Genomic DNA, 55,849 nt, shown 5'->3' with positions numbered 1-55,849 from the left:
ATAAACATTTATTTCATACATGTGATTTTTCTAGGAAAGTTTGGGAAAAGTGTTGTCATTATTTTGGTTATGTTTATTTGCAACAGTTGAGTTAGAAAGAGATTCTTTTAATTGGTACCGTATTGATTTAACAGACAAAGAAAAAGCTCAGTTAGTTAATCACATTATAATTTTGGTGAAGAAATTACTTTTTTGGAGAAGGAAAAATAACATACCGGTACCAACATTGTAGAACAAGACAAGTTAGAAGGAGAGAATTTAGCAATTACATGCAATATGCTTCCATTACATTTGGAAAAGTAGGAAAACTGGAAAAGGTTTTGACATTTTTTGTTTTGATTTAGTTTTACATTTTTATAGTAGGTCCTATTACACATCTACCAGGAAATACCTTTCGACGCACTTGAACTGAAATATGACTACATGTATATCAGTACACACATATGTTAAGTTGTCCCCGAGTATTTTGCTGCTGTTGTTGTTGTTGTTGTTTTTTTTTGTTGTTGTTTTTAAGAGGGGGTGGGGTAAGGTGGGAGGAATGATTTGAGGGGGTTTAGGGGTGGACTGTGTTTTGTTTTTGATAGGAATAGGCCTAAACTTCAATCAATTGATATCTATATAATCAAGTCCAGATAGAATAAACATGAGAATAGAGGTTCTGTTATCGATATAGACAAAACATATTGTATGAAAATGAATGTATATAATCAAAAAGGGATTGTGTGTCAGTAAAAAAAAAAGTAGCAAGAAAAAGGATATTGCTGTATATGGTTTGTGTACGTGATGTTTGGTGAAGAAAAAGCATCAGAGTGTATAGGAGTATGCAAATGATGTAAAGATATGGTTTATTTGTCCTGCACAATTTGATTCCATTGATGAAGAAAGGAATACTCTGTATTCTTTGAATCCAAATAATTACAGGGTTTGCAGAAAGTTAATTAATGCACTGGCACTGCGAAACGTGTACATATGAGTAACATTATGGATTGAACAGGGGCGTCACCAGCTTTTTTTCAAGGGGGGTGCGTTTTGACCCTAATGTAACGAGATTTGTTTTTGGACAGACATTTGGAATAAAGGAAGCTCTCAATCCCTAGACTTTTACTGTTGTTGAGGGAAACCAAGCGGGGAAAGGGCACCGGCGTAGCTAGGATTTCATCTTTTACAGTAAAAAAAAAAAATACCATTTGGAGCTATATTTTTTCGCTTTGGAAATAAAGGGGGAGGGCGCACCGGCCGCAGCTGCCGGCAATTACTGGCAGCAACATCAGGAGAAAGGAATAACGATTAAATGCGAGCGAGCGGAGCGAGCGAGCTTGAATATTTTGACATTTTACAGTAAAAAAAACCCCTGCCGTTTGTTGCTATATTTCTTCGCTTTGGAAATAAAGGGAGGGGGTGCACCGGGCGGAACTGCTGGCAATTACTGGCAGCAACATCAGGTGAATTGCATAACGATTAAATGCGAACGAGCTTGAAAATTTTACATTTTAATACAGTCCAAAAGCTGCCGTTCTTAGCCATATTTTTTCGCTTTGGAAATCAAGGGAGGGGGGCGCACCGGGCGGAACTGCTGGCAATTACTGGCAGCAACATCAGGTGAATTGCATAACGATTAAATGCGAGCGAGCGAAGAGAGCGAGCTTGAAAATTTTACATCTTACAGTCCAAAAACTGCCGTTCTTAGCCATATTTTTTCACTTTGGAAATTAAGGGGGGGGGGGAGCGCATGCCACCGGGCGCAACTGCTGGCAATTACTGGCACTGGCAGCAACATCAGGTGAATTGCATAACGATTAAATGCGAGCGAGCGAAGAGAGCGAGCTTGAAAATTTTACATCTTACAGTCCAAAAACTGCCGTTCTTAGCCATAATTTTTCACTTTGGAAATTAAGGGGGGGGGGAGCGCATGCCACCTGGCGCAACTGCTGGCAATTACTGGCACTGGCAGCAACATCAGGTGAATCGCATAACGATTCAATGCGAGCGAGCGAAGAGAGCGAGCTTGAGCTTGAAAATTTTGACATTTTACAGTAGAAAAACTACCGTTTGTAGCTATATTTTTTCGCTTTGGAAATTAAGGGGGGGGGGGGCGCACCGGGCGCACCGGGCGCAACTGCAGACAATTACTGGCAGTAACATCAGGGGAATTGCATAAAGATTAAATGCGAGCGAGCGAAGAGAGCGAGCTTGAAAATTTTACATTTTACAGTCCAAAAACTGCCGTTCTTAGCCATATTTTTTTCGCTTTGGAAATTAAGGGAGGGGGCGCACCGGGCGCAACTGCTGGCAATTACTGGCAACAACATCAGGTGAATTGCATAACGATTAAATGCGAGCGAGCTTGAAAATTTTACATTTTACAGTCCAAAAACTGCCGTTCTTAGCCATATTTTTTCGCTTTGGAAATTAAGGGGGGAGCGCATGCCACCGAGCGCAACTGCTGGCAATTACTGGCAGCAACATCAGGTGAATTGCATAACGATTCAATGCGAACGAGCTTAAAAATTTTGACATTTTACAGTAGAAAAACTGCCGTTTGTAGCTATATTTTTTCGCTTTGGAAATTAAGGGGGGGGGGACCGCACCGGGCGCAACTGCAGACAATTACTGGCAGTAACATCAGGGGAGTTGCATAAAGATCAAATGCGAGCGAGCGAAGAGAGCGAGCTTGAACATTTTACATTTTACAGTCCAAAAACTGCCGTTCTTAGCCATATTTTTTCACTTTGCAAATTAAGGGGGGGGGGGGAGCGCATGCCACCGGGCGCAACTGCTGGCAATTACTGGCACTGGCAGCAACATCAGGTGAATTGCATAACGATTAAATGCGAGCGAGCGAAGAGAGCGAGCTTGAAAATTTTACATCTTACAGTCCAAAAACTGCCGTTCTTAGCCATATTTTTTCACTTTGGAAATTAAGGGGGGGGGGGGAGCGCATGCCACCTGGCGCAACTGCTGGCAATTACTGGCACTGGCAGCAACATCAGGTGAATCGCATAACGATTCAATGCGAGCGAGCGAAGAGAGCGAGCTTGAGCTTGAAAATTTTGACATTTTACAGTAGAAAAACTACCGTTTGTAGCTATATTTTTTCGCTTTGGAAATTAAGGGGGGGGGGGAGCGCACCGGGCGCACCGGGCGCAACTGCAGACAATTACTGGCAGTAACATCAGGGGAATTGCATAAAGATTAAATGCGAGCGAGCGAAGAGAGCGAGCTTGAAAATTTTACATTTTACAGTCCAAAAACTGCCGTTTGTAGCCATATTTTTTCGCTTTGGAAATTAAGGGGGGGTGGGAGCGCATGCCACCGGGCGCAACTGCTGGCAATTACTGGCAGCAACATCAGGTGAATTGCATAACGATTCAATGCGAGCGAGCGAAGAGAGCGAGCTTGAAAATTTTGACATTTTACAGTAGAAAAACTGCCATTTGTAGCTATATTTTTTCGCTTTGGAAATTAAAGGGGGGGGGGGGGAGGCGCACCGGGCGCAACTGGACGATTACTGGCAGTAACATCAGGGGATTTGCATAAAGATTAAATGCGAGCGAGCTTGAAAATTTTGACATTTTTACAGTCCCAAAACTGCCGTTTGATGCTATATCTTTTTTTTTTTTTTTTGCTTTAGAAATTGAGGGGGCGCACCGGGCGCAACTGCTGGCAATTACTGGCAGCAATATTAGGAGAATTTAAATGCGAGCGAGCGGAGCGAGTGAGCTTGAAAATTTTGACATTTTACAGTCCAAAAACTGCCGTTTGTAGCTATATTTTTTGCAGTAAGGGGGGGGGGGGGAGGCGCACCGGGTGGAACTGCCGGCAATTACTGGCAGCAACTTCAGGAGAATGGCAGTACGACTAAATGCCAGCGAGCGAGCTTGAAAATTTTGACATTTTACAGTCCAAAAACTGCCGTTTGTAGCTATACTTTTTCGCTTTGGAAATTAAGAGGGGGCGGGGCACGCCCGGTGCGCCCCTCCCCCTGGATCCGCCACTGGTGGTCAAGGGTGTCGGTTTATGTTCATGACTGGAGGAGGTATGACCAGCGAGGTGGCGTCGAAGTGACCAATTAGTATGGGAAGGATGTCCAAAATCTATGTATATAGTCAACACTGTATAGAATACACTTGCACTAGTAGATAATTATGTATAAAATCAGTGCTGCCAGAACCAGGGGTGCGAATTGCTTTTGCCCACGATTTTTCCCCCTTTTTTTTTTTTTTTTTTTTTTGTCCCCGATGCAAAATTTCAAAAAAAAAAAAAATAAATAGGTAAAAAAATAATAATCATTTAGTGTCCGGCGTTGAGGTCGCTCGCAGACTGAAGTTTTTTTTTTTTTTTTTTTTTTTTAAGGGTCTGAAGGGGGGTGCGTTCGCACCCAACGCACCCCCCCTGGTGACGCCCATGTTGAATGAAAGCAGCGAATGCCAGCAATGCGCTGGATTTTCGTAGCAGAACACATCCATTGGTGTTTGAGGAAAATCAGAAAATAGATTCAAAAAGTACAGTGCAGCGTAAGATTGTAGGCCTGCTTTTTGACAGAAAAATGTTTTACAGGCTGTGGCTTTCACTAGTTGACTGCATGAATGTATGTTTCTCCTAATGATGTCCAGCATTTGTTTTGATCTTGTATATACATATGGTGATCAGACAAAGTGAGACTTGCTAATTTCAAAACCAAGTTATAGAGTGATGAGACACTGACTTTTTCTATAAAGACATACCCACAAACACACAAAATAGCTAGTCAATGTTTTCCTGAAGATCTTGGGCATCTTGTTCATTTCCTATCTCCTGAGATAAGCAGTCATCTGCAAAGGGCCAGTCCTTCGACTTAACCATTATCAGCAGATCATTTATTTAAAACAAGAAACAACAAAGGCTCCTGAGACTGTCCCCCTGGGCTGTGTTACCGTACTTTCCTAGGAGTACGATCGACTCTCCACAGGGGTACCCATGATCGATGTCTGTTTGTGAGTAACATGTTTAGCCAGTCACAAAAGGCTGTTATTTGTGTTGTTAATACATGTACCAACATGTTCCAGCTTGCCTGTGACAATCTTCTGCGAGGGACCTTAAACTGACCGGTACAAATTTTCATCAGTCTGCCAGCGAGTGGAACTGGCATTGTTCCGCTATACCAGAACAGACAAATGAAAGAGGGATCTTCTCTGTGCATGGTTGCATGTGCATGACTCTCTCCATGCCTCCCTGCTCTCTCACACCTCTTGTTTTATGCCCTTGATCTGAAGACTAAGCGTGTAATTACCTCACAATAGAGGGGGAGAGCATGACGTAACACACCAATGCTCTGTTAGCCTCGGATCATCACTAGAGGACAGTTTGGTACTCTTTTATTAAAGGACAAGTTCACCTTCATATACATGTGGATTGAGTGAAAGCAGCAATATTAGTGGAACACATATCAGGGAAAGTTTGGGGGAAACTGGACAATCCATTCAAAAGTTACAAATTTTTAAAGCATATGCACAGTCAGTGCTAAATGAGAAGACTACAGCATATAATGTGTCACATGCGTACAGCACTATAAGAAAAATATAAAGAGAATTTCAGAAAATTTTACTTGTTGAAAAAAGTGCACATTTCCTCGACTCGATCGTCACAAACATATGTTGAGGGCAATATTATTCCCCCTGCCTTCTGAAAGAGAGGAGTCAAGTGTTCTTTCATTATGCAAAAAAACAATAAAAATTTGTTGAATTCTCTTTATATTTTCTTTATATCCTTGTACACATGTGACATCATAAGCTGTAGACTGGTATAGTCTTCTCATCCAGCAGTGACTGAGCAGAAACTTCAAAAATTCATAACTTTTAAATGGATATTCTGATTTCCCTCAAACTCATGCTGATGTGTTCTGTTAATATTACTGAATTCATTAAATCCACATGTCTATGAAGGTGAACTTGTCCTTTAAGCCAGTTTTCTTGCATGTGTCTGGATTACTGAATATCATACCTATAGTGCTGCTTATTAATGTTATACAATGTTATTTCGTTAAAGTTCGTTATTTTTTTTTAAATACATTGTACCTTTAATAAGCTGTTTTCTCAAAAACAAAAAAACAAAAAATGAAAACTACATAGTACCACTAAAAGTAGCATAAATAGCCCACATCTAGCATTAAACACACAAATGAAATGACCAAATTATTACAAATATGCATTATTATGAACATGTTTTATCAAGTTTTGGAAAGTGAATTACAGGTAGCCCAGCCTCATCAGGACTGACACCCATCAGAAATATGGTTGGATAAGTGAAGTGAAATACTTGAGCACAACACCTTTAGAGCAAGTTGTGCTGGAGATTTACATTTAAAGGCATGGTTGACTTATACTCCGATGATTTACATGATATTTGTATGTTTCATATTTCAAATAATGTTGAAATGTAATGAAATATGAGTGGAAATTATCTTTGTTCCTTCTAGCTAACAGAGAAATGCAAAGACAATCTTTGTGCCAATCCATGTCGGGATAACCCAGATCAGACTAGATAGAGATTATTTTTTGGCTGTGCATATGTAGCTGAAATATATGTAAAAAATATTACGCTTTATACCTTTTCAGGCCCGTAACTAGGATTTTTATGGGGGGGGGGTTCAAAATTGGAAATAGTGGACCTTTCTGAGGGAGTTAAGTAACCAAGCGGGATAGGGTCTCACTCTGGGAGGCAGTGGCATACCGTGGGTCAAGACATGGGGGGGCACCTCGTGGAAAAGTAATTTTGAGAGTGTGTATGCTTGTGTGTGCGTGTGTGTGTGTGATGTGTGTGTGCTGTCAGTCTGCAAACCTAATGTGGACTACAATACATAAAGGAATGTGATACATTCCACAGCGCAGTCATTGAGCAACATTGCCACGAATAGGACTCTTCCTTTTACTGTACGTAATGTCAGGGGCGGATCCAGGAATTCCGTAAAGGGGGGCACAAAGCGAGGGGGCGTAGCGACCAAGCCCGAGCAAGCGGAGCCAGCGAGGGGGGGGGGGGGGGTGTCCCCCTCCCACGGTAGGGAGATTTTTTCATATTTATGTTGGTTATCGTGAGATTTCATGCATACTTTTGGTAGATTCTTTAATGATTTTGTAACTCTGAATAGTTCTGGAAAATGGAATGGAAATATTGTTTTACTCGAGGAATGTGAAATATGACTGCAGTAGAATTATATAAACATAGTTTCTGCGCTCATTAAATAAATGATTGATTGATTGATTGATTGATTGATTGATTGATTGATTGATTGATTGATTGATTGATTGATGATGGTGATGATGAATAAAATGTAGCTACATAATCCCAAGATTGCATTAATTATAAATTATTAATTATGATCATGTTCTTCACAACGAAATTAGATTATATGCACGAGCGAGTGTAGCGAGCGCTCAGGAATACACATATTTATAACGTCAGACATGAGAAAGTTATCTTTCTAATAACCCAGGACGTGTAGCTCAAATCTTTTATTGCAGGCTATAACTGCTGGCATTGCTGATAATTTATTGCGAATACCTTATAACAATACCCTCTAAAGTCATTCCACATAATTATCCAGAATCATCATTTACTTCTCTTACTTGTGTGTGCGAGCGAGCGAAAGTGAGCCATCGCCTGAAGACACATGCTCTTTTCATGTGTCTTGAATACATAATATGTTATCAAATTTACTCAATAAATATCTTCTTGAAAAATATAAGTTTCAGGTGCAAAAACTTCTATCTTTCTTGTTGGCGAAATGTTTGCTACATGTTAACAGTTTTCCTTACGTTGATTATGGAATGACAGTGTGAAACTGGCAGCAACATCAGAAGAAATGCATAACAATTAAATGCGAGCGAGCAGAGCGAGCGAGCTTGAAATTTTTGACATTTTACAGTCCAAAAACTGCCGTTTGTAGCTATATTTTTTCGCTTTAGAAATTAAAGGGGGCGCGAATACCTTATAACAATACCCTCTACAATCATTCCATATATCCAGAATCATCATTTACTTCTCTTAATTGTGTGTGCGAGCTAGCGAGCGAAAGCGAGCCAGTGCCTGAAGACACATGCTCTTTTCATGTGTCTTGAATACATACATTATCATTTTTACCCAATAAATATCTTCCCGAAAAAAAAAGTTCCAGGTGCAAAAACTCCTATATTTCTTGTCGGCACAATGTCTGTTGTATACATGTTAACAGTTTTCCTTAAATTGATTATGGAATGACAGTGTTAAACTGGCAGCAACATCAGGAGGATGGCATAACAATTAAATGCGAGCGAGCGAGCTTGAAAATTTTGACATTTTACATTAAAAAAACTGGTGTTTGTAGCTATAATTTTTTTTTTTAAAACCAGCAGATGGGGGGGGGGGGGGGGGGAGGGGGTGCACGTGAAGAAGTATGTATGTAGAACCTAATGTGGAGAGATTGCTTTGTGATGTCACAAACTTTAACCCGTTGAGGATGAGTCCGAAGTATACTCGGGCAAGCGTCAATGGGAAATGCATGTTGTAGCAAAATCCAACCATCCTCCACTGGTTATATCCCCATCTCACTAGACGGCGATTCAGCTACGATCATCTAAAATCGACAAAGCGCGGCGGATCGTGGCTTGATCGCTTTAAATCTTCTCCATCTTATCTTGAGCGGTTCAGAAGCGCGGAGGATCGCCATCATTGCCATGGTCGGCGACCTCGCTGTGGAAGTTTTGAACATGTCCAAAACTTCCGTAGTGAGGTCGCGACCGATCACCATGGTTTTAGAGCGTATCACCATCGCCTCATGAGCGCATTAAAAGCGCCACAGTCATAGCTCTGATGGGGTAGCATCGCGCAAAGCATAACTCAAGCGCAATAAAAGTGGCTCCCATCGCCCATGAAAATTACCACTTGTACAGTACAGTATTACTCAACAGGAACCAACCGTGAACGAAAGAAAATCATGCACAGACCAGGAAGGTGGACATGGAGAAAACGTATAAGATTCATTTTTCCATGTACACTCAGTACGAATCTGCTCTGTTTATTAAATTGTTCGTTTGTCATATACCATTGCAAGACAATGAAAGTAATTAAGTTGTAATCTTTTCAAATATATCTTCATAAAATTGTCTCATTGTAGGATACGATTTGTAGTTTGCTCATAAGCAGGTTCTTTAATATTATACACGTTTTACCCTTTTAATTGAATGGATGACTTAACTAATAGAGCAATTTCACATCAGGTTCTAACTGATGTGTTCTAGAATGCTAAGATCTAAGGGTAGAACCATATTCTGCATATCCATGTTAATTTGACACTGACATCTGCCGAAAGAAATTCAATCATGAAACACATTTTATACCCCGATCGCTTGAGATCGTAGCATGAGCCCGGCGTAAGCATATCACTGTCGCTCCAATCGTATCACTGTTGTAGCGAGGTCTTGATAAGCGTACAAATATCGCAACACAGTCGGTTCGATCGCAGAAGTAGCGTGTCTCGTTGGCCTGGAAACAACGTGGCAGAGTTGTATTGTCATCATGGTGCTATCGCCTACAGCGCAAGTTGAGCATGGAGAAACCGTAGCGTAATCGCCTCGGAAGCCAAAAATGGAGACGGACGGCGATAGCGCCAAGATTTGTTAAATCATCACAGATCGCCATGGTCGCCTTCCTAGTGAGATAGGGGCCTTAAGAACATCCCTTCCCACTGACATCACTACATGACCAACCATGCTAACAGTACGTCGCACCAACCGGTGTGCATTCATGGCACTACATCAAACACAAGGTAGAAAACATTGAGCTGCCAGTCCAACAAATCAAGCCAATAAACGCATGAACATGTACGGTAAAAAACACTTACAAACCAGAAGCACACAATAGTACAGAATGTACACTGAAGAGGTTTTTTTTTTATTAAGAATATTTAGCTTTTTTTTGTAGAACATACAGGAAACATACACCACCTTTATACATTTAACGACATAAGAGAATTTGAGTGCAAAGACATAGTGATCACGTGATCACAGCACAAGTTCTGTTTTACACATGATCACTTCAAGCAAGTCACACTGAATTCATATGCATATATTCCATGGTTACAGGCACTTCATCAGTGAAACAGCTCACACTATTTACTAGTATTCCTTATTTTCCAGGATCAGTTGCTGCACAGAAGACGACTGTTGGGGAATGCCCGACAGATAAAACTACTGCAGTGCCATTCAGAACACTGTCCAAGCTTTATTTTGGGTAAGGCTGAACAGAGAGCAGAGATCTAAACTTTGGAACAGATGTGGGAGAGAGGGGACGGTATGAAATTTGTCTAGTTCACATTAAAGTGGTATGTCCATGAATGCTACACACATACCATAATGTACGGTTCATTCCCTCCATTTCAGCTTGTGCAGCAAAAAATCTGCACTCATTTTTCACTGTCAGACTACTGGCTAATGCTTCACAAGTCATTTGCAAGCACACCAGAGGTAAAACTCAACAACTGACTAAGACAGGAGGTTGTCAATTGATAATTTGTTATAAGTGTACAATACATAAAGATGTGGAGAAAAAAATGTTAGGTGGTAGGAATGATGTTTGGTGGGCAGTTGGGGTTAAAGTTCTTTTCGCAGATGTGTCACACAGGAGCAATGCATGTGTCAACCTTTCCTACAATATTCCCAAGCCTACCAGTCTATGTAAATGGGATTCATGCCAACCTTTCTTCGAACAAGAAAGTGCTATTCCACACCACATTCAAGTTTACATCATTTACCAGAATCGGATGAAGAGGATGATAGATTTCATCAAAATTAGACATAAGATACCTAAGTCATGAAATTGCAGAGTTTTCAAACGCTTTCACCCAGTGTATTATTTGCAATCACAAATTGCATTGTTCAAATTTGTTGATGTGACGATGTCATTTTGATGAAATCTCTAATATCACATTGTTTTTACTCTCTTCATCAAAGTCAACTTGAAAATAGTGAGGAATTGCACATGTAACAGTTATCCTGACACAACAAAATATCCCTCCCCTTCCATCACACACATTTTTTGCGTGACATTTTCATTGCAATGTGTAGTTTTTCCTCACACAATCATCTCTTCTTCCTGATGACGATATGACAGTCCCAAGACAGGTTTGGTGGCATACGTCTTGCTTCAAGAAAAATAAACAAAAACACAAACAAACTTGCTAAATTCTTTGAAGATGGGGTTCAAATAAAAAGTCGTACAGTGCACATTGCAGGTGTCACATACTGTGCTTACTGTATAAGCTATAATTTTCACATACAGATATTTACGCGAATGATGAGGAGATCACGGGCATTTTTGCGAGATGTTCTTGTGAACTGGCACGTGCGACGGTACTAATTATAAAAGCACTATTACCCTAGGGCATGGCAACATTTTCGCGCGTTGTTAAATTTGCGGTCCAACACTGCTTCACAAAATTTGCGAAAATTTAACCCTTGTGAAAATAACAGCTTATACAGTATTTTTGTCAGGTTCAAGATCGCACTCGCTTGACAAAGTTTTCTTGTATCTGACAAAGGCGTTTGCTCCATCTGCACCGCGACAAACTCTCGTCCTCACACCGATACCCTTTCATTTGAGTCACTGTAACACAATAAACATTTCATTCTGAGTGATCTTGACCAAAACACATGGAAGAGCTTTAGAATTGATGTTAACATACACACACAAACATACATATGCAAAACCAACCAACAAACAAATCTTAGCAATGAATTAAAAATAAGGCCTTTCTGCCATCCACACTGCAAACTTGAGTCAGTTGAAGTAAATCAACCGTAGGCCACCTAATACTTCCTTGCCAGAAGAAGAATTATCCAAGAAGATTCCTGGAGTAAGTTTACTTCTCCCCCCCCCCCCCCCCCCCATCACTATTACATTTTCAGAAGAAATTCAGCAAGGAACAAGACACTGGTCTTCTTGCTAAGGCTGCATTTCTAACTTAAACTTAAATCTTCAAGATGAGCATCACATGAAGCTTTCAAGACCTTTAGTTTCCCTACCGTGAACGCACTCCAAGCTACAAGAAAACAAAACTTTGGCTATACCAACACACTTAACTGTGTGCAGGTATGGATATGCATATGCACATATTTCTATTCACACATGTGTTGATAGCTCTCAATAATGATGAGTTCCTGAACTGCATGGGATGGCAATTACACAACAACAACAACAAAAAAAAAAAACATATCAAACCAAGATCATTGTGGAGAAAAAAGAAATAAGAGCACAGATCACGCATTACCATTAAAATCATACTGGACGTGAACCCGTCTCTTTCTGTTTTCTCAATCAACCTGTAATTAAGTCTGACAAGCCTTCTTTCATATCCCTGTCTATGTGATAAGTTCCTTCTCACTGAATGTCTCATAACAAGGGTACGCTGAAAAATAAATAGCAGCCTTTGTATTTGGCGCATAATACTTCAGTTGCCATAATTCAGTGTCAGAAGGGCTGTACCATTACTGTTTGTTTTCAAGAGTGAATGGACAATTCAAATCTTTAGAATTCTTCAACACAAATTCTGTGATATCTTGACACAAAAAAACACTAATAACCATACATGAAGTGTCCGACTGCACAAAGTGAAAGGGTAAGACTTGAACATAGTAAAAACTATAACTTTTACTTTGGTGATTGGTATGCCTCCCCTATATCTCACATTATTCTCCCAAAACCAGATAGGTCTACAGTATATCTTGACAATGCGAGACAAAAGTTTCACATGACTAGCACAAAATCATTATGTGGTAATAATACACAAATTTTTATAAGAGTGTGAGCCCACCAGCTCATAGTTACAGTTGTGTCCACCCATAAATAAATGTGCTAAGTTTCACTTAAATACCTAAAATGGTCCTTAGTCATGCCACCCACAAAATTGATTATGGACACACAAACAGACAGACAGACGGACAACCTGAAACGTGATGCTTTGGGTAATACTTCGTGGCAGAGGCAAAACCCCCAAAAAACCTACGTGCCAAGTGAAGGAGTGTGTCCCCAAAAAGAACTCTGTTGTACAAAGCAAATTCACAAGTTTATGGTAATGTGTCTGTGATTGTACGTGTGAAAAATAGAAACATAGTTTGGAGACCCTGATCAAGATCACGTCTAACACTGTCCATTCTTCTCTCTTTGCAAACAAGAGGAAACCAGCACCTTTATGCAAATAAAGCAGAATGATGTTTGGGTTTTTTGTGCTAGGGTAATAAAAGGACACTTAAAAAAAAAAGAGCATAATATATGCATTTCTCCCAATGTTACCTGACCACGTCACGTCATCTATGGTGCACCTGTGAACATTTCTTCCCTGTTGACCTTTGACCTTGCAACAACAAAATATCTACAAAGAGTTCTTTCAAAGTGTTATGTACGTATTCCAGTTCCATTATATTACGGGATATCAAAGTAAATTGAAATAATTGACATGGACGGTCACAAGAACCATCAAAAAACTCAGCAGAAGCAATGCACTAATAGACATACTGGTAAGAAATAAATACCGGGTAACAAAACTGGGATTTTCCAATATTATCAAGCACACATTACTCCAGACTCTTTGGATACAATTTTGAATATCAAATCATATAAAGATATTCAAGCAGATAATTTGTTTGCTTTTTAAAGTGTTATATTGAGTGGTTCTGGAACCAGCCTTAGTGCTCTTCAAGACTACATCATGTTCTGCTCTATAACCCCTTCCATGTCATTATCCCAGAACATGGTATTATAGGACTGGACAATCCAATGCTTTTTATAGACTAGGTTGACTACATGGACATCAGATTTTTTTTTCTTCTTTTTTTTTTTTTAATTTTAAATGACATTTCAGAGCAATGGTTATGTTACATTATTATAATCCACATAAGCATTCTAATAAGTGCAGTATAAATTTTACACAGGGCTCAGCCATCTATTTTGCAATTGACAATATAAACAACACATTATTCCCTCCATATTCAGATATGTAATCATGTGCAAAGGATTATGAGATTTAACAATGACCCCTGAACTTGTCTACATTCATTGCTACTCATTAGTGTGGGAATGAACAACAGCTTCTCAATTCCTTTATTCTCAAGGTATAAAATTCAACAGTAATCTCCAGCATAGGTGTACACCTTTCACGGAAAGCATTACTCCAGGTACAGTGGAATTGGATTTGGTTGGTATGAAACCTTGTGGACACAACGATGACTTGCCCCTTCCCCCCTTCTCCATTCCCATTCCCCTCTATCTTCAGGCACATTAATTAATTATTCATTAAACTTGATTTCCATACCCTGCACTGCTGCTCCTATAGAATATAAAACCCACCCTCGTCAGTAATACCTCAATTTCCCACATGGGTTTGTCGCCTCTGCCTCCACATTTCTCTTCCCGTCGCTCACAGTCTGATATACTGCACACAGCAGCCCTTATAAGAGGACACAGAAAAATCTGATATATTAACAATCCCTGCCATATCCTGTCCATGCCAGTTGACGCTGGAAAGAAGTCTGTTACATCAAGGGAAGATATACTGTCTCCTGGGAAGGTTGACCACTTGATGTCGACAGTGCCTCTGCAGCTGTCCACCTCTTCACTCCCACTCTGTCGTTCCAGGAGGTTTGGCGGTGAGGTCATACATAACTCTGGAAATGCCGGGGACGCTGTAGACAGCACGGGCTATCCTTGTTATGACCTGAGGGGAAATTGTACCAAAAAATGATACCATTTGAGACTTATAACCACAACGTCATCTGAAAACTTCCCATAATCACTCAGTAATTCGCCATATCAGAATAACGGAATATTGCATGGTGTGGCAATATTTGTGCGTTCCATGCTTTGTGTGTAATATCAGCACTGAATAAGAACATGCAATATTTCCTGTATTTTATCCACAAGAATCAACTATATCATGTGTGGCAAGGTGACAGTCAGTAACAAGAGACCCGCGGGTCTAGCGCTCACCTGAGTATCGCAAGTTCACCTTTCACGCAGTCACTAATCTAAATTATTCACAGCTCTACCAAAATTTGACGAGGCATTCTCAAGTGGAAGATGAAAATGTACAATAAGGGCCCAATTTTTTCAAGATTCCTTAATTTGGGGGAATTGGGGCCCCCTGGGGCCCTCTGGGTGGGGCATGGTGCCCAGTTTGATAAATTGAGATCCTGACCACCTAGGGATGCTACCTGCCAAGTTTGACAAAAATCCATCATGAGGTTTTCAGGAAGAAGATGAAAATGTACAATTCAGGCCTCCATTTGGACCCTTCCAACCACCCCCCCCCCCCCCCACCCCCAAGAGGGGCACCCCTGGATCTCCTATGAACAAACTTGAAACTACAGTCATTACTGTACTCACTCATAGTATTATCTCAGCTCTATAACTTCTGATTCTAGAGAAGATTTTTAAAGATTCCTTCATTTGGGGGGGGTTTGGGCCCCCTGGGGGCCCCCTGGGCGGGGCATGGTGCCCATTTTAACAAATTGAGATCCTAACCCCCTAGGGATGCTACCTGCCAAGTTTGGTGAAAATGGGTCATGGGGTTCTCAAGAAGAAGATAAAAATGTACAATTTAGGCCCCATTAGGACCCCTCCTCACCACCCCCCCCCCCCCCCCCCCCCCCCCCCCCCCCCCGGGTCCAAAGGGGGGCACCCCTGATTCTGCCATGAACAAACTTGAAACTACAGTCATCAATGTGCTAACTCATAGTATTAACCTAGCTCTATCACTTCTGGTTCTAGAGAAGAAGATTTTTGCGGATTCCTTAATTTTGGGGGGTTTGGGCCCCCTGGGGGCCCCCTGGGTGGGTCATGGTGCCCATTTTAACAAATGGAGTTCCTAACCCCCTAGGGATGCTACCTGCCAAGTTTGGTGAAAATGGGTCATGGAGTTCTCAAGAAGAAGATGAAAATGTACAATTTAGGCCCCATTAGAACCCTTCCCCACCCCCCTCCCCTGGGTCCCAAGGGGGGCACCCCTGATTCTGCCATGAACAAACTTGAAACTACAGTCATCAATGTACTAACTCATATTATTAACTTAGCTCTATCACTTCTGGTTCTAGAGAAGAAGATTTTTACAGATTCCTTAATTTTGGGGGGTTTGGGCCCCCCTGGGGGCCCCCTGGGTGGGGCATGGTGCCCATTTTAACAAATTGAGTTCCTAACCCCCTAGGGATGCTACCTGCCAAGTTTGATGAAAATCGGTCTTGGGGTTTTCAAGAAGAAGATGAAAATGTAAAAAGTTTACGCACGACGCACGACGGACGACGGACGACGGACGACGGACGACGGACGACGGACGACGCACGACGCACGACGGACGCCGGACGAAGGGCGATCGCAATAGCTCACTTGAGCCTTTGGCTCAGGTGAGCTAAAAATTCCCCTTGCTCACTTCAGTATGAATATAAATCTTTCAAAATTAGTCACATTTACAGCAGACTCTTCATTTTAAACGGGATCATTGGATTTTGATGCAGTGTCCTCTAATGTTACGTTATGTCAATTTCTTATCCTTCGAGATTAGAGTATGTTTCATGCCCCTCTAAATAATAAAACCTCTTCACAGTTTCATGAACATCTTCTAATTTGTAAATGAGGTATATACTTTTCAAGGGGAAACATAGGAAAACTGTACGGGAAAATATCCACAGACATGTTTAATCATACGACAGAAATAATCTTCGAAAAGTTTTGGAGGAAAAGACGAATATAATTGGATAAACATAATGAGGTAATGTCAAGGTCATGTGGGTGCGATGGCTACATCGGGGAGTCACAATACTACCCATGTTTGATCACTGGTATTCAACACTAAACATCTCAGTTCCAATGCAAAATGTCAATAACTTCTTCCTCCAGACCTCCCAACCTTTCTGACAAAAAACAAATAAACAAACAAATAAAATAAAAAACTAGGGATGACTTGGTTAAAAAAAGGTAAGAAAGAAAGAGCAGTTCCCACAGGAGTGTGTGGTAAAATTATCTAGAAAAATCAGCTACTCCTTTTGAAACAAGAGTTGGGGATGGTCAAAATTCAGATTCTTTCTTCCAAAGTAAGAATGGTTGGGAGGTCTACCTTCCTAATGCACTGTTTTCATCAGACATATTTTCATTGCAAGTCAACACTTCTTCATCCAGTGCCACCAAACACACATCCAACTTACATCTTCTGGTATGTGCTTTCCAGGTTGGGCGGGGATGCCCGTCATAAAGTCATTAGTGATGAAGGTTCTAATGACAATGCTGCGCTGACAGGATGGCTGGTGGGCAACGAGGTCGCGGTCAAAGTGGACCGGGACCAAGATGACTGGCATCTGGCTGATCTTGTTGTAATAACCTGACAATCAAATACATTGAATCTAAAAATATACACTCTATTGCAACTCACAATTGCTGAACAATGTAACATCTTGGAAAACTTGGTGTCACAAATAAAATAATACCAGATGCTATGTTAAAAATTTGAAGATACTGCTACTTTTTTGAGACCACAAGAGATCCTGAAAAAAAAAAAAAAAAAAAAACTGAGCAAGCTTCAGCAACAATAATGCTTCCTGTCAGTTGACATGCATCACTAAAGTATTGTAATATTCTCATGATTAGTACAACACAGCCAAGCGTCTACTGTAAAAGTGGATATTTTCACGCGACTACTTTTTCACGCCCGGCCGGGTCAGATGAGTTTCGCATGTTTTTAATTTTGCGGAATCAAGACATCAACTACGGGAACATATGGCAAGCAAAAATATTTGCGTGCTTTTATTTTCACGCTAGTTTCTGGTTGCACATGTGTGAAAATTTCAACACCATGAAAATTTCCACTTTTACAGTATATGAAAAATAATTTTTCCACAATACTACTGTAACTCTAAATTCAGGAAGATGAGAATGCTGTGGATATACATTAGCAGACATGAAAAGACACAGGTATGAGTTTGTCATGAGGTAGATACGACATTCATTGTATTATGGGCAGTGATTTCCACAATGCACAGACGGAGCGAAATAAAGGGAGACAGAAAGTTAAAGAGACAGAAGCACAAACAATGAGTACCAGAGGTTCTTTTGTGATTGTGCCTTATGAGCAGCCATCACTGCTTTTCATAGTCGGAGTCAAGCCATTGCTCTTACTGTATCAACAATGTATCAAGTATGCTGTATAACCACAGACATTTGCTGCATGAAACTTTTGCAAATTGGCACTGGCATTCAACGCACTGTGTAGACAGAAACAATTAGTAAATCTTAGCTCCTCATGAAATTCGCGTAAGTTTCATACACATAAAAGATTCTGGTTTTACAGTACATGGTAGCAGAAAGTATGCCAACATCACATTTAACTGTGCAACAAAGCTCACCACTATTCATCAGTTCTTCTCTGGCGTGGTAGTCAGCTTGTCGCAGCATGGCAAGCACATTGGGAGTCAGGAAGGTGGGCGTGACATCCTGCAAGGTGTCTACCACAGGTTCACCGAAAATAAAGACAATTCTGGGGTGGAGAAATGCGAGACAGAGATTGAATGACAGCTTCATGACATTAGGCAACACCTCCAATAGCAGCTCACACCTTTCTAGTAAACTCGTGTGGGATGATGATACTGACATAGTATATATGACAATGCTTTTTGCATGGCAGATGGGGAGGGTTAGACAAGGACATCTACCCGATTTCATTGGCTGATGATTTCAACAATTTCATTGGAAAGGCCTTAATGAGTTTAAGGGGTGTAAGGCAAAATAAAGTTTTTCCTACACTCATATACATACATCTTCAAAACTTTAATGTGTCCAGAAAGCTAGCGGTTAAGGCCGAGGGCTGGGAGACAAGGGGGCTCACCTGTTCACACTGTGGCAGATCTTGGGAATGAGTTTAGCCAGCTGCATAAGGCTCTCCCAGTCTGGGGTCTCATCCTCTGTTGACAAGCCTGCCACATAGCTGTAGGTTCTACCATCTCCCTGTAGGATCAATGAAAGAATCACTTCTAGCCAGGTTGTGTCATGGAATTCATAAACGGTCTGAATGCAGAATTTTAACCTGTGAGGACGAGTCCCGAGTCTACTCGGGCAGGTGTCTATGGGAAATACGTATTGTAGCAAAATCAGTCCATCCTCAATGGATTAATTAAAAGGTCTAATTTGTCAATATTACTTTTAGTACTATGAAACACCTGTACTTGGTGATATTTCAACGATTGCTTTTAACTCTGAGAATCCTAGATAGTCCTGAATGAAAAACCTAAAACAGCCCAGACTCATACTTGTAATTTAATTTTCTCTCCATTGTTTGCTTTGTCATATATACAACGTGTAGAAGCTGGAAACAGAAGCAAATTCCTATAATTGTCTCCAGTCCAGAGAGAAATCCATGACCTACACTAATCATGCTTGTCTTTGTTTCTATATTTTGCACATTTTTGAGACATCTTCTTCTTCTTCTTCATACGGCACAATGTGCCTGGTTGATAGAATTTGCTGTTCCTCAATGACTCCTCACTACAACCACACTGAAACACAGCTGAACACGGGACATTCTATGAAAAAACTGAACACAGGGCACTTTAGTAAAAGACTGAATTAAAATGTTTGGGTTGCAGAATGTAGATGTTTGTATTCCTTGTATTGTATTCTTTCAAGGTAAATCATGATCAGTCCTTGGTCTATTTCCTGTCAAAAATGTAAAATTTAAACTAAACGAGCCAGAGTTCTTGCTGAAGTTAAATACTTGATTTGCATTTGAGACATTTTTCATGACATTTTCTCATGATATGCAAAACTGAAGCAAAACCCTGTGTGTCTATTTTTACAACGTTAAGAGAACCATGAGTGATACACTATCAGAACTGCTGGCAAGATGCCTTGCACACTGAGCCGTCTGCCAATTCAGTTTAGGATCTCACACTGGAGCATGATATCAGTAACTCAGCTTAGTCCTTTATCATGAGGGGAGAGATAACGTCAAATATCTTCACCTGGACTCCAACGGACTTGACCGGAAGCAGCGTGGCGGAAAGCCTGCATCGGCTGGTGATGGATAGGAGTAGTTCTAACTCATCGGATGTCATTGCTGTACTTATCTTGCCAGCAAGCGCATGGGGCTGTTGGGGAAACAAAAATGTGATACGTTCCAGAATTCACTTTGCTCCTCAAATTTACTCAAATTGCTCAGGATGTTTTAACCAGCTGCCAACCTTGACAGCTATAGAGTCTCTGAATGAACTCAGTTATCCATGTACCATAATCTGCCTATTTCAAATATGTCATTCACAAGAAGTATACAGTTTGGGTGAGGCTTGCCTTACCTAACGACCACCAAGATTTATAGTGAACGGAGAGCAAACAAAAAGTATTAGGACAAAAAATGTTCATATACTCAAAATATCAAAGATAACTTTAAACTTTATTTTCAATATCTTAGCAATCAGCATACTTGCATTTGATTCATTACATTATTGATCCAATCAGTAGCAATCAATTAGGACAGCACATTGCTTTAGCTGTGTAAAGCAGCCAGAAACATTTCTGTACTAGCCATCACAACAGACACAAAATCCCACACATGCTGCAGTAGCACTATATTCTGTCAACAGGTGCAAGACAAATGTCAGGTCAGTCCTTCACTCACCTTGTCGATTGAATCTGCATAGTTGACCATGAGTCGCAGCAGTATATTTGTCTCTGAAAAGTCCTTGCCCATGTATGGCTCTTCAGCACACAGAACCCTAATGGCAAGCCCGGGGCCTGGTTGGAGGGAAGGATCACGGATCTTTAATAAGTTTGAATAAAAAGTTCGCTGCAAATACCAACCCTCTGCAATGCAAATGAGAGACTTCACAAAGGCTGTCCTTCAGGACGTTCAGTTTTTCTAATTTCATCACAGACTCCTTCATGTCATAAATCAGTTTATTCACAGGCTGACAAAGCAGCACAAAACTATATCTGTACTGAATGCAACCTTGCAGTACCAACGCAAATAACAGTTACATCCCAACTACCAAGCAGCAGGTACATGCAGCTTCGTGATTTGCATTTTAACTGTTGTGCCCATATCAAGCGAATTTAATGAAATAAAATTATTATTTATTCACAAGTATGTGTGTGCTTTACATTATACTAAAATAACTGCGCTTCCAAGATTAAATGCAGAGAGAGCTCTTGTATGAAAATTTGAAGCAAAGTCAGAGAAAACAAAACAGAAGGAAAATGCATGTTTAAGGAGATATTTCTATGTTTCTGTTCAGAACTAGGAGAAGTTACCTGGGAAGGGGTGCCTCTGGACTACATCAGTTGGTAGACCAAGATCTTTACCCAACGCCCTGACCTCATCCTTGTGGAAGTCCTTGAGAGGCTCGACGACACGCCCTTTGGTCCTCAGCTGCCGCACGAGCTCGGTGTCGTTGTGGTGGGTCTTGATGGCGTCTGCATTTGAGCTGGCAATCTTGGAGGCACTCTCGATAAGGTCGGGTCGTAATGTCCCTGCAACAAAAAAAAAAGACACAGCACCAGGTGAATACTCGGCTCATATTTGGAATTCCCCAATCACAGAACAAAAGCAATCAAGGTCAAAGGTTGAGTTTTCTTTCAAATAATCTGAAAAAAGTTGAACTTCAATTTGTAGCATATCAGTATTTGGATGAATAAAACTTGCAGGGTTTGATCAGTAAGTATTTCAGTATGTACAAACAAATATTGTGCATATTTATGGTGAAGCACTTGAAAATTCCAGAGGACATAATGCAATAAATATTTTACTACTATGTTTGATAGAGTAATTAACAAAACAGAAAAAAAAATAATTTTCTATTAAAATGCAGTCCAGTGATACTTCTAGTTTTAAAAAAAGTGCATTTTTTCCCACAAATTTCTTCTTACAAGATAGTTATCAGACACTTTAAATTAGTTCTGCTGTATTCAGAAGTATTCACAAGTATGTGTGTGCTTTACATTATACTAAAATAACTGCGCTTCCAAGATTAAATGCAGAGGACATAATGCAATAAATATTTTACTACTATGTTTGATAGAGTAATTAACAAAACAGAAAAAAAAAATAATTTTCTATTAAAATGCAGTCCAGTGATACTTCTAGTTTTTAAAAAAGTGCATTTTTTCCCACAAATTTCTTCTTACAAGATAGTTATCAGACACTTTAAATTAGTTCTGCTGTATTCAGAAGTATTCACAAGTATGTGTGTGCTTTACATTATACTAAAATAACTGCGCTTCCAAGATTAAATGCAGAGAGAGCTCTTGCAATAAATATTTTACTACTATGTTTGATAGAGTAATTGACAAAACAGAAAAAAATAATAATTTTCTATTAAAATGCAGTCCAGTGATACTTCTAGTTTTAAAAAAAGTGCATTTTTTCCCACAAATTTCTTCTTACAAGATAGTTATCAGACACTTTAAATTAGTTCTGCTGTACGGATACAAGACAACAATGACAATAGTTCCCATGCAGGTGAACGCATTCTACACAGTCCTGCCACTGTCATATTCTGATGGCTGAAATGCTAGCAGGATCTACATTGTCTGCTAAGCATTCATTTAGCAATATCTAAGAGACTATTATGGGATTCCATGGATCTGTGAATTCCCATGAAAAGATGTAGCCATCACAGACAACACATTCTGCTGCAATACACTCATTCTATTCAACTTGCTCAATTAGGACCGGTTGAATGGCCATCATCATTTAAGCTTTTTCTATGAGCAACGTGGCACCACTAGTCTGAGCTCATTTGTCCTACCTTGGGCAAGAATTGTATCCTCTGGCTTCAGATTCAGCTCTAAGCACACCTCGTCTGCAATGCGCATGAACGTGTCACCGATGATTTTGCGCTTTTCTTCAGGATTTATTGTGAGGTTCAGTGTCTTTGTGATTCGCTTTGGTGATTTGGGATCACTCTTGTCCACTGGGATTGCCGTTGTGCCGTTGTAAAATGCCTGGGAAGCATTGACAACTGCACCATAGAGAAAATAACAAAAAGAAGTTTGACTTCATTTAGCAACAGCATAATTCAATACACACATAGCTGGTGTTAATGATAATATACATAAATAATCCTCATACAACATACATGATTTTGCTGATGACATTGATGCTCTATTATTATATCATAAGTGTACGCTTTATCATGAGCCAGATGTTCATGTGAATGATTGTGTTATGCACTGTAGTAATGTCTTATTCAAAGACAGCTCTGCAGGACCTTTGTATGAAGTTCTAGGTAGACTCCTCGAACAAAATGTGGTCTGAGTTCTTGGTTCTATTGATTACAATTACACTTACATGTACAAGATGATCAGGGCTTTGATGGAGCATATTATATCTACATGGACTATGTTCCAATGCATCAAGTTTATCTGCTGTAAAATGTCATTTTCAACAGCTCTTGCATTGGCTTTACCAATGCATCTATAAACATGAAGATGAAACATACAAATTAAGTCAAACAAGAGCCCTGTATTGTGCTGCAATTATGTGCTCCCCTACCGAGATGACTCCTATTGATTATGATTTAATCTATATTAATACCAGTTTCTTTTTCCAGTATTCCCACTGTATTGTTCAATTTCCTGATAAGATTTAAATTTGTGTTGTTACTACAAGGTAGCTCCTCTCACCGTTCTTTCAACTATACTATTATGCCCTGCAGATTATATTTCCATAGAACTGTGGAATTAAAATTTATCATCAATCCATATTTCTACAATTGAGATGGAGAGGTATAGGGACACATTGCACATTATTTGTCGTTTCTTATCTAACCTTTGAGCTTCAAGCCTAGTCTGCTGAGAGATTCCTCCACAAGCTGACTCTCATTCCGCCGCATGAACCCATTGTCTATGTGCAGCGCCACCACTTGGTCTGCACGTAGCGCCTGTAATATTCAAGCATCAGCAGGTTGTTAAAGGTTGTACACAGTTCTGGTCGAGGTGAGCATTTAGCTTTTAACGTTTTGCGAGATAATCAGAAACCACTATATGAGATGTCAAAGAGCATGCAATTCTAAGGGGTATCAAAAGTTTATTTGACGAAAATCGGTTTTGAAATAGCTGAGATATCCAAAAACAACGTGAAACAAAGAGATCCTAATAAAAGGCGTGGCCTGTCGCCTTTTATTATTATCACTTCTTTGGATATCTCAGCAATTTGAAAAACAATTTTCATCAAATAAACGTTGAATCCTTCTTAGAATTACATGCTCTTTCATATTTCATAAGAGGTTTCTCATTATCTCACTTAGGAATGTTCAAAACATGAATCCCCACCTCAACCAGTACTGTACAGTCCCTTTAAAAGGTTAAGAGGTAATAATCCTACAATATGCCCAATTGGACATAGCCAGAGTAAACCTAAGAATACTGACTTGTCTGGTTGATTTATTACACCATCATTATCATTCTAACTTGCATTTTCTCCTTTTCAGACATTGCTGAACTGCCTGAGCTGTTGGATGAAGTTAAAATTAATGCTGAAGTGTTATTAAAAGCATAGAAAAGTTTTGAAAGTTACGCTATAACTATTATAATACCTGTATCTTTAGAAATACATCCCAAAGCTAGGATGCCATTTCTGAAGTGTTTTGTGTAACACCCCTGCTTTTGGGAAACACTGACTGTGCTAAATTCAGTCATTCACAGATTTGAACTTTTTGTGAAGATTGTATAATATTCATCTGCAACAATGTATAACAATTTCATTTCTACACAATACCACAGATACTAGTCGCATGTTGAACAACGAACTCAAATTCTTCAGGTGGAAAATATTGTTACACAATGCCTTGACTGGTCTTTCAACTGCCCTGATGTAACACATTTGGAAGGAATGCACAGCAGCATTGGACTATCCTTTACCCCTTATACTACTGCATTCCCACAATCATTATGATTTCAACATCTCCACTGGTCGTTGCTATGACTAAACACAATAAGTTATGAAGAACAGTGCTCACTGAAAGCACGAGAATATCAATCAGAGGGGTGGAGGTTGAGGTGTGAATTTTCTTCAATTTGTCTCCCTCTACATATGAAATTTGTAAGATCACAACTGCCGATCTATAATTCAACAAACATGTCAACAAAAAAAAGAAACATTTGTAGAGGGAGATAAATTGAAGAAAACTCACAAGTCAACAGTGCTCATTTTTAGTCTAACAGGGGCAATTTAGGTGTTAAGTTTATCTTTCCATTTGATGTGCAAACTCTGTAGTCATTCCACTGTAACACAAAACATGAGCATGATACTTAACTGCATATATTTTCAAACCTTGCACAATTGGTCAGTAAATATTTGAATTGAGGCTGACCATTTCATGACATATCTAAAAGAAAACCAGAATGTGAAAAACAGAATTTTCCTGATGTTGCAAGTTATAGCACATTAAACATCATATTTACATGTCAAGTCTAAGTGGGAAAGCCGAGTAATGTTAGCATACCTTGCGGAGAAGAGCAGCACACACTGTAGAATCAACACCTCCACTGACTAAAACCTGCCAAAGAAATGCAGACAATAACAAACACTCAACAAATGTTATTGCCAAGAACGATGAAAATATAGCTCAAGGAAAAAGAAATATGAAATTGTCATTTGTCATTCCTATATCATATGTTGAAATGGATGAAAAAAAAAAATATGTAAATATAAAAAATAGGCAACATTTCAGCACATTTTCCCTGAAACACAAACAAACAAACAACAAAGCATCAAAAGAGCAATTAGTGATAGAGTATCTTGCTACAAACAAGAATATGGACTTTTTTTTCCATGTGAATGTGCACTTGACAAATGACAGCAGAAAGTATTTATCACCTCAGCCACGGAGAGTATGTTTTTGTTGGCATTGGTTTATTTGTTTGTCTGTCTATTTGCAAAACAACTCAAAAACTTGTCAACACTTTTGGGTCACACTTACAGGAAAAGTTGATAATGACACAAGGAACAAATGATTACATTCTGGCAGTGATCCGGATAACTGTCTAGACCCAGGATACTTAAAAAAAAAAAAAGGATTATCATTGGCAAATAGGGCAAACAAACAAGGGAGTTGAAGCTGTGAACATCTGAGGTGTGCACTGAGCACACACTCAAGGAGCACAGCAAGCAGTAAACTACTGATCAGGTAGACTCTATTTGAGACAACAGAAAGGTTTCTTTTTCATTGGGAAATAACGACTATTTTCGGCATGCTGTATGGGTGGAAATGAACTGCTAGGGGGAGGTCTGCACTCTCCCGAGTGCTTTTAGAGATTTTCATGGGATCATCACAGCTAAACTGAGTCACGCAGACGCAGATGATACAAGAAATTACATTTTGAAGGATGGCATATGGATAGTGCCTTATTCATAGAACTAAAGTCTCATACATTCAAAAAAAAAAATTTTAATGCTACAGACTTTCTTATTAACCCAAGACTGAATGAAAAGCTGAGCCATGTTCTGGAGAAACACTCTTTTCTCTACTGCATGCAGTCTCATTTCATATTCAGCGGAATGGATATAAAATCTGTGTCTTGGCTCACCAGAACTTTGTTACTGCCGACGGTTTTCTTGATCTCCCTGATGCAGGCATCCTCACGGCTCACCATGGTGTAGTTGCCGGAGCAACCCGCAATCTCAAACAGAAAGTTCTGCAGCATCCGCTGGCCATTTTCTGAGAGATCCACCTCTGGGTGGAACTGGACACCGTAAAGTCTCTTCTTCTCGTTAGCAATGGCTGCAGTAGTGTGGGATGAGGAGGGATCATACCTTGTATCATGCCATACTTTGCATCATACTTTATATACGCCATGTAATTTTTCCCAGGCCTCGAATTTCGCCAGTTTTAGGGACAGGCAATTTTTGGTTTTAGGGGCACTCTCTCTCAAAATTTTTTAAGGGCAGCAAGGAAAAGTTGCCATAAGCATGGTAATTTTGAGAGAGGCATTGCGGCAAGTAGATAGGGCATTGCGGCAAATTGCCTTTTGCCTCCCGGGTAATTCGAGGCCTGTTTTCCCCTCATGGTTTTTGTAAGACAAACTGGCAATTGCTTATATTCCGCATCAAGAACAATGACAAGCATGAATGTGCTACCCCTGCTGACTGCTATCCATGCTCTGCATAGACAAAGCCCACATAACATTGCATTTATACTGGGTATAGCACTTTTTTAGTTTTGATTTCCATAAACCTCAATAAATGTGCAAACTTCACTGAAATAACAGCAATATATATGGTGCAACAGTGATTTCAATAGTCAAATCTTATCTACCATCAAGCTTTCAAACCCAATACAAGAAGGCATGACAATGCAGATACAACAAAATGTTCACGGCATTGTTCCATGTGAAAATACACACTGATTTAATCACTAAGATTGATATTTTGTTTTGAATATACTTTATTAGTACTCACTTACCCGCAACAATATTCCCTGAGGTAGCAGCAACCACAAACCCTCTCGCTAGCTTGTCCATACTGTCTCCATGTGTCAATAATACACTCTGCTGTTTCTCTAAACCTCTGCATGAAGAAGACCAAATAAGATAAATAAATAAGTAAATAAATGAATAGATACATAAATAACATGAAATAAAGAGTTAAAATGGCTCATGCATCAACTAACAATATCAATAACATAGGACTTCTGTGTGAATACCAAGGGCCCCTAATTCAACATTATCTGGGCCGAATGGATGGCTGGATATTCTGACAGATGGCCAGACTGAATACTTCCAGTCACTGTCTGCGGGCAGACCAGAGGCATGCAGCTGCACTACGTACTGGTGGAATAGTTGCCTGGGGTAGATACAAGTGCTTTACAGGACAGATTGTCAACAGCTTTGTGGTGGATATTATTATATTCTGATGGGATACTGCACACATGGAAAAATGATGATACCTTCGCATCCACATCAAGAGTTGGCACATATCCGTGGCTACTTTGATGATGTTTGCAAAGGACTTTTATCAGAGCTATAACAATTCCAGTTCACCACTATTCATGGGTATATACACTAATACACACTTGCTTGCACTTGCAACGTGACACACAACTCCAAGAAAGGGAAACTCATTGCAATTGTAGATACATCTCATCAGGCATCTCATGATTATAGAGAAGCAATGTCAATATTTCTCATCATAAAATTGACAATATAAGATTGTTTTAAAAACCAAACCATATCCCCAGGGAATAATAACAATGATAAAACATTGTGGCTATTATATACCACCAGTGTAATTTGTTTATAACATCATGATGAAAAACATGCTCCGCTAAAATTTCCAAAAACGAAACTATTATCATGCATAACATCTACTGAGGGTCAGGAAGTTCCAAGATTTCTGCTGCAAAATTACTACTTCTGTAAATCTTCTGTTAAAACCTTCAACATTTAAATTTTCTTTTGGCTGACAGGAGTTAACTTTCATATACTCATTAGCTGTATATTTGGTCACTTTATCACTCATACACTCAGTCAGCCAAAAGAATGATAATAATAACAATCATCATCATCATCATCATCATCATCATCATCATCATCATCATCATAATAATAATAATAATAATAATAATAATAATAATAATAATGATAATGATAATAAGTAAGAGTATGAGTCATGAGGTGATATATATTTCTTCCAGTTTACAATGGTTGTGACATACAATGGTTGTGACTTACACCATTATTTGTGAACTTTACAATTCCACAACGTTCTTATTCTTTGACCAAGTTTGATGAAACTTCCATCATTTCATTTGCCTGATATTTTATTTACTCTGATTTAGAGTAAAATTTTAACAAGGAACGGAACTGAACTGAAATGGCAAGATCAAACCTGAAGAGTGTTATCGTTGGGTCAACCGTGATTGTGAACTGGCCATCTTCTCTCGTGTCCTTCTTGTGAACGGTTCCTCCAAACTCCTTGTTCATCATCTGATATGGATGAAGGCAGGGGGAGAGAGACTTTGCTTAAAATCATGACTAGATTGACGGATGGAGTCATGGATACATAAAGTGGTCACTTGACTCCTAGTCCATGGATTAATCTGATTAAAACTGTGGTAACCTGACAGGCTGGCTGAGTCAGACATAAAAATCACAAAAACTGGAATCTAAACTGACTTGGCTGGGGGGGGGGGAGGGGGGGGAGAAAATTTGATATTTGCACATGTCTTCAAAGTTTAACAATCCCATCCAAATTTCAAATTCTAAGTACTGAGAAAATTAAATCATGGCATTCTGAATTCAACCTATTTTTTCTAAAACCAACCATGAGCTTGACTACATCTAAATTTTCAAGCTACATGTAATTCCCTAAAAACTGTGATTCCCCCCCCCCCTTTTTTTTGGGGGGGGGGGGGGGGAGGGGGAGCCAGCTTCCTTACCATTTGTATAGTAGATTGTACTAACAAAGTGTGGTAAATCGTACTTGTTTGAAAGCTTTGTAAGGTTTAGAAAAGTGAACAGTCTTCAGATCAGAAAATTCATGCAGTTTTGTGTCATTTTAGCTACATATAAATTGTTGAGTGATTCTTAACTGTGGATTACACAGACTTGATATATATTATTCTTTTATATCTGGTATTAGCTGCTGATATGGTGGGAAAAAATCATGTACTTCATTCTGTACGAGACATACTGGTTGCTACGCTAAAGCGTAAATAAGATTATCAATGTCAGGTTTGAATTGAAGTCACTGGACTTGAACTGACATCTGCAAATGAAAACATCACTCTGTATCAGAAGCCACTTCATACTATGTTGTTATCAATACCTCAAATACCATGGTTATCATAGTTGGCTGCATACACTTGGTGTACAATATACACACTGAATAATGGTAACTAGAAGAAGAAGCACTCTCACTTTGTGTGCAATTTGAAATGAATACCAGCATATCTACATTACAGATGGTGACCATTCATACAATAGTCCATACCGGTCTAGGAACAGGATGTCAATGACACAATGGATTCCAAACTGTGGGTATCAGAACAGTGTATCACGCTCCTGGTATTTTATGTGGTGAACTACCCTCGTACTGTATGTACTTGCTGACACTCGTGTTGATATTTAGCTGTGAAAATACTCACACATACACACACACACACACACACACACACACACACACAACAGAATAAAATAACGAATGAAAGAGAGTCTTTGCTGAAATCCTACCTGCATCCCATAGCATATTCCCAGAACTGGAAGCCCACATTGGAAGATAGTAGGATCATATGTTGGCGCATCTTCAGCATACACACTATTGGGACCGCCTGATATAATGATGGCCCTGTGTGTGGCAAAGGTATGGGTACATCATGTTGAGTTGTGTGAAGAGAAAGGAGTAGCTTGAGAGCCATACATTGTCTGGCAACATGGAACCACGATAGATGTAGGGAAAATACAATCATCATTTTGTCAATTCATCCCATTAGAACAACACTGATATTTATTGTGTGGACTCGGAATGACTCATAAGGCATATTCACATTCACGTATTCCTCTCTACAGGAGCAGAAAGAACAAGAATATTTCTTCTATAAACCTACTTGCTAGAATTGAAATGAGATGGCATGCAAATTTCTTAACACCATCTAGATCACTTATGGTCCACTCTGTAAGGCTGTAAGATGTGAGATCAATCTATACTACAAATTTATCTATCACAATAATATTGTAACTGATATGGTGTGATTTACTACTATGGGAGCCATGAACCCAGGACAAGTGAATCTTGCCATCAAAGTGTCTGCTCTGCAAATTAGGGGCTTTCCTCTTCCCCACCTTTAACAGCATTCCCATTTTAAGAGGTGACGTTTTTATGCATGTGTCCGGTGTTGCATTGTGCCATTGTGGCAGGTTCATGGAAGAGACTGGGCTTAAAGATAATAAAAAGTTTTGGTACCTCAAAAGTTTCCCTGAATTTCCTTTTCTTGGTTTGTGTTTCACGTTAAAGTACGTTGTCTGTGAGAATTACTCGCCCCAAAGTGCTCTCATGTCTTAGTAATCATGCAATAATGGTTTCGTACCAGAGCCGACGCCGTACAGCGTCGATAATTATAAAATGGGTTCAAGAATGTAGCCAATAGGAAGTGCTGAAATGAGACACACCTCCTTCCTTTACTTCAGTACAACTGCACTGCCTGTAATCCTATGGTAGATTGCCGATCGTCTGTGCGCGCGGCGGCTCCTTTGATGAATTGCATGCATACGCGTACGCGCTGTCAATCCTGTAAACAACTTCTATAGTTCGGGCTGCCGGCCGGCCGGCCTGTCTTCCCTTGTGCATAACATATGTGGCGTACGTACGTATACTGTACTATACGTACACTTTGTACAGTACAGTAGACCAAGCGTTATGGGACCGGACGCGTACATGGAGTCACTTTGAAGAGCAAATCCAACGATTTAGCAGGTTAATTCTCACGCCGTTTTCAGAGTATGTTGTCTAGTAGGCCTATATGAGGAGTCTATATCAAGTCTTTAAGGTAAAGGGTGCATATTCTATGTAAAATAAGTAAGTTTTCATGCGGGTGTCCGGAAACCCAACCCCCCATTATACTTATACTGTATGTGCGGGACTTCCGCGAGTGCGACGTGCGTAAAAGTTTGGGACGAACATCTTCGGACGTCTTGACCCACAAAGGTACGTGAAAAACGCTGAAAAATGATGTTAGTTTTCGAATTTTCGACCCATTTTATAAAACAAATGATGCACAGGATTATTTCGTGGCGTTAGTGCACTAACGCACTCTATCCTGTGCATCATTTGTATAATATTGTACGAAACCACTGACTGCGACCAGCAGCGTGCAGCCCATTGTACGCATAGCTAACTGCGACCAGCAGCCCCATATGCATAGCGTAATGGGGCTTCGCATTGTAGCATTCAGGATCATGACAGAATTAGTATCGCGGGTAAATGTCAACTTAAAATCAAAAAATTTCTTCGATTTGAAGACTTACCAATTAAGTTGAAGTATTGAAAACAGTCTTCGAACAACGTTTGGTTCTGCCAATAGTCCCTTTCTTTTCGAATTGATGACTGAATGTGACTCGGTCGAGAGGACCTTGGGAGAGCTACATACACTGACTACTATGGCCAGCGCATGCGCACACAAACATCTTATCCGTTGATGGATTTGAAATTTGTGCGTAGCATGTGATGTGTTCGCATGCACTGGCTGTAGTATTCAGTGTACAGGTAGCTCTCCCAAGGTCCTCTCGGCCGAGTCTTATTCAGTCCTCAATTTGAACAGAAAGGGACTATAGGAAGAACCAAACGTTGCCCGAAGCCTGTTTTCAATACTTCACCTTAATTGGTAAGTCTTCAAATTGAAGAATTTTTGGGATTTTAAGTTGACATTTATCCTGCGATACTAAATCTGTCATGATCCCGAATGCTACAATGCGAAGCCCGATTACGCTATGCGTATGGGACTGCTGGTCGCTATGCGTATGGGGCTGCTGGTCGCAGTTAATTGCATGATTACTAAGACATGAGAGCACTTTGGGGCGAGTAAGTCTCACAGTGTTAGTTATATGAAAGGTACTTTAACCTAACTATACACAGCCCAGTCGCTGTACATGGTACGTTCTCTGTTTTCGCATAGCGTAACAGTGTCTGGTCGGGCTACTTTAACCTGAAACACAAACTAAGACAAGGAAATTCAAGAAAACTTTTGAGGTACCAAAACTTTTTATTATCTTTAAATGCGCATGTGTATCTCTTCCTACACTACTGTAAACGTGGAAATTTTCGCGGTACATTAATTTTCGCGGATTTCGCGCTACGTTCGGCTAGCGCGAATTCAAAAACGCGCGAATATATCTTCGCAATTTTCCATGCACATTTTGAACGGCCTGAATTGTGTGTGCTTCGTCGATGATACTGCTACGTAGTACAGACATGTTTACGTATATAGCAGTATCATCGCACGCACCGCACGCACCGAGCCCAGGCCGATTGGTGTGCTACATCCCCGCGACTACAGTAGGTGTACTAGTACTACAGTACATGTATCGAGTAAAATCAAAGAGGTTAGTTGAGCGCTTGTACTCGCACTCGCTCCGCTCGCTACGTCGCTTATCGTACGTTGGCATCGCTGGATGAAAACAGCGATTGTCTATTAACCCGCTGCGGAGCGCGAATTTAAGAACCCGCGAATATGTTTTCGAGCCGCTCAGCGCGAAAAATTAATTGCGCGAAAATATTGACGTTTACAGTACTTTGGTGCAAACACTACTTCACTGTAAGAAGTCAGAGATAGTGTTATGTAGGGGAATGTTTGGTTCTCTTAGATAAGGCAGCTATGTGAGGAATGTCTGATGGGACTGATTTCCCATTGTGGAGGACTCACAAGATAACTTTGTGATCTTCTAGAAGGCCAAAGACTACTTGTGCTTGATGAAGCAGTATGAGACAGATTTCAATGTAAAATTAAAAGGATTCTTGGTGTTCATTAGTGCCGGTAGTCAATCCTTATGGATATCATGATAATAATTATGTAACTTTAAAAAAAACATGTTGGAGTAAATTGACATCTTGTCTTCCCCAAGATTCCAAAAACACATTGCAAATACCCATTACTGTGTAGAAATACAGACTAAAGGCATTTCTTCAAGGATGAAATGTGAATCAAAAGACCAAGTGATATCTAAGGTTGCATGTCACTCAAAATGTTCCTGATATTCTAGTTAGTTTCCAGTAACTTTGTAAACAGCTCTCTATAAATGGAGTACTTTCTCTCTACTCATAGGCACTAAGCAATGAACAGGCGACTTACCACAGGCGTAGTACTTTATTTTAACTTTGCTGAAACGTCAAATATTTCATATTTCACAATTTCCTATCGAACTTTAAAGGGATAGTACAGTATTGGTGGAGATGAGAATTGGGCTTTTAACTTTTTGCGAGATACCAAGAAAACACATGATATAGTACAGAGCATACCATTTTAAGAGGAATTCAAAGTTTATTTGATGAAAATCCGGTTTTGAAATGACTGAAACATCCAAAAACAAAGTAAAACAAAGCAATCGCAATAAAGTGTGGGTCCCACACTTATATTAGAATTGCTCTTTTTTGGATATCTCAGCCATTTGAAAACCAATTTTCATCAAATAAACATTGAATCCTTCTTAGAATTACATGCTCTTTCATATTTCATAAGAGGTTTCTCATTATCTCACTTAGGAATGTTCAAAACATGAACCCCCTCCTCAACCAGTACTGTACAGTCCCTTTAACCCTGGCTTTCACTTGAATGCCAAAAATCATCTAGTGCAGGGCTATCAAGATTCACCATTAAACTCAGCAAGATTCCAAAAGAGCAACTACAGTTATGAATTATTTCATAAGACATGTATGTCAATCAGCAAAGTCGTTCCTCATCAAGGAAATTTTTACCTCCGCCAAAGGAAGGAGTTTATGTTTTCATCAGTGTTGGTTTGGGTGGGATTTCACGGAGCACGCGAACGATTTGCGAAGGACGCGAATGGCAAAATCCAGCATTCGCATTTTGGTCTGCAAAAGATCGCCAAACGAACGTGAGGGTTCGGAAGCGTCGTCAATTGTTCGCGAATGTCGTTTTTACTTCGGCGAGAATTTCAAAAAAGTTTGCAATTTTCTGCGAACCTTTTCCGCACACTTGGTCGTTATTTGCTCGTGAATTGTTCTTGAAAATGTCTTTAAAGCCTCGTCATATGTGCAAGACCTTCGCAAGACACGCGCGATGTTCGCAAAATGTTCGTGAAACCCCAAACAGACTCCGAAACTTTGGAGAATGTCTCGCGTATGTTACGCGAAATCTGCGAAGTTTTTCCGATCATTTTACGACGTAATCGCAAACTGTTCGCGTACCTTTTGAGACATTCTTGCGAATGTTTAGCGCACGTTTGGGGGATGTATGACCTTAATTGACCTATATGTACGTTTTCTACAAATAAAAATCGTAGCATACACCTAAACATCAAACAATTATAGTAACAAAATAAATTAAAGACTAGCAAAGAGAAAGAAGTGTTTGATATACAAAATAAATCACAGAATACAGTTAAAATTAATCTAAAGTATGTAAACTGTCATTTGAAGTAAAGAAATTATAGTAACAAAAGAAATTAAAGACTAGCAAAGAGAAAGAAGTGTTTGATATACAAAATAAATCACAGAATACAGTTAAAATTAATCTAAAGTATGTAAACTGTCATTTGAAGTAAAGAGATTATGTGTTGGAGGAACTGCAAAAAAAAAAGCATATGGGCATTTCCGTGAGTTGTGCGACATGACCACCAAAATTTTACCCGCATATTTCAGGACAACTGATAATCTTACTTTGTTAGCCATAGTTGGAAGTGTGTGAAACCAACTTTACCTTTAAGAAAAGTTCCCTTTTGTGCATTTTTATACCTTTTGAAACCAGAAAGCATTTTTTGACCTAAAAATCCCTAAAAATGCATTTTTGTTGCTCTTTGTGATTATTTTTTATATTTGAGGCTCAAATCAAACTTTGTTTGGTTTTACAAATCAAAAATATATTAATCTAGCAGTAAATAAAGTGGAGACCTCGATATAAGATATGTACTTCGGACACCAGCGTGCTCTTACATAGCTCGAGAAGCTGCTGTAACGTGAGTTACCGAAACATGAACTTTTTAACCTAGCAATTTTACTATGCCCAACTGAGACATGGTATTTTGGATTATCAAATAACTATGCAGCACACATCCAAGAAATATGATGGGACTTATAGTCTTTGCTTCAAATTCTCATAACAGAGGTCTTAAAATTGTAACGTGAGTTACCATGTAACGTGAGTTACCACAATGTAACGTGAGTTACCGACATGATTTTTCTTTAATACCAAGAAATGATATGAAGGTTGTGATTGTAAGTAACCAATGAGTACATGATTACTGAACTCTTGTATTAAGATTCTATTTCCAGTAGATTGTTTTCTCTTGGTCTCTCTCTATCACCAAACCAACTGGTCTACATGTACAATGTATTAATTACACATGTTCATCACATGTGCTTCAACAGGTTCCATATTTACTATTTAATATTACAGTGCATGTATACTGATCTGTTACGAAAGTTGTTAAAAGACATTTCCTCTAAAGCTGCATGGACCTTGTTCCAGCAAATTATCAAAATTTTGTGATAACTATTAATAGCCTCCTGATTGGGATAATCACTACATGATTACTCTTGAAAAGTTCTTGTTTTTGTAATTCAAGTGATTACGATTTGACATTTCATAGTTTATACCTACCTGTATAGACCAAAGCCATTGTTTATGAGGCTGAAACATTTGTATGTGAACAGAATTTTAAGATTGGAGCTCGCTTCCTGCTGTTTTTTCTGAGATTTTTGAGAACTGAACATTGTGAATTTGACACGCTTATGTGTTTTATACTATTCTACTCTGAGGTTTTAGCTATATTGTTGCAAAATCCTACGATGAAATTTTTCCATGTTTACTATAATTTACTTTACATGCTGATCTATTACCAAAAACTTGTTGAATGTCAACCTCATTATCAGACATTTTCTTTAAGAGCTGGACAGTCATGTACCTTAAAGCAAACTATCAACATTTTGTGATATTAATAGTTAGCCTCCTGATCACAAAATATTTACTATTCATGTTTTTCATTGGGATTTACTGCTTCAGTCTGCTTGATTACTCTAGAAAATACTGGTATACTTTTTACATGTATGTACAATTCAAATAATGGCTACTTGACATTTCATAGACCAAAGCCATTGTTTTTTAAGGCTTAAACATTTATGAACATGTTTTATTAAACTGATCAATACTGGTAGGAGATAACTAAAATTTATCTGCAGTTTCTGTAATTCAAGTCTAATTTCTGTACCAGTTTAGTATAAGAATTTGTAAACAAATCAAACATACAAACAATTGATTATTGAGTAATTCAAACAATTATCAAATAATTGGAATATAAATTGCATTGTTTAAAAGTTAAAAGATTTATTGAAATATTAATTTCTGAACCTTTAAACTCTCCACAGACTACATGTACAGGTCTCTAGTCTCTCGACTCAGTGTATTAAATGGAATAGTTTATGGATGACTTGTTTTATCTAGATAGCCTGAAATCCATTTAAATCTAGTAAAATAAAGAAACAATCAAATCAAATTCTCAATTAAATCCTCAATTTCTGATGCATTTGTTAACTGGAAAAGAGTGTAATTTAATGAAATAGACTCTGTTTCATATCATTTTGTTGAATACAATTTTTGTCTCAGTACAAATGAAAGCTTGGAAAACGACTCAATTAAAAATGAAATTTATCTTCAAGTTGGTATTTTAAATGTAAAGTTTCCTGCCTTTTGGTAATCTCATGGATAAAATGGGATTAATTACTGTCAGACCAATGTTCAAATCAATTTAGATTCTTTATTCATGGAGTTTGTTTGTGAAAAAAAGTTGTCTTGGTAAGTTTTCTTTGGATTATTAAGACAAAAAATCGTCTTGTGATCATGTGGACAAACTGTAACGTGAGTTACCGTAACGTGAGTTACCGCTTCACATGACGATACCTGGAGAATGTAAGACAATTTGAATTTTTACCATACTCGGTGATGTATGTTGTTAGTCCATGACTTTGACACAATAGACTTTAAAGTCTCTCTGTTTCTTGTTTGAGGAAACTTTTGAATATAAGACATGCCAAATTTTTGCATGTCCAAATCATGTAACGTGAGTTACCGACATTTGTAGTGTTTTTTCTCATAGTTCTCATAAGAGTCTGTGGATGTAATGTTGCTGTGAGGTAGGATGGAGGTGCATGATACTCATTTACATATAGTAACTCATATCACTAATTAGGTTTTAAGGATATTGATCTCAACGACCTAATTTTGAGTTCAAAATGTAACGTGAGTTACCGTGGAAATGCCCATATGCTTTACTAGTGGACGAGATACGTCCTAGGAAAAAAAAAAATGTAGGCAAGCACACAATAGAAAAATGAGAGAAAAAGAAAGGAGAAATAGAGGGGAAAAAAATCAACTCAAGACAGCTTCCACCTCTCCTTGGGTACATTTTCTCCCATGATTATTGAAAATTTTTCGTTGTTCGCATTTCCGTCGCGTGTTCTTCGTGTACGTAACATGCTGTACTTTAGCAATGATACACACGACATTCGCACATACGTCGTGGAAACTTCGCACAAATTGCGCAAGAATAGTTTTCGGCTTCATTGTCGGAAAACATTCGGAGAAAAACTTTTCCGAATGTTGGATTTTGTCATTCGCGTCGTTCGCAAATCGTTCGCGTGCTCCGTGAAATCCCACCCTAAGTCTGTATCAACAGTTTGTTTGTATGTCTGAGTGCAAAATAACTCAAAAAGTCGTGAATGGATTTGGATGAAACTTTAATACAGGAAAGGTTCAGAATGACACAAGGAACAGACGATTACAGTTTGGTAGTGATCTTGGATTTTTCATGAATTTTATGAAGAATTTTCGATATTTTGCCAGGTAGGGTCAATAAACTTGGGAGTTCAAGCTGCGCATTTTTTAGGTTTTCAGACATGCACTTCACAAAAGTCCGTGCTCTAGTTTCTGCTAGGGCGAGGTGCGCCGCGCAGCTGGAAGTTGATGATGTAACAAAAGGCTTTTATATACAATTGGAAAATTGGGTCATTTCAGCGTTCATACGTATGGGTGGAAATCACTTATCTCTATGGAAGAACAAGATCAGTGGTGGAAATAGCTGCTTAGCGGAGGTCTGTGCTCTCAGAGTGCTTCTCTTGTTATAGGTTTTTTTTAAAATCTATAGATACAAGATGAGATATTGATGTTTGCAGGAAGCCTTCTGCAGAATCAGAGAGACTTGGCAGCTATGCAAGCAACGTGGCGTGCTCTGGCACAAAATGTCTACACCTGCATGAATCACGTTTAATATTAATTCAATGCCAAATGCTGAAATTATTGCTTAGAGCCCAGAATTATTTGAGTACTTGCGCCTGGACTGTCAACAGTGGCCTTTATCAAAGTGTCCCCTAACAGGCAGTTAATTACACCCTCTACTTTGTACATCTCTTCAATGACAGTTTTGCTAAAAGTGTGATGGATGACTTTTTTAGGTTTGGCTTTGATTAAAAACAGGGACACTCATTCTAATAACAACCCACTAACATGTATACTGCTACAGCACCCCTTCCAACTTTAAGCTTACGATGCATATGGCAAGTTGTGAATTCAGGCTAATTAATGGCAATGTTAAAGTACACACAATATTTTGCCTACATCAGAGTCATTTTTACTTACTTGAATTGCTTCTCCTTAAGGATAAATGCTGGAGTTTCAAGAGGAAGGATTTCTGAATTGATGCACAGTTCCCTCACTTTTCTGTCAATCACCTGCATAATGAGGTAGAGTGTGAGAGAAACAGACATGTATCACTAGGCAAGTATGACCAGAAAATGAAGAGAACAATTTAAACATGTACAGTAAACCTCATGGAAGTCAACATCCATAGAACCAGAAGGAACTCAGTAGATTTATGAATGAATGTTGACTTACCTGGTACTCACATTTACACTGAGTTAGCAGTATCTTGGGTCATGTTTTAATAGTTGTTGATGAATACAAGTACATGTACATTGTATTCATGGCAGCAGGAAAAATCGACATTATACAAATGGGCAATTCCGCAGTTAGGTGGACATGACATGGATAAAAGAAATGTGCCTCTTTATCTTACTCCTTGATTTAGGTATCAACTAATGCCATGGATGTTCATCAATCATTAAGGTCTTTCAAATTCAGTAGATTTTATTTTTCGTATTCATTGATTTTGCGAGATCTAAAACCATCATCTAAAATGTATATGTGGGACTGGGGATGCTGAAATTCACTTAAATGCAAATTACATTGGGTTCCTTTGAAATTTTCTCCTCAAAGCTTTGCTAAAGGGTAAAAGATGAATACATTTAAATACTGCAGAAGTCATGTGACATTTTGTCAATTACAAAAGGGCGAAATGACCTGCGGAATTACTCCGGACAAACGTAACGTTACTAACCATAACGTTACTAACCATGCTTTTGGGGGTCTAACTAAAAAATTATCGGTGGAACTGCTAAAAAAATTTGCATGAACATTTGTCATGATGCAATAATTGAAATTAATGCAACACTTTGTTTGAAGTAACTTGAATTTTTGCACACTTTTTGTTACAAGACATTGATTTTTTTGTCATGTCCTTTTTTCGTAACGTTACTAACCAGCCCTTTAAGTTGCCATAGCAATTCTAATATTTCTTGGATTGTATTCATTCTTTTCTGTATCATAAACATGGGAAGGATGAATATGTTTTTGACATAATTTTGACTTGAAATGAATAAATGGTAATTTTGTAGTAAAAACAAATATCTAAATTTGTTCAAATGTAACGTTACTAACCGCGGAATTGCCCAAATAGTGAATGGTCACAAGTGCGATGGTACAAGATTTCGCAAGAGGTGAAAGATAGAGGCGCGGCGAAGCTGAGTTGAATAGTGTGCCTCATCTTTCACTGAGTGCGAAATCTTGTTCCATTGCACAGTAAAGACCATACACTATTTGTTTTATACAACACCTCGAACGTCAACAGATGTGGTCCACACAGATTCTTGAATTGAGTACAGAAATGGCAACCATTTTCTGTGAAAGACGAATGAGTAGCTGCACAGTCACAGTCACCGTGTATGTATGTATGTACGCGAAGCTGATCGGTTGAAGTTATTTACAAATATGAGTGACAAAAGTACATGCTTGTAAGCGCGCTTCTAATTGTTGAGTGCAAGTGGCAAATGTTTGTTCATTGTGACATCAGAGCTGTGCGATGAAACAAAAACTTGGGGGTCAATAGAAATGGGTGATGTCAGCAAAATTGCACGGCTGACAGCCTCAGCGTACAATGGAACTTTTAACTAAATGTCATGTGATGGGCAATCGACCAATCGGATAGCTACATTCTAATTAGGTGTTGTATAATGACTGCTGATGTTGTGAACCCTTGGAGTTTAAAGATCTTCGAAATTTTACCCTTTATGACAGAGACCAATGAAACAGAGTGAAAGGTAAATTCAGCCATAGACCTCAAAAGTGGTAACAAATGTACCAGTAGGCATAAATATACTCTGCATGATCATGTAAATAAAACACCCTTTCCAAACATCCTGATTTGAACACGAATTTGAATTACATGTACATTGACCATAAACTCTCTCCTCCTCAACAGTGTATTCTATGTCCATTCAGCATTGTTGTAACCACTATCTTTAGTACTGAGACAAACACAGGATAAGAGGAATTTGGGGAATTTACCCTACATGGCAGTTACATTTGTAGACATGCTGTCAGCCTTCAGAACAGTAATAGTTGACTACACAGCATGACACATAAAAGTATCCCTTGACACTACAGCAAACTTCGATATTTTCGCATGATTTATTTTTCGCCATGAGTGGCTCAAAATCATATTCACAGGTTTTTGAATTTGCAGTGCACAATTTATTATAAACCCATTCAAAATGTGCAGAGAAAATTGTGAAGCTACAATGTTTGTGGATTTTAGAATTTGGGCTAGCCAGACATAGCACTAAATATGCGAAAATTGATGTACCACGAAAATTTCTGCATTTACAGTATTACATGTGTATGCATACAATGTACATACATACATATATACATTTTGTACACACATACATACTATACATATAACAAGTTTTGACATTAACATTTTCTTTGGTGGCCACTAGGAATTTCATATGACGTACATGTAAAATAAAAAACATGACTTTCTGTTCCAATCGCCAAATATCAGTTTGGGCAATTGGGAGGTTTCATGGAGGCTTCATGTAAAACCCTGAAATACTCCTTGATGTGATTTTATGATATATATCACTCAATTCATATTCATGTTTGAGAATATCACATGCATTATTACAGATCACAAAGTGTATCCATAGAGAAGCTGCCATGAGTGCAGCATACTGGTACATCGTATATTGGTTTGCTACAATGTATGTATACGAGCATTTGATTTGGATACCTATGACTTGAATTCACCACTTCAGTGGCACAGGAAGTGAAGAAATAGTTTCAATGCACACTACCATGTATCTTGACCACATAATCACAAAGGCATTACCAACAAATGGGCAGATAAAGCATTTTAATGGGCATTTCCTTACAAATCTGATATCAAACTGTCATCAGGTATTATGAAACTGCACAACGCTGAGTGATAAAATATTCATAAGTTATAGTTTAATATAGACTCAATACATTCAATGCACCAACATATCAGTACAGGCATACAATATATCCAACCTTGGGCTACATTTGTACGCAACAATATCTACCGGTCTTTTTATGCAATCTCTGTTCTGTTCTCAAGTTAGTAATCACCTCAGTTCCAGAGCGGTTTTGAAATTATCTATAATACAATATACAGCTTGAAAAATACAAGTTCCTTGCCAGTCTGTAGGGGCTCATAGCGCATTGTACTACCGGTACTTAGTATTTCTCGTACTAAATCCATCCACTAAAACCTCTTTCACAATGAGGTTAGAATTATCTCATAATTCTCCAGCGCCATAAAATGGACAATCAGTTCTGCTCCTTAATTACGACATGCCTCTGGATGCATCCATTGAGGAAGTCATGCCCAAAATGACACATTGTAGGCGTGATACATCAACATCATTGTGACGTGTCCTAGTAGCTACAACTTGATGGTACAAGTATTTTGTGAAATTTAGAGGGCTAAAACCAAAAGTGAAGGGCAAATTGTAGATGTGCATCAAAGCGCATATAATTATATATAAAGATATCAAGGGTAACACAGATCACCCAACTTTACAACATAAATATCTGGGGACCTCTTCAAAAGGGGATTCTCTTCATGCCATAACTTGATTTTCAATTGCATTCTTCCTCACACATAAGTAACTATTAATCTTTTAAAAGATGTTGCCATTCATATTAAAATGAAGTCAGGATGTACTGAATTTCCTCAATTTTTTTTTTTGTTTGTTTTTAATGTGTTACTGAAAACAGAGCAATGTACATTGTATGCCCTGTGCGAATTGTGTCACTAAAAAGTTTTCTCAAAGGCTCTAAAAGATTGTCAAAGTACAATGTACATTGTAGTAGCTTGGCATATTAAATCTCACAATGTCACTTCTAAATGGTACTTCCTTTTGTGTATATCCTGCCAAAAGACACCAGAATGTTCTGTTGGACATTCAGTCAGGGTAGCAAGGCTACCCTTTAAAGGGATGGAATAGTATTGGTTGAGACGAGGATTTAGCTTTTAACTTTTTGTGAGATACTTAGAAACCACTTTATGAAATGTTAAAGAGTGTATGATCCTAAGAGGAATTCAAAGTTTAATTTATGAAACTCAGTTTTGAAGTGGCTGAGATCTAAAAAAAAAAAACAAACAAACAAAGTAAAACAAAGCTATCCTAATAAAATGTGGGTCCCAACTTTTATTGGGAATGCTTTGTTTTGGATATCTCAGCCATTTCAAAACTAATTTTCATCAGATAAACTTAGAATTTCTCTTAGAATTAAATGCTCTTTCATATTTCAAAAGAGGTTTCTCATTATCTCAAAAAATCATCATAAAAAAATTGCAAACCTGAACTTAAGCCCCATCTCATTCTCAACCAAAACTATACCAACCCTTTAAAGGGTGCGCATACTTTTGGTTGATACCTAACTTCAGGTTTTTTATTATTTTTTGGTGAGATAAATGAGAAATCTGTCATGAAATATGAAAGAGCATGTAATTCCAAGAGGGATTCAATGTTTATTTGATGAAAAGCGATTTTAAAATGGCTGAGATATCCAAAACAGAGCATTCCTAATAAAAGGTGGGACCCATCTTTTATTAGGATCGCTTTGTTTCAAAGTACTTCATTTTTGCATGTTTCAGCGATTCCAAATCCGATTTTTCATCTAATAAACTTCGAATTCCTGTTAAAATGGCATGCTCTGTACTATTTTATGAGTGGTTTCTTCGTATCTCGCAAAAGAATTAAAAGCCCAATTCTCATCTCCACCAATACTGTACTATCCCTTTAAGGTCATTGTGCCTGACCACAATGGAATGCAAAGCATCAGTCACTGAGTGAGACTGGCTTCTGTGTAATGTGAAGCCTTCATTTGCCAGCTTCTTGTTGGATCTCAAACAGATGCTCCCTGTATCATACAAATGACAACTTGTCTTGGTAATTACGACAATGATTTGTGGTCGTAAGTCAGAAGCATCACTCAACATCGGATCATATAAAAACGAAGGACTGCTTTTGCTACTTGAACATCAGTAAATCATGTGATTCAACCAATATAAACTTTGCGCTCAGTCATGTGACTACTCTCCCTGTGCTGTTGTTATTATTATGTGCACACTGTTTTTGTTTGCTTTTTTGATGTTTTTTTTTTGGTAATGTACAACATGAACTGTTCATGAAAATAAGTACATCACAACATGCAATAAAACAAGTATCTGGCCATCTTGGTTCCACATTTTGGCACAGTGTCTCATATACTAAGAGTGATCCTTGGCATGAATAATGAGTTTGATATTGACTATTGTGTGAAAAAAAAAAAAAGATGTATATATGGCATCACATGGACACAAACATACGGTAGTTTGTATTATTTTTTTTTTCAGCATAGATAATGAGTTCAGTAGATCCATTGTAAAAACAAAAAGAAATTCTACTGTCGCATAACATAAAAACGTGCACACAGTACTAGCTTGTGTTATTTTATCAGAGCTTCCTGGTCTTTCAATGATAAGGCTTGAGTGAGGCATTGCTGCATAGTTTTATGCTACAACTTGTACCACAGTTGAATGGGAATACCCCAACTACTGGGTTCAATGCATACACACACAACAAAAAGTAATCCCCCAATCAAAATGGCATAACTTTTTTAGGCATAGGTTTTGAGCAAAATAATTTGGCAGGGGTACTGCTTCAGCTATTGACTAATTTGTGTGTGAAAACAAGAATGATCTGTTCTGTCAGGCATGAGTACACACATATCAAATACAAAATGATCACTTTTCAAAAGTAACATGGGGTGAGTACTTTTTTATTTTTTTGGGGGGGTGGGGGGGGGGGGGTGGGGAAGAATCGGTGAAAAAATCCTGTTCCTGGTGTATGTTTCAAGTGCTGTTGTTTAACCTTTGACCCTTAGCACCTATCCTCACACTTCCTATGTTTTGTTTTGTTTGTTGTTTTGTTGTTGTTGTTGTTGTTTTGGGGGCGGTTAGTTACATTGTACGTGAGCACAAGTTTAGGGAAATTGGCTAGATGTTCAAGTCCCCTATAACTGCAAAATCCATTCAGTTTATTGAAAGAATTGATGTGAGATATTGTTACCAACGTGTAATTGTAGCACATGTCCTGTGAACATAAGAGGGAATTGTTGTACTGTGGTTGAGTGAGCACATTATTAAGACAGAGCAACAAATGCTGAAGTTAGTGTACTGTTATATGGCATTAAGAGGGCCAATGGATGGATGATAAAACAACACTTAAACATTAAACAAACAGAATGTTTCACAGACTCCCACCGAAAAAAACAAAAACACTTTTGTGACTTTTGAAAACTAAGTTACCATTTTGCATGTTAGTCAGCACAAAGTGTAAGTGTTGGAATACCCCTGCCAAATTATTATGTTCTAAATCTTTATGTTCCAAAGTAAACACAATGTTAGTAAGGGGGGGGGGGGTCATTTTTGTTTTTGTGTATTTACATGTGGATTCAGAGAATGCAGAAATACTATTACTAGTGTAAAAAAAAAAAAATAATACATTGAGGCAAATTGGACAATTGGATCATAGCTTATTTTTCTAGTGTAATGAAACAACATCCGACTTATCTCTTTAAAATGCAAACTAATGGATTATAAGTCTACCCTTTTCAACATATATACCAATTACAAATATCAAGAAAATATGGATTTTTCATGGAAAATGACATTGTGTAGGCATGGCTGCACACTAACTCATTTTTTCTACTGCTCCGACCTGTCTGTCAGACCATTGGATACCCAGGTTTTCTATTTTTACTGGTCCATTCGTGAAAAAGTTACTGGTCCGACAGTGATTTGTACCGGTACGGACTGTCCGACCAGTGCCAGCGTGCAGCTTTGGGTGTAGGATTCTCTTTACATTTTAATAATCATATCACTTCACGACTGTAATATCATGTAGTATAGTAGCCTTCTATCCAGTGATGATATCACATGGATTTAAACATCTAAACTTTAGTATCCATAACGTCTTTAAATAGAACAGCTGGTTTTCCTCATATATTGTCGTGCACATGGCAGAATGTTGTTAACGCGCGTCCCTGCGCGTGGCAGAATGTTGTAAACCCTATGCGCACTCCTACAGCCTAGCGACAACCTGCCATGCACAGGGAAGCGTGTTAACAACAATCTGCCATGCGCATGACAATATCTTGACGTGTTCTTTTTTTTTTGGGGGGGGGCACTTGTTAAATTCATGTATATGTTTTGTGTGAATTTCCCTTGAAGAAATTATAAGATATAAACTGGATTTTTACTGTAACCCTGAGATATTTGTTACATGTTTTCAACATAGCTGTTATGTAAGCTCACATAATACCCACCCAACAATATGGACTATCTGAACCAAGCACTACTTGCAACATTGCCACTCTCAGTGTAAAAGTTAAAGCCAAACTAAGTCAAAATTAATAAATCATGAAAAAACATTAATGCATACATATTGCTAAAATGCTGAGGATATGGCCTAGAACTTTCTTGCATACTATTTCATTTCATTTCAGCAAGAGAACAAAGAAAAATACAATGCAGCAAATGAAAACGGATGTGCCATCACCAGAATTCATATTTGCAGTCCATATCAATCCAGCTGTCTTGGTTTCCAGGGCATGGCAAATACATAATAATTATTGAAAATGATTGAAAATGATAACTTGGATGGCACAAAGCCTGTACTCACTGGACAATGTGAACACCAAACTCTTGCCATTTAAATGAGAAATGGACTGACCTTTTGGTACACTTTGGCATGGTTGTGATAGACAATGTGTTTAACATACTTCTCCTAAAATGCAGCATGTACAAAATGTCTACAAACAAGAAGGTAGGTTTCACATGAGGGCAATACAAATCGCCCAGTAAGGGCAATCCAAATCTCCCAGTAGCTCAGTCACACACATGTTTATAACAAACCACAATAAGGGCAAGTCCAAGATAAGGTCCCCTCAGAAGGCAAAATTTCATCTTTGCTCAATATTGACATGTTTGGTATCATTTTGAAGCTTAAGAGTTGAAGTTTTGATTTCCATGGAGGAAAAAATGATATTATGTAAGTTTACGCAAATTTCAAGGGCTTCATTTGCATAAATGTGAAACACAGCGTTACATATGGGACATTTATAAAAATTCATATTAATTCAAAGGAAAGCAAATGATATTTGATTAATATGTGGACATAAGAAGTTCATCAAATAGTTTAACTTGGTATAAAAATTTAGGGATTATGCAAATGATTATGCAAATTAGCTCGTGTCCTATCATGAGATGTCCCATACGTAACAAATTGAGGTCATTTTTTTAGGTTTTTTCTGAAATTGCTGAGGATATTTTAATGCCCTTTTGGAAAGTTCTAATTCATTGTTTAGAGAAATTAAATACCATAGAAAAAAGAAAAAAACAGTAAAAGAAATACATTCTATTAGGCATTGAAATAATGTTACGTATGGGACAAATGCGTTACGTATGGGACATCCTCATACATATTGCATGTGAATGCATGTAGCTAGCTGGGAAGGTCTCTCAGTACACAAATGGTCAATCATCCTGAAGAAAGCATCCCAACATTGTAGCTACTTTTTGAGTTTTAGACACTTGAAACAATGCATGTACTTGACTGAACAATTTTCAGAAAGGGGGAGGGGAAAATGGCAAAATACACAATGAAAAATCAGCATTAAAGGGATGGTATAGTTTTTGTAGAAATGGGGATTCAGTTTTCAACATTTAATGAGATGATTGGAAACCAATTATATGAATTACTAAAGAGCATACAATCCTAAGACTAGAGGAATTCAAAGTTTATGTGACGGAGATCCAATTTGAAATGGTTGTGATATATACAAAAATATAAAAGTAAAATGATTCCTTTTTATTGCAAGTGATACACAAATTGTCCTCATTCAGTTTCAATAGTAGCCACGACAAAATTCACGGGTATACATACTGAGGTGTGACTCGAATCAATGACCTGACTGCTAGACAGACATCATCTACTCGATCACTGGGGTTCCACGCAGCAGGTATTGCTTATTTATTGAAATTAATATTTCTTGTGTCAAGTCATTTTTTATTGAAACTAAATGGCAAACTGCCCTTCATCAATGGAAGTAAACACTTTAAACTATTCAGTTTTTCAGTAGTAACTATCCTGATAAAAATAGGGCATACATACTCAGGTTGGTCATAAAAAATATAGAATATGATTAAAGGACAAGTTCACCTTCATAAACATAAGGATTGAAAGAATGCAACAATATTAGTAGAACACATCAGTGAAAGTTTGAGGAAAATTGGACAATCGATGCAAAAGTTATGAATTTTTAAAATTTTTATGTTGGAACCGCTGGATGAGGAGACTACTACAGCTTGTGAGTCATATGCGTACAACAGTATAAAGAAAATGTAAAGAAAATTCAACATATTTTCACTTTTTTCGCATAATAAAAGAGCGCATGACCTGCCTCTTTCTAAAGGCAGGGGGAATAATATTACGCATAACATTTGTCGGTAACGAGTCAGGGGAATGTGTACTTTTTTCAAAAGATGAAATTTTGTGAAATTCTCTTTATATTTTCTTTATATTGTTGTACGCATGTGACATCTAAGTTTGCGCTAGTCTTTTCATCCAGCGGTTACTGCACAAAAACTTCAAAAATTCATAACTTTTGAACCGATTGTCCGATTTTCCTCAAACTTTCAGTGATGTATTCTACTAATATTGCTACATTCTCTCAATCCTTATGTATATGAAGGTGAACTTGTCCTTTAAATATGATTATGATGGTAAATATATAGGGAATATTGTTCCCTTGTCAATCTGGAACAGTATTTGAGTAATTTCAACTGGTTCTACCTCAATGATTATGCAAAAATTTGTTTATGGGTATTTTGCAAAATTATTTTGCAAAATACCCATATAAACTTGGTTCTCCACACACTAAATGAATGGGGGACAAAGGGCATGCATACTCAGGTTGGTCATAAAAATATAAAAATATGATTAACTATGATTATGATGGTGAATATTCAGGGAATAATGTTTCCTTGACAATCTGGATCAGTATTTGAGTAGTTTCAACTAATTTTACTACAATAATTATGCAAAATACCCATAAACATGGTTCTTCACACACTAAATGAATGGGGGACAAACTGTCCCATACGTAACTGTCCCATACGTAACACGTCATGTCTGTCTTTAATTAGAACCTGTAATTAGAGCTTTTTGCCTAATGACATGAAACTTACCAGTGATAATCTTGAGTGTTGTGACTTTCATCACAGTGAGTTACAAGTTGTAGAATGAAATACTTTCAGAGAGTTTTGAGGTTGAAAAAAATGTTCAAAAAAACAAAAGTTTTCTGGTCCCATACGTAACGGCACATATTTTCTCTTCTAGAATATAATTGTCGAGGTCATTTTTCTCCATTTTTTACATGTTTATACTTCTCCTAGATATCAATCACCATGAAGAAGTTCAATATGATCAAAGGCCATTAACACTATTTTTCAGGTCATAAAAGTCTCTGAATGTCCCATACGTAACGCGCGCATTATCTTGGACTTGCCCATAAACAGCTGCATGCTGTTGGCAGAATAATGCAGATTGGAGCGTAGGTGCTATGCCGAGCAAGACATAGGGACATTTGAGACAAATCTTAGCAGTTGTCAAAGAGTTTGTTTGGAAGACAAAAGTCTTTTCCTATCACCAGTTTAAGAGTAGACATGCATACTTTGTCAGTACACTGTACCTTTCCATACTGGGCTCCTGCATCAAGGATCACAATCTTTTCTCCACATCCTCCATTGACAGTCTTGTGATTAAGGTCCCCATTCATGATTGAATCTGGATGATCAAGGAAACAAAAAAAACCCAACTTTTATTCCATCAGTTTCAATCAAAATCACACATAATCAACATCTCTCTCTCTTTCTACACACCATGCTGCATTATATACCGAACATCCATTTGAATTGTCTTCCTTGTTAGGAGGCATGCCCAATACATGCTATGCTTTTGAATACCATGCTTAAGTCTACAAAGTCCAGTACAAGACATTCTAAGAATCTTTGGTACATTTCAGAACAACCATATTGACGCTTCTCGATAACCGATTTGGTTCAAATCTATACAAGTGATTGAAAATAGGCTATAAGTATTCCTGTGATTTTGGTGCAGTATGGGCAAGTGGAATTTAAGATCTGTTTACTACAGTCAAACCTGCCTTAGCACGCGCTATGCGCGTTAAATGTCACTACGCATACAAGGCCGCTGGAAAATGAGCATGTGCGCCATACCTTGTTGCCACAAGGTTGCATCAGGGACGTTGTGGCACCCGTTCGTGTCCAAATTCTGGTGACTCGGCACTTGCATTCAGCCCCTGTACATTTATTCACTGCATCGGCATGTACTGAGATTTTGCTTTTCTTTTGTTTTTTCGAGGATACCATCACACTCTGAGCTTGCGATAAGGTGAAAAATCTCACAACAGAATGGCGTAATTTTTAGCGCTTTTTCGGCGACCCTGACAGGGGTCGCACTTAACTTTTTTTTAACTAGCCAGGCGGACTACTTAGAATAAATTTTGACACTGAAGCAATATTTTGGCTAGCCAGACGGACTAGTAACTTCAGAATTTTATGATTTTTAGCTAGTCCGACGTGATTTTGGGTGGCCAATGGGCAGCGGACCATCGCCAATTTCGAACCCTGCCTGATTCTTAACACAGGACCTAATTCGCGTGTGCTTTGGAAAAGTTTGCAGCGATTCTGCGTTTTCGACGGCAAAATTTGGGATTTTAGACAGATTTTTGGAGGTGACTCCGGCACTTTCCTGTGGTGAACGAGTGTGCTAGTATGTGAAACGACGTGATATGCGTGTGTTGTGACAGTAGAATTTGCTGGCTTGTGATAAGTGATAAGTGTCCGGATTCTGAAGGCCGGCCGAAAACTGGGGTTTTACTCTCTACTATGTCTACTTGTCTCACACCACAAACATACATATAATATATTGAGCTCACCACAAGATTTTAGCAACAAATAGATCTACAGTAGCTTAGAGTATTTAGACCTAGATCTATGACTATAGTATAAAATCTAGCTAATATCAATTACCGTATAGTCGCCACTTGCGTGTATTTCCTATACACTCCCGGGCGAACTAGATAAACAATAGGCACTGAATTAGTTCACCGCCCATAGTGCGCCACGTATTGTTATTAGCGTGTGTGTTATACACACACTTCAATGTAGGATGCATGCCATTGTGTATCATCGCATTTGAAAAACTTTGTTAATTTGCCACCTGAAATCCATTCAAAATCAAAAACATTCTCGCATTGAAATTGGTTTTGTCACCTGTTACATATGGTAAAATACATTTGGATTACAATTAGATTTCTATTTGTGTTTTTATGGAGGAAAAAATCGCGTTAACTTACATGCGATGTGAATGTCTGGCAACTTTAGCTAGTGTAGTAGTGGCGACTTAAATGGTAATTGACGTTAGTTGTGTTCACTAGAGTTTCTGGGCGTCTTGCCCTAAGTAGTACTCAGTAGTAGTAGGTGGAAGGTTTTGTTAGACCTAACTAACGTGTTAGTATTCTAAAACCTACATCTGTCTAGCCTAGGATTAGGAATAGACTGTCGCCTACACCCTAATTTGTTAGTTAGAACACGCAGTAACGCACGAGCTTAGAGATAGTACCCTAGTAGCGTTAGAACCCCGTCTACATCTACTAGAGTAAAATATCCCGTTTGCGGCAGTTTAAGCATTGTTAAGGGTTTTTACAACTTGTAAACAAATCAGGCAAATTATTTTCAACCATTTCATATATCATAGACAAGATTATTCATTAACGCAATTGTTTTCATAAAAGAAATTTACCACTGACCAACGCAGTTTTCATGATTTACCAGGGCAAAACCCGGCACAATTTTCGCCGATAAGGGCGATATGCGACGTAGTATTTCTGCTTGCGGCACGATGTACAATCCCTATGCAATACGCGCGTGCTCCGCGATATTTAGCTGAACGCCTTCACATGTCTCGCGAACATTGCGTAAGCGCCAATTCCCATTGCAAAAGCACGTGAAAATAGCGGGCGCACATGCATTGGCCGCAAACAAGATCGCAATTCTGGCGGTGTTGTTGATGTCTTTCTCGTGTTTTTCTCATTTTTTTTCGATGGTAACATCCACTTTCCGTAAAAAATGGCGGCCCACATCGGCGCGCGAAAGTTCTATTTTACGTGAGGATATGTTTTCAAAATCCATGAACATCGAGAAAACGACAAAAAATCAAGTTTCTTGGACCATTGTTTCTTAACTGTTATGTTAAGAAGTACCGAAAATTTCAATTTGGATGCGATATGTTGTCATTTAGGTGAGAAAATTTCACTTTCGTCAGAGATCGTGCCCATTTTATCGGTTGGTTTTTGTTGATTGCTAGTGTTAGGGCGTCGGTAGCGCGATGCGCTTTGTCATCCCCTTCGAAATTCACGCAAAAGTCGCGAGTTCACAAGTCATCTTTGACCTAGATTTTCTAGGTCTATATGCATCTACAGAACATAAAACTACTTCAAAACATTTTTTACAATAAGAGAAATCTATCATATTATCTTCGATACTAAATGATATCACGAAAGTCACATTTTGAATGCAAAAGCGCTAGCATTTTCAAATAAACTTACGACTACCAGATGCGTTCAGTGCGTGTTGGGCAATGGGCAAACGTAGGGCGCGCGTTCGGTCAAAAAGTGGACCCACAATTTTGGCTTAAAATCACCTTTCAGGCATTTTCGCGGGTTTATCCCGGGAACAAATCTCCATAAATTTGGTATCATATGAAAGCTTGTGGTGGTCTCATTCTTCTCGTCCTACGCCGAGTTCAGATATCAAGACGTATTGCTACCTAAATTCAGATTTAAGCCTAAACATCGCTATAACTCGGCTGTTCCGTCCGACTGTGAAACTGGCCATACCGGTGTAGGAGGATTCAATGGTGCTGAATCCAAAAATAGCATTGGTTTTTCGCTTATTCCCCAGGATAAACCCGCGAAATAGCGATTAAGATACCCTTGTCAGCATAGTAACAGCATCAGCGAACTAAGCGAGGCGGGGCCTACAAGTCTAGACACGTAGTTACACGCCATGACTCGTGGTTACGGCGCGCACTTACGCGAAGCTCCATACAGTCGAGTCGGTTTTGCATGACCGATGTTCAGCCTCCGCACAGCTGCTATAGCGCACCGCCGGTACGTAATGTGAGTACCGGTACATGTGCGCGTCTCCATGTACACTGTACTAGTATCGCACATGCACATGCACCACTACTGTGTGCGCTTTTACTCCGCCGCGCTGTTAGACCTACGTTTGTGATACGTTTGTATGTATGATGGGTCATCGGTCTCGTAAACCCGTGTGTACAAATCGCGTGCGAGTGCAAGTACAAGTGCGTGCCGCGGGATCGAAGCGGGCCTCGCACAGGCTGGCTGGGTAGGTGTGTGCTAGCTGACAAGGATGCGCGCTTAGCCTTAGAAACACGCGCGCTTTGAATGTGATAAACGCAGTGAATAGCACCGCCCACTGGAGTGCGCTTGACAGTGAATTTCATTACGCTCGCGACCCACTTTTTCGCCAAGGTTTTGACAGCGTGAGGATGAAAAATACCCTGTTTTTATTTGCTCATAACTTCACCATTATTCATGATTATGGTGAGAAATTTTGCACATGTATTATGTTAACTATGAACATTATGGATATGTATGTTTTAGTGTGAAATGACTTGTATTTCTCCAGTTGCAAAAATCTACCAGACACCCTACTAGTGTGTTAGTATATGTGTAGTGTGCATGTAACAGTGCAATGCAGTGTTTAGCGGTATATTACCGTGTATGTTGTACCTGCCGCGAACGGCTGCACGGCCGCTTACTGACGCAGTTACTCTAGACCTAGTCCTAGAAAAAATTACTACTAGTGTCTAGATCTAATTTTACAGACTCTTTCTTAACTTGTCTGTCATTAGATGTTCCCAAGCTAGGGCTAAGCCTATGGCTTAGACGCCTATTGAGTGTTGATACATGAAAAGCACGCACATTTGCCACAAGTTTTAAACAAATTATTTAAAAGAACTAAAAACAAAACAAAAAAAAAATCACTCATGCTTTACAACGTAGAATCCCATATGTGGGACCACATCAAACCAACATGCAACACCAGTTCCGCAGTACAGTATTAATACAATCAGAAAATAAAACAAATGCCAGACAAATGGTTTGTGCTGACAACAACCGTTCCAGATTCCGTCAAAAGATTTCTTGTCAAAGCATGGGTCTGCATACCTTACTTACAGCGGCAATTTCCACACCACTTGTGATAATTCTTCTTGATCTTGCAACCGCTGCTTTGCGAGTACACGCAGGTTCTTCACGTATAAAATTCTAAAAGCACCACCGTATACGTGTGCGTACTACTACTGAGTTCTCTTCTGTACGTACCTAGGTAATCAAATCGTGCGTTGCGTGATATTCGATCACCGCGGGAAAACAGTACATTCGTTCGCGGGTAGGTCTTCTTCACAGTGAGTCGCGCGCACTCTCAACCGGCCACTCAGCACATGTAGGATATCAAGGAACATCAACATTTTATTTTTCTTCAGAGCGCCGTTTGACGTCATTCGGCGACGTCATTGGACACGTTCCTTAGAGCCTTATTACGACGAATACTATAATCTTTGAATACTTTATCGCCGGGAATAAAACGGAAATATCAGACCTTAGGTTTACATAATTAATCATTTCTGCACACTTCTGCAGAAAGACATGTTCACTGAAAGAATAGGAAAAATGAGAAATTTCAGAGAAATCTATTTCTGTATGGTTTCCCTTTCCTGTAGCTTCTTTGTATCTGCGTTCCTTTGTTTTATTTTGTTTTGCTTTCCGATGAAAAGTTGACATGTTTATGTAGGCCTATGCATTAAGAATTTCTTGAATAATGGATGATGTTCACATCTATCAAGTTAACATCTGTGACCACAGTCCCAAGATTCACTCTAAAAAAAAAATGATTAATTTTAAAGGGTTATGCCTCAACTGGTCAAAGAAATTTGATGACCCACTGTACGTCTCATATTGGTGATTTCTTCTTCTTCTTCTTCTTCTTCTTCTTCTTCTTCTTCTTCTTCTTCTTCATATACTGTGCAGAACCTCCTGAGAGTATACTCGCATACTAATCACGTTATTTACTTTCATTAATGTGATGTAAATTTCAAGTGAAATATTGCATAGTTTACTGAAATTCGTAAATGAACTCATGAAATTAGTTTGTGTGTGTGTGTGAGTGTGTGTGTGTACGTCCGAACACATGGTCTTCTTTAGTTATTCCAACATCATTGACACTATTTTACCGAGTTACTTATAGGCCTGTATATATACCAAACACGTGTCAAACCATCAATTCAATA

At 38.7% G+C, this 55,849-nt stretch overlaps 1 protein-coding gene across 1 annotated transcript; it reads right to left on the bottom strand.

Moving 5' to 3' along the window:
* Positions 1 to 14,322: 14,322 nt before the first annotated feature.
* On the bottom strand, positions 14,323 to 54,752 carry LOC139735900 (GMP synthase [glutamine-hydrolyzing]-like). Its single transcript, XM_071646655.1, has 17 exons — positions 54,729 to 54,752; positions 50,139 to 50,233; positions 39,336 to 39,427; positions 30,208 to 30,322; positions 28,865 to 28,962; positions 27,441 to 27,544; positions 26,566 to 26,759; positions 25,482 to 25,535; positions 23,807 to 23,918; positions 22,785 to 22,997; positions 21,289 to 21,507; positions 20,657 to 20,772; positions 20,004 to 20,129; positions 18,872 to 18,990; positions 18,393 to 18,523; positions 17,199 to 17,371; positions 14,323 to 14,719 (listed from the first exon to the last, which is right to left on the bottom strand). The coding sequence occupies exons 2-17, from the start codon at positions 50,223 to 50,225 to the stop codon at positions 14,618 to 14,620; spliced, it is 2,055 nt and encodes a 684-aa protein (XP_071502756.1). The 5' UTR covers positions 50,226 to 50,233; positions 54,729 to 54,752; the 3' UTR covers positions 14,323 to 14,617.
* Positions 54,753 to 55,849: the final 1,097 nt, after the last annotated feature.

This window comes from Diadema antillarum, unplaced genomic scaffold, assembly GCF_040938485.1.
Source record: "Diadema antillarum isolate AM-2024a unplaced genomic scaffold, OU_Dant_1.0 seq00000604_RagTag, whole genome shotgun sequence".
NCBI lineage: Eukaryota > Metazoa > Echinodermata > Echinoidea > Diadematoida > Diadematidae > Diadema > Diadema antillarum.
This window is presented reverse-complemented; position numbering and strand designations above follow the sequence as displayed.

What these genes read in the sequence shown, in the direction of transcription:
- LOC139735900 (XM_071646655.1), bottom strand. Translation starts at nt 50,225, where the DNA reads ATGAATGGGGACCTTAATCACAAGACTGTCAATGGAGGATGTGGAGAA. An exon ending in CCAACGATAACACTCTTCAG is followed by an intron (nt 27,545 to 28,864) that starts GTTTGATCTTGC and finishes TTCTTCATGCAG; the next exon opens with AGGTTTAGAGAAACAGCAGA. An exon ending in CTCAGGGAATATTGTTGCGG is followed by an intron (nt 26,760 to 27,440) that starts GTAAGTGAGTAC and finishes ACACTACTGCAG; the next exon opens with CCATTGCTAACGAGAAGAAG.